This window comes from Herpailurus yagouaroundi, unplaced genomic scaffold (genome assembly GCF_014898765.1).
Source record: "Herpailurus yagouaroundi ecotype Mexico unplaced genomic scaffold, PumYag 216, whole genome shotgun sequence".
NCBI lineage: Eukaryota > Metazoa > Chordata > Mammalia > Carnivora > Felidae > Herpailurus > Herpailurus yagouaroundi.
In genome coordinates, this window is record NW_024412447.1 from 13695667 (window position 1) to 13766866 (window position 71200).

Genomic DNA, 71200 nt, shown 5'->3' on the forward strand with positions numbered 1-71200 from the left:
TTTCGGTCTTCCCCACGTGCCGGCCGTGGAAACATCTAACCGAGGGAAGGGCTTGGGTACCCACGCCAGAAATCTTGATCCAGAAAGAAATCTGTCACCAGCCACTCACCTTGAGTTGGAATGAATTGTCCTCTGAGAATCGCCTGGGCTCACAAGAGAGCCCACAGGCACTGTCAGAGCGCAGCTTAGCCGTGCAGAGATGTGAAGGCAACCCTGTCTCCTTACGTGTGCCCTTGTCGCCCTCACGGAGGTGTGTGTTAAAGGATCCAGAGAAGAGGAAACGGAAAGTCTTCGATTTTGTTTTTTATTGAAGTATGTACAGTATTTTGTGGGTTTTGACACTTGGGCGCATTGCGAACTGATCACCACGGTTAAGTGCCATCTGTCCCCGTACAAAGCTACTACGGTATTACTGACTATATTCCCCGTGCTGTGTATTAACATTTCCGTGACTCATTTCTTTTGTAACTGGAAGTTTGTATCTCTTCATGCCCTTCACCCATGTCACCTCTCAACCTGCCTCTCCTTGTAAGGGGACACCAATCTGGTCTCTGTGAGTTTTGTTTTGTTTCGTAGGTATCACACGTAAGGGAAATCTTGCAGGATTTGTCTTTCTCTGAGTTATTTCACGTCGTGTAATACCTTCAAGGTCTGTCCACGTTGTAGCAGATGGCAAGATTTCATTCTTCTTTATGGCTGAGTGATATTCCACGGGATCCGTATGCCACGTCTTCTTTATCCTTTCACCAGTCAACGGACACTTGGGCTGCTTCCGTGTCCTCGCTGTTAATGTGCAGTGAACATGAGGGTGCAAGAATCTTTCCAAATTAGTGCTTTTATTTTCTTCAAATACATAATCCAGCAGGGGAATTGCCAGATCATATGGTGGTTCTGCTTTTAATTGTTGGAAGACCTTCCAAGTTATGTTCCCGCCAACAGTGCACGAGGGGTCCCTTCTCTCCACATCCTCGCCAACACTTGTTTCTTGTCTTTTTGAGCATAGCCATTCCGACTATGTGTGGACTAGGTGTGGGGGGATAGCTCATCGTGGTTTTGACGGAAAGTGTTTGGTCAGTGGATGCATTGTATAGGTGAAAGATGATGGATTGAGTACCTGTGGGTACTCCTCGTGTCCTCTCTCTTACACTTTTTGTTCTGCCTGTAGCATAGACTCTTTGTCTCTAAAGGAGCAACAGACGGCATGATTTTCATGTCTGGCTCTAAAGTTAGGAGGTGGAGAAGAATTGTAGCTTGCCTTAGAATCAGAAAGCCAATTTTTAATAACTGGAATCATGGAAACTTTTGACTGGGGAAAGATGTGAGAAAGATCAGGCGTTTGTAAATCTTCTGTCTGTAGCTTCCACGCCAGCTGGTCACAAAGCCTGTGCTTGAACACCCCCGAGACACCTTTCCAGGAGCTCCGTTCTGTCTTTAGGCAGCCTGCTACAAAAGTCTCGTCTTTCTTGGGCTGACGTCTGTTTCCCATGGAGCGATTTCCCCTTGGAGCCATGTAAGAGAAGTCTACTTTCTCTTCCAAAGACAGCCTCTGTGTTTCCTGCCCTCCTCTTCCTTCCTGCAGCCAGGACCAAGGAAGACAAGGCTTTGATTCTGTCCGTCATCCTCTGAATTCGTTCCAGCTTACCTACGGCCCCCTTAGAGTAAGGTCTGCAGAACTTGATGCTCCCGATGTGGTGTAACCAGTACCTATCACCCCCGTTTGCTCGGTGATACGTTTTTATTAAGGCAGCCAAAACTCGCATTAGAATGGCTTTGGGCTGATTGGAGCTTACCACAAAGTGAATGCAAATACCAGCTGTTTTCAAGTAAAGGAGAGGCAAGGCTTAGTAGGGGCAGATTTTTAAAAGACCTAAAGATTCTAAGTACACAACAATTGGTGCTATTGTAGTTCCTTTGGGGTGTGTTTGCTTAGTTTGGTTTTTTCTTTTAACCCATCACTTATTTCAGCTTGTTAAGCTTTGAGGATTCATATTTCTCTCATTGAGAGTTAGTCCTTCCTTCCTTTGAGATTGCAGAGGACTTTGTGCTACATTTATTAGAGCTTTTGCTACATTACATGATAGCTATTTATGTCTTCCATTCAGATATGAGTTCCTCCAGGAGAGTAATCCTATCTTATCATCATCTTTCTCCTCTCCCTCCAACACTTAGCTTAGAGTAAGTAGGCTTACTATATTTGCGTTGAGTGAATGATTCAAAAATATTCATTCTCTCAATTTCTGCCTAGTAATAAATAAGTTCATTGCTAAGTCGAAGAGGACAGTACCTGGATGCCTTTTGCAGCGCAGTAGAAACTTTGCCCTAGACTCTGCCCTGGACTGACTATTGATCCATTCTTTGACATTCTTTGTACGAGGAGGTTCTCTCTGTCATGCATTTACTTATTTGCATAGTCAGTTCTGCTGCAACGTTGCTTATGTGTTCCTAAAAAAATCACTGTGCTGTGCACAATGGAATAATTGAAACTGTAGGGCTTAGGGATAAAATGAGTTAGGAATACAAAAATTTCATCACTGACAATTTTTTTTTTTTTTTTTAAGTAAGAACCTTATAGGGGTGCGCCTGGGTGGCTCAGTTGGTTGAGCGTCCGACTCTAGACTTACAACTCAGGTCACGATCTCACAGTTCATGAGTTTGAGCCCCACATCAGGCTCTGCGCTGACAGTTGGGAGCCTGCTTGGGATTCTCTCTGTCCCTCTCTCTCTCTCTCTGCCCCTCCCCTCGCCTGCCCTCTCTCTCTCTCTCTCTCTCTCTCTCTCTCTCTCTCAAAATAAAGAAATAAACATTAAAAAATATAATAAATAAAAATTTTAAAAGATAGGAACCTTATAAAAATGGTAACGTAGTTTTACATGCATTAAGTGATAAGAAACAAACACATAAATGCTACAATGAATATGGCATTTGCCTTGAAAAAGGCCTGAAGGTGGCTTGTGGAGGCGGATGTTGGGTTGCAGCTTACGCGTTATTGTGAAGAGGTGGAAAATTGGGACACCAGACGTGGACAGGTGAGCTCCAAATGTACAGGGAGCCCCGGGGTATCAGGCAGGAGTTTGAAACGTGAGCATTCAGTGTGGTGAATGGTGGTTCACTGTGGGCTTGGTTCAGCCTGGTGCTGTTTTCCGCATTCACCTAGTGTTTCTTGGTTTGTTTGTTTTTTGAGAGAGAGAGAGAGAGAGCACGAGCAAGAGTGGAAGAGAGAGAGAGGGAGAGAATCCCAAGCAGGTTCTACATTCGCCTTGGAGTTTGATGCAGGGCTTGATCCCACGACCACGAGATCACAACCTGAGCCAGTATCGAGAGTCAGATGCTCAACCAACTGAGCCACGCAGGTGCCCCTCACCTAGTGTTTCTTGCAGGGAGGATCTGCCCGTAAGCAAACCCAACATTCACGGTGGAACAAATTCATGTTTTCAAAACAAGTGGTGTGCAGCCCTTTATGAGTCTGGTTTCTTGTTACATTTAGCACCTTTCTCTACAATTTGAAAGCTAGAGTTTGAATAGCTCTTACTTCCGGGCGCCTGGGTGGCCTTGTACCCATCCCATTTCTGGTTTAAAAATAAAATTTCACCTCCTATCACTTACATGGTTGTGACTTGTTGATGGCCTTAATGAAAAATAGGCTAATGTGCCAATATGATCACAGACTCTTGGAATTCGAAAGAACCCCAGAAATCAGGAGGCCCAGGCTTCTATTCAGTTCAGATGAGGAAACCAAGGCTCTAAGAGGTGAAGTGATTTCCTCAAAGTTCTGGGCCAATGAGTGACAAAGCCAGAACGTGAATCCAGTTGATTTCTGAACCGTAATATATTTACTGCCTCTCCTCGCCAAAGCGTGTCATAAGGCAGATGTAAGTTCCATTCATGTAGGGGAGAAGTCTAAACTGAACTTACATTATTTCAGCCTCTCCATTTATTCATGGAGGTGATCCAGTCCACAGTTACTATTCATAAACACACTTCCCATTGTCTCATTAGTGTTTACCTATAAAATCTGGCACGGCACAAGCTCACCAAGATGTGTCTTCTTCAGACCGCACGCTCTATAATTACATGTCTTTGTTAGGGCAGACGGAAAACTGTGTTTCTTTGTACTCAAAAAGATTTAAGCATTTGCCGTGAATTGATCTGGGGTTTTGAAGGAAACACATCCCTGGTTATGTTTGTGGAATTTGTGGTGCATTACAGAGGATTAAGATTTCATTGCCTCTAGGCAGGACACGCTTTCTTTTTCCAGTTGATGGGTTTTATTTTGTTTATATCTGTTCCCCCCCAGTCCCCAACACCGACTGACTGGCTGGAAAATTGTATCCGAAGTGCACCTTTGTGTGAAAATCATAGTCTTAGCAAGGGCCCTGCAGGCCCGTTGGCCTTGGCCACTTTGCCTGACTTGGTCATTCCTAGTCTACAAGAAATTGAACCAAAGATACGGGATGGCACTTGAAGAGAGCAGGAGGGGATGGTTAAAAGTGTGGGGTGAATGATCATTCCCCCCTCCCGCCTTTCCTATAGGAGAGGAAATAAACCAGTGTATTTTGAGCCCCGACTGTTTGCAAAGCAGTTTTAAATTCTCACTTTTTGGAGGTAAGTTTTGTTTTAAACCTGGGAGGTAGGCATTCTCAGGGGATGTTTGAATTCTAGACCCAATGCTTTGAAAACCCCCCGTTTCACCTGGAATCAGGTGCACTAAGCGTGGTGGATAAAATAAAGCAGTTTATAGATCTGAGTAAATCAAGGTCTAAAGAAACACTGACCAGTGTCGGCGGTTAAAAATAGACTCCAGGGGTGAATGACTTCCAGCCATTTGTCTCTGGCAGAGCGGACTAGGTTGTGGGCCAGCACATTTCCAGTCTGGGGACATTCGCCCAGTGGCCTCTGTTTTATCTTGCTCTTTCTAAGTCAGTCCTCCCGTCTTTAAGGTCAGGACTTAAGAATGGCCTTCAGTTCTGCTTTCAGATTGATTGAAAGCCTCCCCTGGCACCTGAACAAGGAGGAAATCTTCAAACGGGCACATTTCAATTCCGTCGGCCAACGTGGCCTCTGTGAGCACAGGGAGTAGCGGTGAAGTTCCACGTGCTGCTGGGGGCGTGCCCTTGTCGGACCGAGCTGGGTGCTTGGGTGCAGCAGCAGCGGACGAGCTGGGGGAAGACTGTTGCAGAGTGCGAACAGCCCCACGAACTGGGAGACGCTGTCATTTAGGCTCTGAGATGTCCTTGTGTCTTTGTTCAGTTCAAGTGCCTGGGGTGCCCGCGGGAATCATCACCGGGCAGCAATCTTCCGAGTGGTGATTTTCTCCTTTGGGAGGACCTTTTACCTCCGACAGAATCGAGATCTCAGATTTCAACGGTACTTGAGGTCGGGTGAAGGAGCTGGGGACGCGAAGAATTTCTTTCAGGTTACCCTTCTAAGTGTTCTTGAGTTGATTTGGCAAAACGTGTCTTGCTGTCTTTTCCTCTTCCTTCGTGTCCCGCTGCAGCGATGCGTGTCCTCAAGAAAAGGGTGATTCAACAATTATATTTTCAATCCGCAGGGGGTTTTTTGCAGCTGAAGAAATTAACTCTTACCCCTTGCCTGGTTGTACAAGACTTTATTCTATAAACCTTCATCTTATCCCCCTTGTTTCAGTTTTGGGGTGTGTGTGTGTGCGTGCGTGTGTGTGTTTGCCATCATAGGGATTTCCAGGACAAAACCCTGTCCCCCTTCAACCCCGTGTACTTTGGACCCCATGATTGCAGCATTCTTACCAGCATTTATTGGTGCTTGATGTTTCATTGCTGGGTGATTTGTCTATGTAGTTCTTAGCAGTTCTGTTTAGCTAATTTTGAAAAGGTTTTTTGCTTTGGTTTTCTCATATTGACTACATTAGGCCCATTGCACAGTTACTTGACTCTGTATCACCTTTGTGGATTTAAACCGTGTTCTGTTGCAAGTGTAAATACGATAAAAGGTGAAAAATAAAAATCCTCTGACACCTCCCTATGACAAGTCCCCAAGTGAAGCCAGGTACATTTTCACATTTTCTCAATACACATAAAATTGTGTATTTGTACTCATAAAGTCTGTAGACAGCATGCAGACCACAAGCATATTCCTTTTTTTTTTTTTTTTTTTAAAAGTATTCTCCAGTGCAGGCTTGAACTCACAACCCTGAGGTCAAGACCCTGAAAGGAGATCAAGAGTGGATGGCTCAGTCAGTCAAGCGTCCAACTTGGGCTCAGGTCCCAATATCACAGTTTGGGAGTTCAAGCCCTGCATCGGGCTCTGTGCTGAGAGCTCAGAGTCTGGAGCCTGCTTCGGATTCTGTGTCTCCCTCACTCTGCCCTCTCCCCTGCTTGTGCTCTCTTGCTCTCAAAAATAAAAAATAAACCTTAAAAAAAAGAGAGAGAGAGACACTTAACTGACTGAGCCACCCAGACTCCCCAAGCATATTCCTAAAGAGGCTTTACCTACCTTCAATTATTAAGATATTCCTCCTTTAACATGATGTGCTTTGGATTGCCCTGCTTTTGTTTTGTTATAGGAAAAAAAAAAAAAAAACAACCCAAAACTATTAGAATCTTTTATGATTCAAAATAGAACATTAGTTTTATTATATATCAAAAATGGATGCTTAAACTTCATAATAGCTTCCAATTATTTTACATTTGCTTGTGTTATATACTATTATTTTATTGCAGTATAATGTTCAATTATGGAAATGACTCCAAAGAGACATGATATTTCTGGCTTAATGTGTAATTGTTTATTGAGTATTTTTCTCATGATAGCGGTTTTTTTCTTTTTGAATTGCAGATATAAAGAAACTTACTTAGATTTTGTAAATTGATTATTATGTGGCTACAGAAATCAAATACTTGCCAAGTACTCACTATATATGGAAGGCATTGTGTTTGGGATTGAAATGAAGGCACAGATTTCAAGCGGTCCCTCCTCCTCTCTGAAACTAGTCACATGTACTAAAACACCAGTAGAGTATCTAGTAAATGCCTAGTAAGTTCCCTGGGCGTTTAGTCTCTAGAAGTTCTTCAGAGGGTTGCGGGGGGGGGGGGGGGGGGAGGGACTCTGGTGCCTGGAGAAGGTTTAGCAAGGTCGTTTGACTAAAACCGGGCTTCGAAAGGCAGAATTCAGAAGCACCTGTATGTGTGTAGAGGGGACAGAGCGGGAGACGGAAATCCTGGGTGGTTATCCGGAACAGAGCAAGAGTACAACAGAGGGCCATGCAGAGGAGCTGGGGCTTTATTCTACGTATGGGGAGAAGCCATTGGAGAGTTTCAAACCGGATTGACATGACCGCATGGTCTGGTTTATATCTCAAAGGCTCACTCAGGCTGCTGGGGAGCAGCAGATTCTGTAACCGTTGGTTCATTTCTGTTAAATGGCATCAGAAGCAATAATTCACACCTGAGCCATTGATTAATGTTAAGGGGGACTGCAAATAGATAAGTGCTATGACTCTGAGCTTTGATGGTGGGTACGGGGGGGAGCCAGAGTGGAAGTAGGCAGGGATAGACTTGATTTTAGTCACATCGAGCCAGGGATGATGGTGGGACGGTCAGGTGCACGCGGTCTTTGGGAATTTGGAAAAGAAACAAAACGGGTGCCGTATTTTGCCTTTTGCTATTCCGGTTTGAAGACATTTCTGAAGATAAAGTTCAGGTAAATTGCAGGAGGGTGGAAGCCATTGCGACAGCCCAAGTTGCAAGCCTCCACTTGGGACATTTGCCTTCCGGGATTATAGTTGGAAGTGGGAGGCAGCACTACGGTTTTGGTCACTGACTCCAGTTCCCGAGGACAGTTACTACAACTTCCGACGGTTTATTTCTGGAGAGTGATTGTAGCATTTCAGATTTGAGAGGCAAGTCAAGCAGACAGGTAGTTTCAGAGTCCAGAGTGCTAGCCATTCCTCTGTGGAGCCCCACGGATAGGTAGTTTCTAAAAGGCCAATGGCCTTGTCCTCCTCACTGCCTTCCTGGACTGCCTTATCGACCCGGTGCTTCAGATTTTGTATCTGAACATGTTTCCTCTTTCTAGGATAAATTGAGGATGATGAATTACATGGATGGTGTATAGAAAATCACTTTAAGGATTGGTAGATATGTTCCCTAAAAAAGATAAAATATTTCAAATATAGGGAACAGAGCGACACCCCTCGTCCCATACACCCCCACACATACACACACACACACACCCCAGTTTTAAAAACCTCTTTCAGCTTCACAAAAGTCATGGCGGGAAATAAACAGATTTTCTCCTTCTGCTCCTTAAGAAAAAACTCTTTGGTGTAGGGATCCTTAGTTCATAACGTAAGATGTGGCGTATGTCAAAATCCGTACAAATCAAGTGGATAGTGTCTGTTAACCTACAGGTGAAATGTTTGAGAAGACTGAGTTCTGGAACGGGAGAAAGGAAAGTACACAAATGATTCTGTTCTTCCCAGGGGCATGCTACCAGCGGCTTGTTAGGGAGCTCATGGGATCTCAGAAGTCATGTAGTCCAGTCTCCGTTCCACAACTAACTCCTCAGAGTTTTTGTCATGGCCATTCTTGACATGAGTGTTCCCTTGCCATGCCCAGCGAAGAGCCAATTAGAACATTAGCTTGTTGCCCTATGGCAGCCGAGGCCATCACAGGTGGAAAGTTTGCTCGGCAGTACACGTCCTTTGGTCTTAGCTCTGCCCGTGACGCCATTCGCAGAAGGTCTGCTTCCTCTTCCATGGGACAGTCAGCAGGGCCTTGAAGGTGGCTCACGGCAGTGCTTACAGGCAAGACTCTGTAACTCCCTGTTCTACGTGGTGAACGTGCATGGAGCCAGGATGGGAAGTAATCACCATGAATAAGAGCTCGCTGTTGCTGAATTCACAAGAGCTTTCACGACTGCTAGACAGATTGTCTAATCTGTCTGGTACCAGAGGCAGCTTCTAATCGTCTCCCACCACCCCGCCCCTCCAGCAGCCTACATGCTGGTAGAGAACCCACCCGGGAAGGAATGAAAGAAGTAATTTCCAACAGTGGCCTTTGGGAGGGGGAGACACTGAAGGGCTGGTGACCTTGTGGATGCATCCCTCGGCAACGGTGCCGGCTGAGGCTTTCCCAGTAGTCTGTGGAACAGTGCTTTGCAAACTTGAACTTGCGTATGGACGGGGGCTGCAAATTGAACTCCATGACAAGATCTAGGTGATGCTAGCGTTGCTGGTCTGGGGGCCACACTTGGAATAGCGAGGTTGTAGAACACCCTGGAATCATAGTATGAGGGGGTGGATGGTTTGGGACCAGAAATTCAAAAGTGCCTTAGAGAAACTGTCAAGAGTCCTCTCTTCCCTGATCTCTCTCCTTTAAACAATCACAGGCTCTATGATATCAGGCACAAACAAGCAACTCGCACAGATTCATTCTAGAGGCATCTGTGGTGCTCACCCATAAGCTAGTCAGACAGATTGCCGGCGTTTGGCAACACCCAGGTCCCATGGGCCACAGCAGGTTGTTTGAACAGACTTGGGGAGATTCGTCATCTGTCCTCAGGAGTACGGGCGGGCATGTCTGAAAGCTGACGGAACTTTCCTTGCCAGATGAACGCACGCTATTTCCCAAGGCAAAACCCACTTCTTGTAGTGACCTGCTGAGAACAGGATGGGAGCGGCTCTTGGAGTTTTCCCACAGTGCATTGCAGAAACATTGGTTTTAGGATATTTGATGATGCTTTGAAGGAAGAGCCTCCTCCTCTGCCACTCACCGAGTGACGGCAGCGTGAACTTGGTAGAGACCTGAGGGCCCTGATCTTGCCCGTGGGAATGAACCCCCCCTCTTCCTCTGCAGCTCTCAGGGCACAGCAGGGGCCAGAGTGGTCCACCCGCCTTGCATCTGTGATCCCCTCCTCCCTTCTCTCCAGAACAGAAAAACTTCCTCGCCACTATGAGGAATCACAAAGGTTCGCTTCACTCCTGCATACTAGGGTAACCTGAGACCTTCTCTTTGATACCTGGACCCTGAGGAGAAGGTGATTTTGAGGGAAAAGAAGTAGATGGAGGGATGTTGGATGATGCGGGTGACCACTCGCGTTCTAGAAGGATGAAGTGTGCATTGTAGTTGCAGACTCTGAAGCAGTGAGAGAATAAGCCAGTGTTGACTGTAACTTACGTCATCCCTGCGTTGCGGAAGGTTAAGAAGAAACGGGGCCGGAGAGTTTTTGGATGTAGGGCCAGGGAGCTGAGAAAAGCCTAGGATAGACTCGACTCACGGGAGGGAAATTCTAACTTCCCGTCCTCATACCCCCCACCCCAGCCTCTTTACTCAGGGTCCCAGTGATTGTCTAATCTGTGCCTGAAGTCAGGTAAAACGGGTCACAGTGTGCAAAGCAAGAAGTTAGAGTGATTGAGAAAATTTCAGTACATCTTTGGTACTGGCGGCTTTTTACCTTTGTCCTTGAGAAAATCATCTTTGGTAGAATTCAGAGTGTTGAAAATAAGGTTTAAACCCTACAAGCCAACCTTTGCCAACCTTGACGGGCACACTGACCTCTTAGAGCATGAATGTTACTGGCCACATGTCTCATTCCCTGGCCCCATATCATGAACGTGTTAACAGACATGTACAGATCCAAGATAGGTTGCTTATTCCAGTAAAAGACCAAATGCCAAGGACGTGATACACCAAAGCCTCAGAAGGTGACCAGGATCAGATTAGCCTCACAATTATTGCCCCTTCTGACTGTGGACAGGAAACCTTCAGGCGAAGACGTTAAAAGTTACCAGCAAGCCACGGTATAGGAGGAAGGTGTCACGTCTGCAAACAGATCTGTAAGCTTGACAGCTTTGGAGTCCTCGCTTTCCTTAGCAATGAAAATGTTGGAGGGAGGGCTGTCTTGCCACATTCTTTGCTTCTCCCTCACAGCCTCACTTGATTGTTCTGCGTGTGAAAGATAGGATGATTAGGTACCAGGAAGACTGTTTTTCAAACCAAACACCTAAAGTTGTAATTCATTTTCAGTGCTTTGGTCCCACCTCCTGGAGAACTTCCAAAATAAGCAAATGGGCTCCTTGTTGTCCTCCAGTCTAAGGAATGTGTGCTGTGGCTTTTGTTAGGGTGAGAGCCTTGTTCCTTAGATTTGCTATTTATGGAGAGCAGGCAGGCTGTGTTGCATGAATACAGCATGCATGTATTCATGGGGTTGAAAGTCCTTTTAGAACTTTCCCTTGTTAGAACCCAGAAGTATCTTGTTAGGTTTTTCTTTTCCTTTTTCTTTTTTTGCTTTTTTTAAAAAACATTTAATCTTATTTTTATTTTTATTGAAGTTTATTAATTTCTTTTGAGAGAGAGAGAGAGAGAGAGAGAGAGAGAGAGAGAGAGAGAGAGAGAATGTGTTTGCGTGACCTGGGGAGGGGCAGAGAGACAAGCAGAGAGAAAATCCCAAGCAGGCTCTGCGCTGTTCAGTGTGGAGCCCAAGATGGGTCTCGAACCCACGAACCGTGAGATCACAACCCGAAATGGAATTACAAGTCGGATGCTCCACCAACTGAGCCACCCAGGCGCCAGAGTGGGCACTGGTTTTAAAGGTGGCTGTGCCTGTGTGTGTGAACATGCCCAGTGTCATGTGGGGGCACCCGGTCCACAGCCAGACAGGGCTGATGAGGACAGGCCAGGCGACTGAGACCCAGCCACTGGAGGGCAGAGGCAGAGAGGCACGGGGGATGGAAAGCAAGCAGGAGGTGATCTTGTCCAGGTGATGAATATGGAGGCCGGCTGGAGGACCCAAGGAAGAATAATGGGGATCTGTCTTTGAGGCCAAAGCGCAAAAGCTTTGGCTTTCTCTGAAACTAGTACTTGGAGTTTTTCCAGGGTGCTGACGTGATTGGAGATTTTATCCTTCGATACCTTGACTCTCCCGTCAGGCCTGCCCATGGCGTCCGTTCAGTTGCTTCGGGCCCAAGAGTGGGCCCAGTTGCTTGGGGCCCATACAGCGGGATAAAAGTGCCCTACCATCAATAACTCCAAACCGATAAGATATATAGAGATCTTCATTAGCTCTGATTAGCTAAGCTTATCCCTGAACCTCACAGATAACGGACACTGACCTAGAAGGCTGAAGGTTTCCTGCCACTTGCATACTTTCCCCTCGGTACCTGTTCTACGCCAGCTCCTGGGAGTCTGGGGCCGTCTCTCGTTCGCCTTTGTAGCCTCAGGGCCGAGCACAGGGCTGGGCACACGAAGTGACACTAGTCTTTTCTTTGTATGAAGTGAGAAAAGCCAATTATATATATGACATTGACACTCTAGGGCTTTTTCAAGACTTTCTGATGCCCCCATCTCTACCCCCGATAGGTCACAGTCTACTTTTCTCCTCCTTTTGGAGGAGAAACAGTTCGCCTTTGTTCCGATTTGCTAAGAGACTGCAAAAGAAATACAGTGCAAGCCCAGGTTGACCTTCAAGGCCACATCATTCTGTAGGCGGAAGCCATCCTAGTGGGCTGCAGTCTGCACATTCAAGGCCGAAGGCAGATTTTTGGCCTTAAGGCATCAGAAAGAAACACAGGCGTACGCTTGAGGGTGGATGCTTTTCGTGGTGCGAGGCTTACGAGGAATAAACTTGAAATAGGTTTGAGTACACTGACCTGTAGTCTGTCGATTTTTCTTCAATGCCTGTCGTAGGTTAATCTTGGAACCTAGGTGATAGGCAAAGTAGCTTGTCTGATAATGTCAGCCTCTAACCTGCTGCTCCCCACACAGCTTTCCCAGTAGGCTTGGTGGTGTTTTGGTAGATACAACGGCTATTTTTTCCTGTTTAGGATTTTGCTTTTACTAGGAGCCCTGGAGGCCCTCGGAGGTTTGCGATACAGACTTCAGCCCACAGCTTAGCCTCCCAGATGGTAATTAATGTTTACACAAAATGACAAGCACAAAATGGAATCTCTCTGAGCCCTGCCAAGCACCCACCATTCCCCTGATCTCCCACTCTTGCAGTGTTTGAAAATTAATTTGCCTTGAACAAACAGTGGGTTTTCCTCAATTTATTTGTACAGTTTCAGTGACCGAGCAGAAGAGCTGCGAGGCTGAATGTCATCCTTCCATTCGTTCGAGTAATTGAATCTGCTAATGGAACAAACTGGCCTCTGTTTAATGATTTGAAGAGGAGGAAAATAAAGAAAGGTGTATGTTGGAGGAGGTAGACCTTTTCTGCAGAACACCGTTGCAATGCAGAGCTCTGGGGACAGAATCCAAAACTTGGGGAGAGTTCAGAGTATTGCTGAATTAATTCAGTAGTGCAAAATTTGTTTTTATTTTACTTTATTTTATTTTATTTTATTTTACTTTACTTTACTTTACTTTACTTTATTTTATTTTATTTTATTTTATTTTATTTTATTTTATTTTATTTTATGTATACCATTCATTGTCAAGTTAGCTAACAAGCCGTGTATACAGTGTGCTCTTGGTTGGGGGGGTAGATTCCCGTGACGCATCGCTCACGTACAACACCCAGTGCTCATTCCAACAAGTGCTCTCCTCACTGCCTGTCACCCATTCTCCCCTTCCCCCGCCCGCCCCATCAACCCTCTTGTTGTAATAAGTATATACAAAATACGCAGTCTTTGCGAAAAGGAGATTTTGTTTGAGGTAAAAGAATAGACAAGAAGGTGTTCAAGGAATGGCTATGGCTAGTAACTTTAAATAATTCAGTGTTGAATTCACAGAAATAGGACGCTTCCGTATGTTTCTGGGCTTTCTAATGTTGAACATTTTCAGCATTTATTAATGTTTCCACTCTGCCTTCATTTAAAGTCTGGGTCCTTCCCCCACCACACCTTATTTGGATGCAGTCTTCACTCCGTCTGTGTGGTGAGGTCTTGGTGGCTCTGTCGTTTGGACAAATAAATAGAGCCGTTAACTAGAAGACAGAATAATGTAAAAATAGGACACACCTGTATCTAGGTGCTGTGGGTCAGACATTTGAAAAGATGGATGGACACATTGCCTAATGGCCAGTGCCCCACGTAGTTTCCTTGTTGTCTTTAAGGCTTGTGCATATTTGCTGCAGTAATGACCTTGTCATGAGCACACCATAATAGGGCTCTCTACTCGAGTGTAAAGACATGGGAAGACATGAAGCACAGAAATGTGCCTTAGGGGAATTCTTCCCACTTCTCTTCTTCCTCCTTAATCATCAATATCCCCCAGTTCCTTTCTGTCCAAATACACCCAGTTAGAACCAGTTGGAAAGGTTGCAGAGGAGATGGAAGGCCATATCCTACCCCCATCTCTGAAAGGCAAATATTTATCTGTCCTCTGGGTAAAGAGCTTTTTGAAAAAAATTCTGTCTAGTGGGTAAAGCAGTTTGACTACAATAAAGTCACTTTCCGAATTGACTTCTTCGATGGTGCAGTTAGATTGTCCGTGAAGGGACTCATTTAAAAACACACAGTTGAGGGGGCACCTGGGTGGCTCAGTCGGTTAAGCGTCTGACTTCAGCTCAGGTCAGGATCTCACGGTTTGTGGGACACTAACCCCGTGTCAGGCTCTGTGCTGACAGCTCAGAGGCTGGAGCCTGCTTCAGTTTCTGTGTCCCCCTCTCTCTCTGCCCCTCCTCCGATCTCAGATCATGCTCTGTCTCTCTCTCTCTCTCTCTGTCTCTCTCTCTCTCTGTCTCTCTCTCTCTCTCTCTCTTTCTCTCTCTCTCTCTTTCTCTCTCTGTCTCTCTCTCTGTCTCTCTCACAAAAATGAATAAATGTTAAAAAAAATACATAGTTTGGGGCGCCTGGGTGGCGCAGTCGGTTAAGTGTCCGACTTCAGCCAGGTCACGATCTCGCGGTCCGTGAGTTCGAGCCCCGCGTCAGGCCCTGGGCTGATGGCTCACAGCCTGGAGCCTGTTTCCGATTCTGTGTCTCCCTCTCTCTCTGCCCCTCCCCCGTTCATGCTCTGTCTCTCTCTGTCCCAAAAATAAATAAAAACATTGAAAAAAAATTAAAAAAAAAATACATAGTTGACCCTTGAACCACCTGGGGTTCGGAGCCCTGGCACCCCCTCCTACACAGTCAAAAATGCACTGGAACCTTTACCTACCCAAACACTTTACTAACAGCCTACTGTTAACCAGAAGCCTCACCAGTAACATAAACTGTTGTTTGACACACATTTTGTATATGTATTACAGACACTGTCTTCTTACACTAAAGTAAGCCCAGAGAAAAGAAAATATTAAGCAGATTATAAGGAAGGGAAAATACATTCATGGTATTGTACTGTATCTATATTAAAAAAAAAAAACTGTACATGTACGTGGGCCTGCGCAGTTCAAACCTATCCTGTTCAGGGGTCAGCTGTAATGCCTTTTTTTTTTTTTTCTTTTACGATAATAGTCCATATTTACTATAGAAAGCTTGTTTTGGAAAGTTTAAAAAAAAAGAAAATTTTTAAAATGAAAAGCTGTGGTTGTTTCTGAATGATGGGATTATGATGAACATTTTGATGCATATCTTTCTAATCTTTTTTCTGTGCCTGTGTATACCCATGTATACAGGTAATTTTCATTTTTGAGAGTCCATACTGGTGATAGTGCCCTTCGTTTTACTTGGTAGTAATTTTGTGAAGAAATGTTTTCCATGAAACTATTTTCAACTATAGTTTTGGGAACACCGATCGTTTAGTTTGTGCTCTACCTCATGGAAAGAACTTAATTTTTACAACAACCCTTTGAAGTACTTAACCGTATTTTGCCGTAACATATTGGACGTCTGGAAACATAGTAGTTCATCACAGGGGCATAACACAGCAAATCTCAACCCTACCACTCCCAATGCCCTTTTTGTGTAATATAAGAAACATTTAGGGGCACCTGGGTGGCTCAGTCAGCTAAGCGTCCGACTTTGGCTCAGGTCATGATCTCACGGTTTGTGAGTTCGAGCCCCACGTCGAGCTCTGTGCTGACAGCTCCGAGCCTGGAGCCTGCTTCCGATTCTGTGTCTCCCTCTCTCTCTGCCCCTCCCCTGCTCACGCTCTGTCTCTCTCTCCTACAAAAATAAACAAACATTCAAAAAACAATTAAGGGGGCGCCTGGGTGGCTCAGTCGGTTGAGCGGCCGACTTCGGCTCAGGTCATGATCTCACGGTCCGTGAGTTCGAGCCACGCGTCGGGCTCTGTGCTGACAGCTCAGAGCCTGGAGCCTGTTTCAGATTCTGTGTCTCCCTCTCTCTGACCCTCCCCCGTTCATGTTCTGTCTCTCTCTGTCTCAAAAATAAATAAACGTTAAAAAAAATTTAAAAAAAAAAAAGACAAAAAACAATTAAAAAACATAATGTGTTCTTATTTTTCACTTTCTGGAACAAAATATATAGTCAAATTCTTATCTATACACATGATTTAAAAATGCACACAAAACCCTAAATGAAAAGTAAAGGAGAAACAAGTAGCAAGTAATTTATAATAGCATAACATGATTTTAAGTATGTAAATGTTTACATTAGAAGACAACGAAATGGTCAGATGTTTGAATCTGTACATGGGATGGTATATAAATATGGCTGCTGCAAAAGCAGATTCATACAGGTCCGTGGGTCTTGATAATTCAGATGCCAGGATTAGCCATACCATTGGTGTCGTGATTTACCCAAATGGTGAACAACTAACTGTGGGTTGTTCGTGACAAGACATGACATCACAGACACAGGGGCATACAGTGGTTGCATTCCTGGAAAATCCAGTGTATTAACACTATACAAAAGTTATTTTGCGTTCATATGCAAAAACAGAGTTAGGTTCTAGATTTTTCAGCCGTGCAAATGTCCAGTGGGATTTTAGAACATTAACTGAGATGTGTGGCCTTGTCCTTCTAATGTCCCTAAGAACCACCAGTGCTGTCCAGCCACTGTGACAGCCAATCCCACTCCACAGAGTTTGAGAACTCCACTAGGAGTGGTATCCTCGAAGGAGAACCACCTCTTACATGGCTTTGACTTGTTTCTCTCTCTCTCTCTCTCTCTCTCTCCCTCCCTCCCTCTCTCCTTTCTTTCTCCCCCCCCCCCCCCATCATAAAACATAGAAGTTTGAACATAGAAGTTCTCAAAGCATTTTGGAGGTACATTTCTGAGACTTTATGGGCCTTGTCATTTTCTTGTTAGGTTTGTCCCCAAGTATTACATGATTTTTGTTATTATAAAGGGGCTCATTTTTAAATTTTACTTTCTGTTCACTATTGCTGGTATTTAGAAAAGCTACTAACGTGTGTGGAGTTTTTTTATTTGCATATTTTACTCAGTTCTCTTATTCTCATACATTTCTCATCTGATTTTGTTTTCCAGCTAGACTGTTATTATTTTGTAAATAGTTTTTGCCTCTTCCTTTTTTTTGTATTGCTGTTGGTTTTCAATTTTTAAAAAAAATTTAATGTTTATTTATTTTTGAGAGAGAGACAGTGCCAGCGTAGGAGGGCAGAGAGAGAGAGGGAGACACAGAATCGGAAACAGGCTCCAGGCTCTGTGCTGACAGCCCATGACACGAGGCTCAAATGGGGCTCGAGCTCGTGGACTGTGAGATCATGACCTGAGCTGAAGTCGGATGCTTAACCGACTGAGCCACCCAGGCACCCCTGTTAGTTTTTAATTTCAATGACAAGAATATTGTGTTTCTTACAGGTATAGTCCACATTGTCTATAACACCAAATATACCTGGTACATATTTCTGGGTTGAAGGGAAGGTGCTGACCATTGAGTCATCTTCCAGTTTACTTTTATGATCAGATTTATTTGTTTTTGAGTCAGTTTTAGTAGTTGAGATCTTTTCATAAAATCCACTTATTTTCAAATTTATTATAAACTCATGCATTATATTTTCTTATCTTATAGAAAATATACTCTCCATGTTTGTGGTCATACCGCTATTCACATTCTCAGTTTTGTTTGCTATGTGTTTTTTTTTTTTCCATGCTCAGACTTTTTTAATGCATGACCAGTTTTCTTTTTAAATTTTTAATAGGTAAGGGGCACCTGGGTGGCTCAGTTGGTTAGGTGTCCGGCTCTTGATCTGGCTCAGATGTTGATCTCGGGGTCTTGAGTTCAAACCCCACCCACGTTGGGCTCTGTGCTGGGTTGGGGTGTGGAGCCTACTTTAAAAAAAAAATTGTTTTTTTTTAATAGGTAACATGATCACATGGTACCAGATTTGTACGTAACCAATGTCCAAGTTCCTCTTTCTTTCCAAATTTGCGATTCAAACCATGATGTTGTTTCATTGTGTCTATAGGGCTCCAGTCAAAAGAATTCCATGAGTTTCTTGGCCAAGTGTTGCCAAATTACCCTCCACTGAAGTTGTGGGCTTTCTATTCTACTAGTAAAGTACAATCGCGTACCCATTTTCCCCAAGGAACTTGTATCAGATGTGTATCGAAAGGAAACAGGAGTTTTCCTAATCTGCCCTTATCTTTAAAAAAAAAAAAAAAAATGTATCGTGTTTGAGTCAAGGTTATTTTCTTTTAACATTTTTTAAAGTTTCTTATTTATTATGTATTTTTGAGAAAGAGGGGTGTGAGCAGGGGAGGGGCAGAGAGAGAGGGAGAATCTCAAGCAGCCTCACTCTCAGCATGGAGCCGAACGTGGGGCTCGAACTCACAAAACCACGAGATTATGACCTGGGCCAGAAATCAAGAGTCGGACGCTTACCTGACTGAGCCACCCAGGCACCCCTGAGTCGAGTTTATTGAGATATAGTTTACATGTAGTAAATTCACCCTTTTTACCGTATACTGTGCAGTGTCATTTTAATTTGCATGTATTTTATTATAAGCATGATATGTTATTTTTATAATCACAAGAAGGGCGATTCTAAAACCCCAAAATGTACTGAGTAACACTTGTAAATAAGACTGGTCCATTTGCACATTCTTATTTCTTTCACCCTCAGCAAATTTCATCCTTTGGCAAACTCCGAGCACACAGAGCAATACAAAATGATTTTTTTTTTAATGTGTTCATGCCAATTTTGGAGAAGCACAGTAAGACAAATTGACTGTCAAGATGGAAAAGCTTAACTGGGAAGATACATTTATTGAATAATTGAAAGGAGGAGGAAATGCATTACCGATTAGCCACAAAAATGCATGACGCCTAATCTGTGCCTCAAGAGACTCATGTAAATGGGGAGTCGTAAAACTGTCTCAGCCCCCGAGTTCTTACAGTTCTTACCAGCCTTCTAACCTGCCACCCTTGCTTCTGGGTTGCAGGAGTAGGGCATCGGCAGACTGATGATCGCTTCCAGGTTTAGCTGAAGTCCAAGTGTTCTAGCAACTCTTTGTAGCTTTCCTACCCCTTCGCACTGTCTCTCTGTACCAAATATTGTAATGGACTCTTGGATTTTACCATTACCTGCTTTGTTCAGGATTTTTGTTTCGAAGGGGGCAGCAATGTGTAAATCAGAGAAAAAGCAATTAATGGTGGCAAGAGTTAGGACTAGAACAAAAGCCCTCTGATTCATTAAACAGCCAGGTGACCTCCATCAAGTGCGTTCCCCAACTTCTCGGGGCTCATTCGCCGTCTAATCAGAGAGGATTGGATAATGAGATCCTTGCTACTCACAGAAAGAGCCAAGGCTCAGTAGTATCACCTGGGAAATAGAAAGGGAGACTCTGGAGCCCCATCCCAGAATTCCTGAGTCCAAATTGGCATTTTAAGCAGGTGTGCAGGTCATTTGTATGCACCTTCAAGTGCATGGTTTTCCCAGATTCTGGTCTCACACCGAAATTCTGGGCTTCTGGGTTCCCGGAGTCATTCATCATAGCCCCATAGGAATTTGCAGGGCTCACTAGGGAGATTTTGGCATTCCTGTGCACCCCCCTCTGGTTGTCCGGGATGGCGATCCAGTCTGCTCCCCGCCCCCCTAACTCTAGCTGTGTCTAGGTTGGTACTAACCGACAGTGACAAGGGGGCAACAGAGGAGACACGAAAGCCAACCCCCTTTGTCTTTACAGAGCCTTGGGAAGCAAGCCCAAGGCTGCGCCACGCCCCCTGCCAACTTGGCTGTGTTGTCCTCATTCTAGAGGCTCATTAAATAAAGAACGAGGAGATAAATATAGTCAAGCTACATAGACGAAGCACTTATCTATGTGTTTCTAATGTGCTTCCTTACCGGCATAAGGAAAATCGAAACGATGTTCTCTGGGTGGTGTCCCTTGGAAAAATGACACTTTTCTTTTATGTCAGAGAGAAACTTCGTTTGGACACTGATTTGGGGCGGGGGAACATGAATTTGAATTTAAATTTAATGAGATGGAAAATATTTATGGATTTCTCCTTCACCTTCCCAGCCTGGAGAGAACAAAGCACTTCAAAAGGAGAGAAATGTGTTCCTGCCGTTATAGCAAGCATAATGATCCTAATTAGCCGTCGGAGTGTCAGAGTGGGAAGAACCCTTGCTTATGCATCCAGAACTTCTCACTGAGGAAAATCTCTTAGACCGCGTCCTGTTAGGATGTCTGGGGTGGTAGTGCTTGTGCCGTGGACCTAACTAACCAGCTTGCGTTGTAGGAAGCCGGTGTATTTCAGTGAGCTCGTGTAATTTCTTGCTGTGGAAATGATAGAAAAAACATTGAAAGCAAAGCCCAACCAGAGCCCCTAGGTGTGAATGTCTGGAGATAAAGGATCTTCTCTCCTTATTTAGGAGTTCGGGCTGCACGGGGCCTGTCCACATCAAGAATCTTGATGGGGCGCCTGGGTGGCTCAGTCGGTCGGGCGTCCGACTTCAGCTCAGGTCATGATCTCACGGTTCGTGATTTTGAGCCCCGCCTTGGGCTCTGTGCTGACGGCTCAGAGCCTGGAGCCTGCTTCCGATTCTGTGTCTCCCTCTCTCTCTCTGTCCCTCCCCTGCTCATGCTCTGTCTCTCTCTGTCTCAGAAATAAATAAAAACACTTAAAAAATTAAAAAAAAAAAAAAAAGAATCTTGATGTTCTGTCTCAGCCCTCAAGTTTGTGGAATTCATAAAATTTCAGCTTATCGTTAGCAAAAATCTTCCCAGAAAGGCTCTGAAGGACAGCACTGGATGGAAATATGTGTGAGTGGGATGCCAGGAGTCTAGAATTACTTTTCACCGAGGTCTTATCGGATGCTTTATCCTTTGGTGGCTGAAACGTGCCAAGAGGGGACTTTCTTTGCATGCTGCCCGTGCAGTTGTAAAGATAGCCAGGGTCACATTAGCCCCAAAATGTGCCTTGTTTATAAACCCAGTTTGCTTCTGCTTTTGAGCATGTTATAGGCTTGGTCTCTTTTTTTTTTTTTTTTTTTTTACCCAAAGGACGTTTAAAATAATGGGTCACTTTGATGCAAATTCCAGGGGAGAAAGATGGCAAGTGTGTGTACCTAAGAGGACATCCACAGAAATTGATAGGACCATTGAGAATACCATGTACTTTCCACACTCGATCCAGTGAGATTGGAAGGGAAAGCTGGGGGCCCAAAGTAGTTTAGTTTGGAATGCCTGGAGCACATCTTCATTTCAGAGAGTATCGTAATCGGTTCTCTCCCTATTTCTGAGCTGTGTGATAATAAAAGGATGGCTTTTTTAGCACAAAGTAGTGAGAAGGGTCATTCCCTGCCCCCCCCCTCCCCGATGTATACAAAAGCATAACTCATCAATAGGGACATTTCTTTCTATTTCATGTATTTGTCTTGTATTCTTCTGTTAGAGGATTTTATGGAGTTTGGCTTATGCGGTGATCAAATAAACACTCTGTGAGATGTGGCGTAGATGTTTGGGGCTTTGGAGAGGAGCCCATCTTTTAAATTCCTAACAGGAATTTTGCCTCCTCATTCAGCACTGCACCCTTCCGCTGGCCGGGGGCGTGGGGGACCCTTTAAAAGGTCTGGCTTTGTATAGCTGACTGTAAATTGACTTGAATTCGTGTTTGCACCTTGGATCTCAGACGTTGCTAGGATCACTTGGCGAGCACGAGGAGGCCCGCCGTTTGACCACAGTTTAGCACTTGCCAAACAAAAAATTATTTCTGTAAATGTCAAGTGTGTCTCATCAGTCAGAATGGGAAGGGGGACGACGCAAGGCCAAGAAGGAACATCTGTGGGTGGTTCAATAGCATTTGCTTCACTTGCTGTTTGAAAACACCGCTCTTTTGTATATTCAAGAACTGTATGGGTTTTAAAAGGGAGAGATCAACTTGCCGGCTATTGTTTCTTAATTTTACTGCATGAAAGGTTTTGTCAAGACTAAGGAAGACATGCACTTTCAGACCCTGGTGGCCTAGGCTGCTTTCTGGAATGCAGCCTCCTCTGGCCGGCCCGTCCTTCCCCGTTCACAGTGTGCTCGTGTCCCGCACGTGGTAACGCGAGGACAGGAAGCCAGAAGGCGGCCCTGGGCCACCCCGCGTCATTGAGACCGTGCGACCCGGAATCCGGGCTTGGACTTGGCTCTCAGCTCCTCGTTTCACACTCACGTGTCATTACCTGTGGTTTTTGTCTTTGCTCTCCCCCCCACCCCGCACAGATCCGGAGTTAGGTGTCGGCACACTGCCCGAACATGACAGCCAGGATGCAGGGCCGATTGTCCCCAAGATATCCGGTCTAGAGAGAAGCCAGGAGAAGAGCCAGGACTGTTTGAAAGAGCCCATCTTTGAGCCCGTGGTGCTTAAAGACCCCTGCCCTCAGGTCCCCCAGCCGCTGCCCCAGCCCCAGGCGGAACCCCAGCCCCGAGCTCCTTCTCCAGACCCCGACCTGGTGCGGCGCACAGAGGCCCCGCCTCAGCCCCCACGTCCAAGCACACAGCCACCACAGGCGCCCCCAGAGGCCCAGCTTCAGCCCGCCCCTCAGCCTCCGGTGCAGAGGCCGCCGAGGCCGCAGTCCCCCACCCAGCTGCTCCACCAGAGTCTCCCGCCTGTGCAGGCCCGTCCCTCATCCCAGAGCCTCACCCAGCCATTGTCCGCCTACAACAGCAGTAGCTTAAGCCTCAACAGCTTAAGGTGAGCAACCTGCTTTTTTGTTGTTGGTTTGTTTTTTTTTTTTTTGGCCTGACTTTTGCCATCTTCTTTGGGACCGGCAGGCAGGAGTGGGGAAGGGGTTCCCAAGGACAGTGCAAACACTGACACTGTGTTCCCCGGGAGGCAGAGACCAGGGGACAAGGAGAGGGCCCCGCAAGGCTTGGGGCTCTTGGGAGAGGGCAGGTTGGCCTGGGTTGGGGAGACAGGACGTTGTGAAGAACTAAAACAGCTGCCGACACTCCCGGGGGGGGGGGGGGGGCGGCAAAGGCAGGAATGGGAGGGAGTGTGCATAAGACACAGTGTAGAGGGGAGCTCCCCACCCTGTCCCGGAGAGAGGCCACGAGGGGAAACCTACCAGCCCCCAGTGCTAGGAGATTTAAAAAAAATTTTTTTTAACATTTACTTATTTTTGTGTGTGAGAGAGAGCACACGCAGGGGAGGGGCAGAGAGAGAGAGGGAGACACAGAATCCGAAGCAGGTTCCAGATTCTGAGCTGTCAGCACAGAGCCCGACGTGGGGCTCGAACCCACAAACTATGAGATCGTGGCTTGAGCCGGAGTCAGAGGCTTAACCGACTGAGCCACCCAGGCGCCCCCAGCGTTAGGAGATTGTTAGAAGGGAGGGATTTGCCCCCATGAGAGGATGTGCTGCAACTCCAGAGTCAGGAAGATGGGGACCAGGGGACTCCGGTTGAGGCTTTCCCGTTACGATGTACTTCTTCCAAGGTGGGTCAGAGGGGCGTAGGAGAAGCTAGCTGGACTGGAGAGAGAGAAGCTCCCGTGTGGCGATCCAGGCTCTCCTGCCTTGTCTTTGCCAAACTACAAAGGAAAGTTTTCAGAGTAGCTCAGTGGAGGAACCGCCGAGGAAAGGGAGACAGAAACCCGGGTGTGGGGCCAAGCGTGGCCCACCCTCGCTTGCCCCGGAGGTTGTAATTCTAACCTAGTAGGGCTTTGCTTTCCTTGTGACGTGACCGACGGGGGGGTTCTGGGGCAGGCTGTTTTCCTGTCTAGGACAGGGGAAGGGAACTGCCTTTGCCAGGGTTCATTTCTGTGGCCCTCCAGACCACAGCGGTGATGAGGGGCTCCCTGGTTCACCTTCCTATCTGTGCTTCTTCATCAAGGGGCAGCAGTCAGACAGGGTGAGCTCAGGCCGTTGTTCTCGTCCATTTGTAAAGTGGAGGAAATGTGGCTAGTGGAGGACGGACAGAAGGCGCAGGGTTTCTAGGGGCAGAGGTGAGAATGGCCACAGAGCGGGAGCCGACGAGAGTTTCCGGCCGCCATCGGGTCACCAAGTGTTCACCGCTGAGAGAGAGAGAGAGAGGGAGAGCATAAGCAGGGGAAAGAGAGAAGGAGAGAGAGAATCCCAGCAGGCTCTGTGCCCTCAGTGCAGAGCCCAATGCGGGGCTCGATCCCACAAACCATGAGCTCATGACCTGAGCCGAAACCAGGAGTCAGACGTTCGACCCACTGAGCCACCCAGGCGCCCCTGCGGTTATGATTTTAGCAGAGGCTTCTTGTGGGCATGAGGGAGGGTCTATAAAGAAGAAGGAACAGGAGAAAGCATTGCACGGCTTTGGGCAGTGAGATAGGATTTTTTTTTTTTTTTTTTTTTAAGAAAATAAATTGCTTACCTCTTTTTTCCTTCCTTCCTTTTTTTTTTTGGTCACTCCAACAGCAGTAGCAGAAGCAGCACCCCAGCAAAGACTCAGCCCGCCCCGCCTCACATCTCTCACCACCCTTCGGCCTCCCCGTTCCCCCTGTCACTGCCCAACCACAGCCCCTTGCACAGCTTCACACCCACCCTCCAGCCCCCTGCACACTCACATCACCCCAATATGTTCGCCCCTCCCACGGCTCTGCCTCCGCCACCACCTCTGACTTCAGGGAGTCTGCAGGTCCCCGGACACCCGGCCGGAAGCACTTACTCAGGTAGGAGGGGGGGCTGACCTCGCCCACCTGCCCTCCCGTCTCCCACGCTTGGGGCCTCACCACTGCCTGTGTGTCCTTCATGGCTAGGTTTTATCGACTGACCAGTTGCTGCTTTGTTATAGAGACTCTTGTAACCCGCCTCTGGTCCTTCATGGGCTGAGGTTTGGCAGAGATACACGCCGCCCCCTACCCACCTAGCACAGCCCAGGAGGCTCGGACACAGCCAAAGGGAAGCCCGCTGGTTGGAAGTCCAGAGGCTTTTCCAAATAAGGCCACGCGCTACGTGGTAAAACACGGATTACATACGCCCGGTCATCCCATTCGAGGGACGGAAACTTCACCAGGCCTGCGACTGTTCTGTTCCAGTCTCTTTAAATTCCATCCTGGTTTAAGGGGGTTGTTTTCAAGGAGTGGGGCCTTCTACGTTCTTGGGAGGGGAAGATGCGCTTTTCGCTCCAAGGTATCCCAGAGTTTTAAGTCTTAGCAAAATCCAGCCTTGGGTACTGGCTTCTTCTCTCCTCACCTGTATTGACCAGGCTGGTATCCCACGTTTGGGCCCCTGTAGCCATGTTGTCCCACTGTGGCAGACATCCCCCCTTGAAGACGAGGGCATGGGAACACAGCCAGGTTAACAGAGATCAGTGTGCACTCAACGATGTTAATTCCTTGAACCCTCAATATTGTCCCCCTGTGGTAGATGAGGGAGCTGAGACCCACCCAGGTGGGTGATATCCCCACCCCCCACCACGCCCAGGCTCCCTGAGCTGGCGGTCACAGAGCCGAAAACTGACCTCTGGCTGTTCGGCCTGGAGCCTTGTCCCCGAAAGCCTAGGGGCTGGAAGAACACAATTCCATTGTGACTGGGCGTCAGGATCCTCCGGTTGGTTGTTCCCTTCCATCCGGGGGCACAGGGGCCCTCGGGGGTGCCCTCGGCCCCGCCGACCTCTCTGGTCAGGGCCTCGGGTGTCCTTATCCAAAGGATACCACCCGGGGCAGGGGGGGAAGCATCACCCTCTCCCTTTCCTTCTTTTCCAGAGCAAGACATCTTGCGACAGGAACTGAACACACGCTTTCTGGCCTCTCAGAGTGCTGACCGCGGGGCTTCCCTGGGCCCTCCGCCCTACCTGCGGACCGAGTTCCACCAGCACCAGCACCAGCACCAGCACACGCACCAGCACACGCACCAGCACACCTTCACGCCGTTCCCCCACGCCATCCCCCCCACCGCCATCATGCCGACGCCAGCACCTCCCATGGTGCGTACCCCAGGCAGAAATGTGAGGATAAGTAGAGCACGACTCTCTTTTGTGCAGCACGCCGGGGCGGAATGGGCCGTCGGGGCACAGGAGACCGGGTGGGGAGCGCTGGCCACTTAGGGGCCTCCTTTGGCCTCGTCCGTCTTGGCTGGAGAGAAGGGAGTGCGCCCTGCTCCGGGCAGCGCTGACCCGGGGCCCGAGGCAGGAGCCTCTTTCTAGCAAGTTCTGTCCAGCACTGTGTGTGCGCATGGGCGGAGGGGAGGGTATTTTAGATGCCCTCCAAGCAGTCCCAGCCAGTGTGGGTAGTTAACTTCTTCAAGGGCAGTTGTGCCTTTTTGAGCATCTTGGGGGGGTCGCCACCAGGTGTAAAAATGTATCTGTCGGTGCTTCGCACCGAGTAATAAGAGCAAACAGATGCTCATAGAATACTGGGAGTCAGGAGGAAGGCGGAGGAGGGGAGAGAGCCGTCAGAAGATCTGGACTGTATCTGTTACCCCTGCTCTTTCAGGGGGCTCCCCAAGCCTGTTTTGTTGGGGGCGGGGGTTATATTTTTTGTATTTCATGAGACGGTGCCCAAGTCTGGCATCCTGCTCTGTCAGCAAGTGGCCAGGGAGCGATGCACCCACAGGGGCAGAAGTCGGCCCCGTGATGAGAGCTGCCATTGCCAAGGACATGATCTTGGTCTTGACCCGGGGCTGGCCCTTGCTGGATGAGCCACCTGGGATTTGTTTTTCTTTTTTAACTTACAAACTGTAACGAACAGTCCCATATTAGGGTGCTAAGTATTCTGAGATAGAGCCCTGTCTGCCACAGTGAGTATTAGAGTGTTTTACTGACTTAATTTTTCATATTTAAGGAAATACTTGATTTGAAGGCAGTTAGTGTCGGCATGGCGAGAATAGATTTGAATTCCGTGATTTTTAAGAGGTGCGCCCTTCACCAAACTTTGTGTCCTCTCCTCCCTCCCCCTCCCATTTTGTTCTACTTAACGTTTTTACAGATGGAATTTTATTTTTTTTTTTTAATTTTTTTTTCCAACGTTTATTTATTTTTTGGGACAGAGAGAGACAGAGCACGAACGGGGGAGGGGCAGAGAGAGAGGGAGACACAGAATCGGAAACAGGCTCCACGCTCTGAGCCATCAGCCCAGAGCCCGACGCGGGGCTCGAACTCACGGACCGCGAGATCGTGACCTGGCTGAAGTCGGACGCTTAACCGACTGTGCCACCCAGGCGCCCCTACAGATGGAATTTTAAAGTTTATCTCGTAAATTTTATTTAGGAGAACATTAGAGATGAGACCTTGGGACCAAAATGTTTTCCTATAGTAAATCCTGTATGTTTTTTTTTCTGGATGAATTGTTGTCCTTCTCAACAGTTACGTTTTTTAAGGGCTTAATATTTGGGGAAAGAGTTTATGGCAGCCTGAGTGGGCTGTTAAATCAAATCTAACTAAGGGGGGGTTGTAGCACCAGGACGTTGACGTTATTTAGAGGAAGTGGTGGGATACTCTTTCCTGCTCAAAAGAGAAGTTCCAAGACCTCTGCCAGATTCCTTTATATTTGGGTCTAATACGTTTCAGCAGGTGGCTGAACATACAGTTCTTCAGCCACAAGGAAGATGGAAACGGAGGGAACTCTCTGGATAAATCAGACCAGATGCTCGCTTCTCTTTGATGTATCTGAATAATTGCCCCTTTTCTCCAGTTTCAAGGTCTGGTTTATGCCGGTCTCTAAATGTAGACCCGAAATGACTCTCCGGTGTGGCCAGGACCGCAATGCACCGTCTGGGTTTTCACTTTGGTTTCCCCTGTCTTGTCGGAGGGACTCAGGAGTCGAGAACGGTTCCTCACGTACAACGAGGTCGTGGAGTCTGTTGACAGCCTAATTAACGGCGGAGAAGCTCGCTCAGGGCTGCCTCCGCCGAAGCCGTGAACAGAAATGTAGACTCTTTAAGTAACTAGCTTTTGCTTTGATCCCTTTACAGTTTGACAAATACCCTACAAAAGTTGACCCATTCTACCGGCACAGTGTGAGTCTTGTTACCATGCTACACATTCAATGTAACTGCTTTTCCATTTTTGTCCTCTTGCCACAGATCAGTAAATGACTAGCAGCCTTCCTTAATCATCTTTGCGAGAATTCCCATTGCGCCTCGTCACTTTGGATGCTTGCTTTTGTGACGTTTGCTTCTGGTAAAGATGCAGTATCCTCTTCCGAATCAAAAGATCATTAGCGCTCCTGACACCTTAAAGCACAGGTGAACCTCACTGCGAGCCAGGCGTCTGTCCTCAAAGTGGGGGGTCTGCACTTGAATCACTGTGGCCGCAGGAGACCCTGGAATCACAGGATTTCAGGAATTGCCCAAAACATCCTTAGCACAGATTTCCCAGAACCCAACGTGAAATATTTCTTCCGAACAGAATGTCGTTCGTCTTTTTTGACTCCTTAAGTCCTCCAAAAGCAGATTCTCATTTCCTCCTGGACTAAATGTAGACCCCTCTCCCACGTGGCTGGTCGTGTTCTCCTGGGCTTGTTACAACCAAAACCAAAAACTATCATTCCAGTAAAAGAGGGTCCTAAGATTGAAATACATGGTTTTTCCCCTTTAACCTCATTCTTCTTTATGTAACAAAAAATTTTTTTCTTTTATGCCACGTTAAAGAGTACGGTTCTAGAACTGAAATCGGCACCAGCCTATTTCGATACCTTTCAGTTGAGACGTGAGACGAGGGCTTTACTTATTTATCTTCTAAGACAAGCACCTTGTACATCTTACCGTGATATTTTGATTATGGAGTGAATACTGCATCCTTCTTACCTGAAATTTTGCAAGTTTCTTTGCTCAGTGGTTTATTCATATTTTTCAAGCGACACCAGAAAGAAAGAAGAGGAGTAATTTCTTGTAGCCACGTTGTCCATCCGTCCTCACCTATGCTTGCTTGGAAAGAAGTGCTCCTCAGTAGATCAGCAAAGCCTGTGAGCTCATTCCTACTCCGAACCAGATAATCAGACCCTGCCTTAGTCCAGAGTGTAGCCAGCCGAGAAGTCAAAACTACAAGATATTAGAAATCAGTTAAGCATCAGTTACTCTAGAGACGTGCAGACATAACGTGAGGGACCCTCCTCAGGAAGAGATGCGGAAGGTATATCCGAGTGCCGGAGCCCCACGTTGTTCTGGCACTTTCTGCTCACAGCACTGTGATACAAAAGCATTTTTTTTTTTTTTAAACGGACGTGCAAAATGCAGCAGACGCCTGGGCTTCCTCTTTAGCACTGTCCCGCGAGTGGTGCCGTCCTTAAGGGCCATCAGATTTCTGCCCTTTGTGTTTGTGGATTTCAGCGAAGGACTAGCTAAGGAAGCCATTCCTAGAGACAGTTGAGCGTGCTCAGCCAGTGGCTCAGATTTCCTTCTGAGTAAATCTGGACCAAGTGTAGTGCCTTCCTACATGCGTGTGCCACCGGCGGTCCTAGAAGTACGATAGAGAGTAAGCCCGGGGGCCTGAATTTCCGGCAGGTTTATGTTTTATTACTTAGGTACTTCAGATTTTTCATCCGGTGGGGGGGGGTGGGGAGTCCAGAATAGGGGACCGTATTCTAAGAGGGTCAGTCATGGACTATAACAGCAGAAGGACAGTGATGAAAATATCTAATTTTTGTATTGAAAACGTTAAAGGAAATATACCCACCGAGAGGCGGAGTATTAGAGACTTGAGTGTGTTTTAGTGTGGCATGTATTTAATTACACCGCTTCATACAGTATACTGGGGGAGGGTTATTTCATTTTATTAGTTATAGTGGATAATGTATGAAGTACTTCGTCTCCCCTGCTTTGGGGATTAGGACCTTATAAGGGGAATTAAGATGGAATGCGCTCAAGTATCTAAAACACAATTTTAGACTTAAAAGTAGTTTTAAATGAGGGCACTTGGCTTGCAATCACTGTTTAAGTGGATTTAGTTCAATATCAATTAGTCTGAAAAACTTTGCTGCATCATTGAAGGGAGCAAAATGAAATAAAGACCCACAGAAAAGCATGTGCCCTGAAAACAGGATTGCAAAATGGGCATTTCAGCCATTACCTAGAAATAGCTAACAGAAAGGCATCATCAGGAAAAGCTTGAGTTCTTAGTATTGTGTTTTTGACATTTTACGCAACCCGAAAGGTGGGCCGTGACTTAAATGTCTGTACGGTGGTTTGATCAAAGTAAATGGAATCGGAGCAGTGGGATCTCGGAAATACTCCATTTCTAGAAGGAGGAAACCATGTCTGTGCCTTGTGTTCAGTATTGCTGCATATTTCTTTCCTCCATCGTGTCCTCTTAATTCCAGAAAGTTCATATTCTTAATTCAGAATCATTCTTCTCCCTGCACTGAGTGGTCGGACACAGCAAGGGCTGGGTTTGGGTAGCCCCCAGTGAGCCTGTCCACCTTCTAGAAAACAGTAGCTCCGTTGTAAGTGCACACTGAATCGTTTCGTTTTACCCTCCCACAAATATTTGTCATGATTTGAGATGAGACAATTAAATTGTCCTCTGAAACTGCCACTTCTGGAACAACGTAATGAAGCAAGGATTGTGCTTATTTTCTCATTTCCTCAAACTATTAAAAATCTAAAATTACTAATTGAGTTTTAATGGTATAAAATCCTGGAACTCATAAAGAGTTGCTTCTTTTTCTTCCTTTTTCCCTAATTTTTCTTTTTTTTTCTTTTTTTTTTTTCCTTTTTCTAATTAACTTGTAATTTTCCGGGCGTCTTATTTGGCTCAGCACCCCTCCTGTTTTTGATGCACATTAAAATCTCAAACCATTTAGGTCTTCTATCCGATTTAACAATTAATAATTAGAAAAGCTCCCTTTCTAATGATGTCCTCATCTGGGACATCATTTGTTGGCTGATTGATTCTGAACTACTTTTAACTTTTTAAGTTAAGCATTCATGGCACATCTGTGTGATCATCTCATCCTGGCTTCTTGACTAATAGCATCAAACTGAGATTATCTGGCTTGCTAATGTTGATGTCGTTCTATGGGAAGGGAATTGGAATATATCATTTGCCTCCTACTAAAATCTTTTTTTCCCCTCTCCGTCTTTGGCCACAGCTCTTCCATTCCTACCCTCCTGCAGTATCGGGCATCCCCCCTATGATTCCACCCACTGGTCCTTTTGGTTCACTACAAGGAGCATTTCAGCCGAAGGTAAGAAACCTTACCGTGGAAATAGGCAAGCATCCTTACCAGCCGAGCCCCAGGCTAGGCGTGCGGGTGGGTTCTGCATCCTGTCGCCCGCCAGTGACTAATCTTCCCAATCCGAAGTGACCACTGGGATTAGAGCGACGTTTTGGTTTTGTTTGTTTTTTTGGGTTTTTTGGGGTTTTTTTTGCGAGCCCTCTCTCTGAGTTTTAAACCTCAGCCCGAATTGCATTTTCAATCTGTATTATCCATATAATCTCAGCTGAGCCGCGATTTCCTATAATCTTGAAAATATACAGAATACGTATATATATATATATTTTTATTGCCAGTATTGTGGACATAAGCTTCTGGTCAGGAAATGTATGAAATGTCAGATATGTGTGTGCACCAAGTTGTCCTTGAGTTACACGTTACGAGCAAAGAGGCAAAGCTGAGCCTTGACTGATTGTAAGAGACAGGAAGAGAACAATTCCAAACTAAAATTGCATCCTTCCAGTTGTGTGAGGGGAAGAGGCTTCTGCTCCCTCTTTCCCCATTTTGCTCCTGAGCCCTGTCTGTCTGCAAATTCTGGCTCTACTCTGCTTCAGTCCTCCCTCAGCCGTGGTCATGCTTACCAAGGTCAAGACCAACAGCCTCATGGGAAATTAACCTTTGGCCCTTTAAAGAACTAAACTCGTTTCTACCTAGTCAGTGTTATCCTACTCATCTGGGGCTAGGCTTCTCTCTGAAGGTCAATAGGGAGGAGTCATTCTCAGGACACTCTGCCCTTATGCGACTTTATCACAGCCCCTTCTTTATTTTTATACAAAAGCGAAGTGCAGTTATGTTAGTAACCGTCCTCAGACTTTTTCAGTAGGAAAGTTTGCTGTGTGTGGTTTTTGGTTTTCCTTTTTATTTGTTTATTTTTCCCGATCTCGTTTCTAAGAGAAAACACCAGATTGGGGCCAGGGTCTTCCAGCATGAGCGCATTTTGCCTTTCTAGAGGCACGTTGTCATGAAACTAGAAACAGGAAAAGACCTTTAAAAGCATTGGGGGTAGGACGAGGTACACCTCAGAAGTGACATTTATCTGCTTGGAATTGTGGCTTATAGGCCGGGTTATCCATACCTGGGACTTGCGTGATGGCCCTGTGAAACCCTCCTGTCTCGGGATGAAATGACAATGACTTTTCAACCCCTTCCCCCGTCTGCCATTACCTGCACCCTCACACCCTGGGCCCTGGTCTGTCCCCTCTGGGCTTCACCAACTCTCCAGTGCCTCTCCAAACAGACTGCTAGGTCATTTAATAAATTAGACTATTTCCCTCACTCACAATTATCCAATCACACAGAAAACTACATCTGGGCAAGAAAGTGTCTCTCTTGGTGTTGAAATAGGCCTTTCCAGGCCATCTTACTGATTGAATATGTAGATTGCAGTTCATTAGCGGAGTTCTTCATATGTATGCAAATCAGGCTGTTAACAACTCCAGCTTAATTGTTAGTTGTACAGCAGCTGACTGCTTTTCCTTCTTTCATGCTTCCCCCTCCCCTCCCTTCTCCTTATAGACACGCTTTGTGCCTAAGCTTGGGCCCTTCTCCCACCCGCGTTAACTTCTGGCGTGAGGGGAGTCCTCGAAGTTGTGCTTTCTGCAATAAGATACCTGGTGAAACGTGTCCTGACGCCTCCGTCCCCCCAGATAGTAGGGACTGCGAGCGCCAGAAGTAGGCTTTTTTGTCGTTGCTGTAAATTCAAAGGACACAAGCCTGTGGATAAGGTTATTGTTACGAATGACATCCAAGAATGGTGGTGGTTTCGGAAAGATGAAGCCGAATTACTGTAGGAATCAGTGAATAGGAGATGTGTGCAGTCCCGGAATCAGGCCCGCTTGTTCCATCTCCACCCCCGCTAATGAGTAATGCCCGAGCGTGATTCCTTGTTATTGTCTGCCGGTTAAAGTTTAGAGTTAGCTTAATGTCTGTGAAACACTTGCAGTTATCCGATGAGGGGCACCTGGTACAGCAAATGGCCGCGACGTTCACGCAAGCAGTTCTTAGCGCGCTTGGTGGTAACGCAAAAGACACAGTGACAGGGCCGTCCGTGTGTCAGAAGAAGGTGGAGTTGGGGGCATTGCTTTCGCATGTTTCTTCATGTTTCTTCTCTTCGGTCCTGTGCTGCTTATTGCGGTGAGAAGTGACGTGGTCCACGTCTCCGCTTTTGGATGCCTTCCCTAGACAGGGCAAAGTCGGGTCAGGGTCCCCGGAGAAACTAGGGAGCGGGTCCTCTTGAAGAACATGTGTGATCAACTGGGGGAGATGCCTCTGTGAACTCTCGTCTTCCAGAATGAAACAAACAAACGAAATCGACGTTTGACTTGCATTATTTTAGAAGGAAAAGAAAGATCTTGCTTTTCAGGTCATGTGTTCTATGCCTCCTAAGCTGTGGTCTGATTAATTTGTAGACCTCCAACCCTATCGATGTCGCTGCTCGACCCGGGACCGTCCCGCACACTCTGCTCCAGAAGGACCCGAGGGTACGTAGAAGAAAGTCAGGCTCGGTCACAGGTAACGCCAGGGTCTGTTTGTTTCTGTGGGCCAGCCGGCCCAGGTCACGCACCTTCCGCAGCCCATCTGAGCGAGCTGCCGTGGGAGCTGTTCCTTCTAGTTTGTGCAAGAAAATGCCAGTCACTCTTAGAGAACAAAATCTCCCCTGCTCCCTTGTGGCTGATGGCACAAGGGGAGCAACTCGCCAGCAGGGGAGAAGACAAATGGCTTGTGGTCCAAGCCCAGGAAGTGGGCACTATCAGCTTGTGTAGTTTCTGTTTGACCAATCTTCTCTGTCTACGTCCCCTTACATATTCTCACCGAAGAAGTAACTGTAAAATGTTTTGAATGGAAAAGCATGAAGCACCTCTCTTCCTGGACGTCACAGGACCCTCTCCCCGCACCGCCCCCAACCCCAACGGCACTCCTGGCTCACTTGTAATGCAGAATCCTCCTCTGACCTGAGTCAAATGTCCCTCGCGCTTTGGTTATGTCACTCGTTCATAACGCACACCTCCACCCCCTCTCAAAAACAATTGGAAGATCTACAAAAGATGCAGTCTTGTCTCGTGGGTTGTTACTTAACGTTTGGCTTTAGAGTAAATGTGGACAGACGGTGACTTTTTACAACATCGTCTTCTTCCCTGGCTAAGGGCCAGTCAGAAACTGATGACCAGAGTTAGGTAGAAGTTAAAAATGAACTAGCTGGGGCGCCTGGGTGGCGCAGTCGGTTAAGCGTCCGACTTCAGCCAGGTCACGATCTCGCGGTCTGTGAGTTCGAGCCCCGCGTCGGGCTCTGGGCTGATGGCTCGGAGCCTGGAGCCTGTTTCCGATTCTGTGTCTCCCTCTCTCTCTGCCCCTCCCCCGTTCATGCTCTGTCTCTCTCTGTCCCAAAAATAAATAAATGTTGAAAAAAAAAAAATTTAAAAAAAATTAAAAAAAAAAAAAAATGAACTAGCTACGTAAGTATTTTTACGATGTTTAGTGAACCTTTCAAAAGTGTGTAATACCTCTAAGTAGTGTGCGGTCATCACATGGAGTGCGTTGGTTCCACCTTACGTCTGGAGAGGCCAGCTCTCCCAGAAACCCCTGGGTACCCAGGCTTCTAGGTCTACGGTCCGGTCCGGAGGCCGTCCTCCCTTAGAACCCAGGCGGTGTGGTTAGAAGGGCTGTTCAGATGTATAATGTGAGCAAATCATGTTGCCGGAGGGCAAATTGCTATTGATTAAACTTGGTCGGGGGGCTTGTCAGCGTGGACGTGCCCAGGCTTGTGAAGTGGGGGAAGGGACGCTTGGCACTTTTGATCGTGTGAAAATGGGTTAATTATTCTCTAAAAGGGCTTCATTTAAAAGTAAAATTCTAACATTTTAATTTCCCCTCCTAATGAAGCACTACAAATTTGTTAATTAGAGCAATTGTTTGAGTGACAGGCATGTAACCGAGTTGTCATTTTCTCTTCACAGTTGACAGATCCTTTCAGACCTATGTTAAGGGTAAGAGAGCTTCTTCTAGAACTGTTTTGCAACCTCTGTTTGACTCCCTGCGGGTTAAAAATACAAATCCATTACAGGGAAACAAGCCATAGAAACGCTGGAATAAAATGTTGGGAGGAGAGTGGCTGGGCTTTTCAGGTAGTGTAATTGGAAATGGCCCACATTGTGTTGCTTTGAGTGTTGGAGGAAGCCAGGCCATTGAGGGAAAGCAAACAGCACATTCAACTGAGGCACCGTATCTTGTTGGTAGGGCTGCTGAAAGCTTGACTACTGGGAACATACGTGGGAAGTCTTCAGCTAAAGGCAGAAATTAGGATTTCACTGAGCTCTGTTGTCTCTCCTGCACCTAGAAGAGATAGATAGATAGATAGATAGATAGATAGATAGATAGATCCATCCATCTATTTATCTGGGCTGGTGGCTGCCTCATTCTGTGGTACGTGATGTTGACCCTCAGAGCCATTCAACCTATTTCTCTGGTGCAGAAGAGGGACATACTAAGCATTGGTTTTGTTAATGTGTTGGGTGGTCTGGAGAGTGGCCAAGAGATGACCTCTGAATAAACGCTGACTTACTGGGGAGGGGGATGGTCGGATGGAAGATGGATGGATGGATGGATAGATTTCCAGCTACACTTAACCCATTTCTGGTGCCTCTCATCAGAGAATTCAATTTCTCCAAAGCGAAACAAAGGAGAACTGTGTCATCACGTAGGTGATTTCAGATGACCCATGATTTCATGACACGGGAACTGACCCCAGACTTGGATTTAAGGATATCTTTCAGAAACAGCTCCTTAATATAGAAACCAGAAGCGTCTGTCCTTTGGCGATGTAGGAATGGGGCAGCGCTTCCTCTCATCTGGCCTGTAGTTACTGAGCGCGTGTCGGGAGCTTATGAGTAGGTTACACAACAAGACTACAAACCGATTGGCAGGAGGTGGTCCCTGCCCTCCAGGGTGGTAAGACAGCTCACTCAGTTACTCCTCTGCTTGGAAAGCAAGACATGAACTGATCTGAGAGACATGGCTTGATACACTCCCAGACGTGACGGCAGCAGAGGCCTAGAGCACAGGAAGGAACCAGCTCTCTTTGTTTCTTCTCTTTTCACTTGGGAACGAGCGACACCCAAGAACACCAATGGGTAGTTGACTCTTAGCGAAGCGTTTGTGGGAACAGGACTTCAATGGAAATGTGAATTTCTTTGTTCCGCTCTGGGGGTTAACACAAAACCGCGTTGGGGGAGGCTACGCGGGTTCTTCTGTACCCTCTCTTGTTTTGAACCGATTCACAGACGCTCCCTAATTAGCTCTTCTGAACAGCCGATTTGCCTGGTAGCATGGCCGCATTTGTTAGGTACAGCTTCCCCCTCTCCCGCTCTGCCAGCTGGCACCAGAAAAGAAAGAAGAGACACAGAGTGGGGCTCGGGCTTTTGCCATCTTGTGCTCGGTAACCGGGGAGGTCCCCGTCAAGTGTGGCTTTCTGAGCAGTGGCTTCCAGCTCGGGCCCCAAGGGAAGGAGGGGCAGAGCTGACCGGGGTTCCCTGAGGCCTGGGCCCTGGGCAGCCGCTAAGAGAGGGCACTTGGAGGGGGGACTGAGCACAACCGGGCCGTGAAAAAGAGCGTCTGCAGCCAAAATCTGCTGAAAAGCTCTGAAGGAATTGGGAGATGCTGTTCTCTGGAAGGTCTTCTTGTGACCACATTGCTCTTTGTTGTTCCAGAAACCAGGGAAGTGGTGTGCTATGCATGTTCACATCGCCTGGCAAATCTACCACCACCAACAGAAAGTCAAGGTCAGTCTTGCCTTCCTGGTCTGGCGGGGGAAGGGGGCAGGGGGACAGGAGCATGGGGCGGGGGCCGGGGGGGGGGGGTGGGGGGGATCTCCGGATGGAGGAAGGAGGCATTTAAACAGCTTCTAAAGATCCACTGGCAAGAAGATGCTATTAGGAAATCTTACTATTAATTAGGGAAACCACCAATAAAATGATAAAATAGGAATAAACCAAGAACTCCCTGATGGTTTGTTTTTTTTTTTCCTTTTAGAGGATTTTGTCATCATATTGATCCAAATTAGATTAAATCCTGCAAAAAGGGGTAATCTAATTATAGCAACCACGTGTTTATACAGAAAATAACAGTGTCTGGAAACAGCCACACATGGAAGTTTTCAATTCTGTAAGATTTGGCGCATTGGTTTCATTTTATGACTTTGAGAAGCTTATAGAGCCCTTTAGACCCTATGGGATGCTACTAAGCTTCCATCAGCAACGTGTGGCGTTAAGAATTTCTTGAGGCGCCTGGGTGGCTCAGTTGGTTAAGTGTCTGACTTCAGCTCAAGGTCATGACCTCGTGGTTCGTGGGTTCGAACCCCGCATCATGCTCTGTGCTAACAGCTCAGAGCCTGGAGCCTGCTTCTGATTCCGTGTCTCTCTCTCTGCCCCTCCCCTGCTTATGCTCTCTCTCTCTCTCCCTCTCAAAAATAAGCAAACATTAAAAAAAAAGAAACCTAAAAAAATAAAAAATGAATTTCTCTTTCAGACGTCGTGTTTGGTTCGCAGTGACCTTAGTCATCTTGATGACCAGTGACACAGGTTAGAAAACAGTCAGTACCTGTCAGAACCACCTCCGGCCCGTTACCCTGCAGATTATTTTGCTTCCTTTGGCTGTGTTTTTGTCACACAGATGAATACTACCTTCCACTTTTCCAGCCATTTACGTTCTAGCCATTAGATTGCTGACAATTAAGAAGGTGGGGCAACTCTGAAACCCCCATATTTGAGGGGCGCCTGGGTGGCTCAGTCAGCTAAGCGTCCACCTTCGGCTCAGGTCACGATCTCGCGGTTCGTGACAGGGTCAAGAGCCTTCTGCAGGAGACCAGATAAGGCATCACTGGCTGACATAGTTGTAACAGAAATAACTGACAAGTTCAGATTTAAGGTCTGTGTAAGTGTGCCTAGAAAAGTGGAGGAAGACGACCGATCAAGCAATTCCAGTAAGCTTCAGTTAATCCATTTTTTCACGAACAAGCGTTTAGTGCTAACGGCCTCCGTGAGAATAAGAAGCCTATAGGAGCACCTGGGTGGCTTCGTCAGTTAGACAACCAATGCTTGGTTTCAGCTCAGGTCATGACCTTGCTGTTCTTGAGTTCGAGCCCCGCATCAGTGCAGAACCTGCTTAGGATTCTCTCTCTCTCTCTTTCTCTCTCTCTCTCTCTCTCTCCCTCCCTCCCTCCCTCTTTTTCTGCCCCGCCCCCTGCTCGCTGGCTCTGTCTCTGAATAAATAAATAACTTAAAAAAAAAAAAAAGCTGATAAATAAAGGAGGGAGGGAGAGCTGGCTGTCACAGAAATATTTTGTTTTGTTTTGTTTCATTTATTTCGAGAGGGACCCCAAGCAGGGGAGGGGCAGAGACACAGGGAGACGCAGAATCCGAAGCAGGCTCCGGGCTCTGAGCTGTCAGCCCAGAGCCCGACGCGGGGCTTTAACTCACGAACCGTGAGATCACGACCTGACCTGAACTTGGCCGCTAAAACCGACTGAGCCACCCAGGCGCCCCTGTTTTCTTTTTTAATGATTAAATGATTGAAAACGACAACAACGACCTAGCTAAAAGTTAAAAAGCCGACCTCAAGAAATGAGGTCACTAAGCTATTTTGCTTCGGTGCCAAGTACCTGCTCTCCTGCTCTTTCCCCTAACGTCCCGTCAGTGAGTTTTGCTCACTTTTATTTTATTGTTAGGCGAGGTTTAATTGGAAACCTGATGGTTTAGCAAACCTGCGTGCTTAGGGCGCTGACTAAATTTTGACACTCAGGCCAGTTCCCTTTCTGTTCTGGATGATGGCGATTAGCGGATCGGTAGGTGAGACTCAACCCTCCTCGTAGCTCCTTCGGTTACAAGCGATGAAGGGTGTTGTATGTGCTACTTTAGCAACTTCCTCCCCGTGAAGGTGTCCCCGGCAACTAAAACCTTCGTTATCTCAATTCAATTAGGAAGCCATCTTGCACACGAAGACGGCTGCTCATCTCCCCTTCCCAGCGAGCTCTTTGTAATCCCCAGGTGCCATCCGCCTGGATGGCTTCGTGGACCTAAGTTGTGGTTAATGTGCTGTGTTGTGTACCGTGCAGTATTAGCACCAAATAATCTGGCAACCAAATTAAAAGAGGCACTCAGAAGGTTTTCAAGGATTTATGGTGAATTAGAAGCTCGGGTTTGGGGTCTGGCTATTACTGCCCTGTGGATTTGTGCAGAAATGGCATTGTCCCCTTGCCTGTAGTGGGCGTTTCCTCATTCTGTTAGTACTCCCCAAATACCACCTGCAGATTACTTCGGGTGCCAGGCTCAGAGGGCCCTCACCCACCCTGCTGTCTCCAGCGACCATACCCACGTACACATGAGAAGCAATGGAACGTGCTATCCGCTTCCGGCTGGAAGTGATCAGGGACGTTTCATCTCGAGTGGGCACAGCGGATGAGTGGGTGAGGGAAGGGCGTACTTCGGTCGTCCCGGATTCTCACGCAAGCTAGCCCAGAGGCCTCCTGTTGACTTTAGTATACAGTGGCAGACACGAGGGAGTTTGAGGTGGTGCAGGCCCAAATGGACTGTGAGCGTCAGTCGGGTGGCAGAGGTTGGAGGAGTGGATCAGAATCAGGCGAAGGGCCGTGAAGGATGGGAGCCTGGCGGGCGGGGAGGGCCAGGCAGGGGGACGGGCACAGAGAGGGAAGCATGGAGCCTCCAGCACCCCCCCGCCGGGGGGGGGGGCAGGGTTGATGCTCATCAGGGGAGGCGTGAGATTCAGAGAGAAGGTTGCTGAGGATTAAGAAGGTGGGGCAACTCTGAAACCCCCATTTTTGAGGGGCGCCTGGGTGGCCCCGTCACTTAACCGTCCGACTTCGGCTCAGGTCATGATCTCGCAGTTTATGATCTTGAGCCCCGTGTCCAACTCTGTGCTGCCGCTCGGAGCCTGGAGCCTGCTTCAGATTCTCTGCCTCTCTCCCTCCCTCTCTGCCCCTCCCCTGCTCGCACTCTGTCTCTCTCAAAAATAAACAAACATTAAAAAAATCTTCTTTAAAAAAGAAAACCCCGTATTTGAGACCTCTACTGGCCTGAAGAATGGTGCCACAGTGCAGAAGGGAGGAAACGGTGAGCCAGTTTCTACAGCCTTCCAGAAAGGTGAACGGAGAGTAGCTTGAGGGTGGATACATACAACTGGGTGGAAACGGAGCGATGGCAGCTGATGGCAAGTGCTTCGCAAGAGGAGAAGTTCTGGTGGTGCCTGCGTGGCTCAGTCGCTTAAGCATCCGACTCTTGGTTTCGGCTCAGGTCATGATCTCACAGTTCATAAGTTCAAGCTTATGTCAAGGACCTTGGGCTCTGCGCTGACAGCGTGGAGCCTGTAGGGGATTCTCTCTCCCTCTCTCTCTGCTGTCTCTCAAAAACAAAAACAAAAAACGAGAAGTTCTCGATGGTTCACTGGCTGATCTCTTCCTCAGGTAGTCGTGGGGCAAGGGCAAGAAAAAGACCCCTGTTCGTTAAATGAGTACCCCCGCTTTGTTGCTGTTTGTTTTTGTTTTTGTTTTAATATGTAACAATGAGCATCTGAAAATTAGCTTGTAGCATGCAAATATTTCATCATAACCTCCCGTTACTAATGTACTGTGATCTATTAGAGTACAGCATAGAGTCATTAACGATTAATTTGCACAGCAGATTATTCATGCAGAATTCCTAATAAAATGAGCTTTGAAATCCTATCATTTAAAAACTTGCTAAAATGGGCCTTTACAGCGAATGATAAACTGTTTCGGAGTGGTGGCGAGTTTGAATCAAGGGTTTTATTCCTCAGGCCGTATGACCTCACAGACGGAACACTGGCCCCGTCCGTCCGGACGCAGGCCCCACTAGCCCCTCGTAGGTTGACCTGCTTTTCTGGCATTCGAGGGTGAGGTGCTTTGTGGGCTGCTGTTCTCCCAGCTTTTGTGAACTTGAACCTGACTGTAGCACGCAGCCCAAGAGCACCATTCGCAGAGTCTCCTTTTTCCATCTCTGCCTCTTCACTGAGATCGTTCTTCCCTGCCGTTCCTCTTGGGGTTTCATCTTTTCTTTTTCCCCTTTTTCCCCTAGAAACAGATGCAGTCAGACCCACATAAGCTGGACTTCGGATTGAAACCCGAGTTCCTGAGCCGCCCCCCAGGCCCCAGCCTCTTCGGAGCCATCCACCACCCCCATGACCTGGCCCGGCCTTCAACTTTGTTCTCTGCCGCTGGTGAGTTCCGAGCCGGAGGAAAGAGTTGTTGTTGAAGAGAACTCTTCTCTTCAAAGAGGAATGTTGTTCGCAGGTACGATTTCTGGGACGCCTGGGTGGCTCAGTCGGTTAGGCATCCGACTTCGGCTCGGGTCATGATCTCATGGTCCGTGAGTTCGAGCCCCGCGTCGGGCTCTGGGCTGACGGCTCGGAGCCTGGAGCCCGCTTCCGATTTTGTGTCTCCCTCTCTCTCTGACCCTCCCCCGTTCATGCTCTGTCTCAAAAATAAATAAGCATTAAAAAAAAAAAAACCCAAAACTACAATTTCTGCCAGCTTGCAAGGCAACATCCCAGTACGTCTAGGGAGATGGACCCTTCGTCACCAATACGCCCTCTTTCATTACAGAGAGAAAAAAAGATCATCTTTCTCTTCGGGGCCTCATGTTGCTTCGGCTCATTATTTGATCATAGAAAACTTGCAGGACGGGGTAGAAACACCTGAGGGATCTGTTCATTAACCTTCGAATGCCTCCTAGGTGTGCCAAAGCGGGGGCAGTGGGAACTGGGGGTCACTGCGTCAGAGAACGACCCGTTTCCGCTCCAAGGACATACAGACAAAAGGCAGCGGACACACAGCCGTAACGTGCATCAGGAAACGAGAACAGCCCTCTCGGGATCAGAGGAGCCTTACCATCCAGGCCTTGGAAAGCCATTTTGCCGCACAGAGCTCCGCTCACTAATGCTTGTAAATGGCGACGCTGCGCTCAATCTGGTGACGAGCTTCATAACTTCATACCCACCGTGCTAAGTAGAATTTATTCTTCTGGACATAAATATTCACGGGGCTCCCCGTTCCTGGTCCGGAGGGAACAAGTTTCACATCCATCCTGCCTGCTGCCTTCCCAGGCTTTTATCCAAGACTCATTTTGGGTTGACCTAAGGCTCTTCCATTCAGAAAGAGAGAGACTCCCCCAATGCAAGAAATCATCATTATAATGGGCCTTGTTGCCAAAGCAAGTGAGTCACCCTTGAGGGTAGATGGAATTTGCTAAGGTCTCGGGTTTTGCTCTGTGAGTTCTGTCTAGGGACGTATTTGAAAGCTTTGTTACCATGGCACCTAGGCTCTGAGACAGAGCTACACTAAGAGCAATTTTTGGAGAGAAATAGAGAGATTTCTCCCTGGCTTCCGTTTGAGCCAAGTGGATGAATTGGCTGCTTTTGCTTCAATAATTCTGGAACTGCAAGGCACCCCTGGGGGCCCTGGGCTGAGCAGAGCCCCCAATCTTCATCGAAGCATTAATTAGCTTGTACTACACAGGCTGTGCAGCCACATTTTTATTTAGCTGGCAACACTGTTAACACCTAATGAATATTCTGGACCGTGTTCGCTTGGTAGAGATGGAGTATCATTTTTGCATTGCCTGGGTGGAGTTATCGATAAGTCACCGTCCAGGACTGAACGGATGACTCCTCAGGTGCCTTCCAATTCTCTGAGTCCGTGACTGTGACAGACGTCCTCCCGGGTTCCATGGCTTCCTCCACGCCCGAGGCCCCACGAAGACCTTGTAGTCCAGGGAGCAGTGACCCAGAGCATCAACTGAGTTCACAGGGTTTCGGGAGGGACAGCACTCCTCCATTTGATCTGTCTTCCTGAGGGAATTTATAGTCGTTTGTAGCAACTTAGACAAAATGCAAGAGATTGTGGAGAAGTGAAAAGTCTCTTCATGCCCTGTGTATACATCCATTCCGGGAGGCCATCTTTCTCGGTATGAGCATCACTGGATTTTGCCCCCGAATGATAATTTGGTGAAACTTTGAGCCGCGGTGTCTAATTCACACACGCACGTGTTAAATGCAGCCACTTTCAGCTTGCTGTTGGGCACTGATGCCTGAAATAAGCTTAGGACGCTCCCTCCGGTGAGCCCGGCCAGTCTCTTCTCTGAAGCCGGGCCTGCCGCCCCGGGAGCCAGGATGCCCTCAGCCTTTAGGAATGTGGGCCTCCCCTGCCTCCTGTGCATGCACCCTGTGTCTGTCCTCTCCCTCTTGCCTTCCCCCGCTTCCTCCAGGAAAAGGAGGCTGTGGCATCTTGAAGAAACACATTCTGATGGGGAAACCAAAGGAAAGGAGATGGCTGAACTAGCACTAAGGTCCCTGGCGGGCAGGTTACTGGTGTCCACAAACACGGACCAAAGGAGCTTTTCCTAGCACCGAAGCCGGAGAGCTGCCTGAAGGTGCTCACGTCCTGTCACCTGGTGCAACGCACGATCCCGGGTTCCGTAGGGCCAGGCCTTGTGACGCCCTTCCTGACAGCTAACACGTGCCTCAGGAAAGGGGTTCTGTGGGGCAAGGCACCGTGGCCCGGACCCACTGCTGCGCGACAGCCACTCCCAAGGACCGTAAAATGTGGTTTCAGGCTCAGTGTTCCTCAGAGTGAAAGACCTGCCCCCCCAACATGCTCCGCGAAGAAAGTATCCCGTGGCCAAATGCTCCCCTTTCAGAAAACGAGCCCAGGAACACGCTAACGGCTCTGAGAAGTCCTTCAGTGAAGAACCACGCTTAGCACTTTGTAACTGGGCGTTTCTTCAAACTCCTTTGGTTACAGGATCACCCCCCTCGCCCCTACCCTTGCGCTATCTCCCCACACTTCTCAGGCTGCGTGTCCGCATCTTGAAAAAGTAACGCCCCGTTTTGGGGGTGACCAGCCCCGCCCGGAGAAAGGGCACGGCTGGGTTTTCTGCTCCCTAACAGGACCCTGTCGTCTCCCGGTGTGTGGCCGGGGTGCCCTTCCGTTAACGCGTTTCTTCCCGAGTGTTCTCCCGGGGCCCTGACGCAGTGAGGAGCCGGCCGCATGGTAGGAACTGGCATTCTGCGAAGCCTGACCCCACCATGTCTGACTTTCTAGGTGCTGCACACCCAACCGGGACCCCTTTCGGGCCACCGCCTCATCACAGCAACTTCCTTAACCCTGCCGCTCACCTGGGTGAGTTGCCCGCGGTGATGGGAAATGATGTGCGTGTCTCAGAAAACCTTTGTTTCCTGCTGTGCTTCCGGGCAAGTCGGCCATGGTCCTAGACACCTCCCTGACCACGTGGGGCGATGAGGGCCCTTGGGAACAAGTTTCAGCACCTGCTGTCCACCCTCGGGGTGTCTCAGCACCCCTGCTGCCACCTCCTTAAAGTAGTAGCTGCGTGCTCCATAGCCGTCCCACCCGAAGGGACTGATGGCACAGTGGGCACGTGCCCGGCCACCTCCGGGAATCCACGTTTACGATGGCCGCTTCCCGCCCAGCGGGGCAAGGTGATGTGGTGAGGAGACGTTGCCTGCTATGTTATAATCCCTTCTCCTTTCACCGTGAGTAGGTCTCCCTCGCAAAGGCGTATGCTTTCTTTGCGGCCTTGATTTATTTGATATTTTCTGCGAATGTGACAAGCAGGTGCAGGCAATGGTGTATACGCAGTGCAGCGACAGCGTGTATAATACGCACGACTTCGGCGCTTCGTCACCGAGAGACTCATTTTAAGATGTCATTTATTTGTTCTGTTAGAACTTACAGGGCAGGAGGGCGTCCTAAGACACTGCTGGGCTTGAGTGATAGTCCCCACCCGGCAAGAGGAATGGGGCAAAAGGCACAGTTCTGGAAAGACAGCTCTCGTAAATATTTTGCTAATCCAGTGCCCAAATCCGAGCGCACCGAAAACCTTTTGCACAACCTGGTAGCAGCAGGAGGGACACGTCGGGTCTGAGTAGAGAGAGGGCGGGGCTCCCACATCTCTTTCCCACCTGCCTGGAAGCTCTTCGTGCTCCTCAGTCCAGTCCAACCTTTTCCTTCCTCCCCATGTGTTCGCAGAGCCTTTTAACCGTCCGTCTACGTTCACTGGCCTCGCAGCGGTTGGTGGCAATGCCTTCGGGGGACTTGGAAATCCTTCAGTTAGTGAGTACCTCTAACTTTTTAAAATCCGCCCTGGACTCTTTGTCTCCTCTGATCTGTCTGTGGCTCAAGACCTTTCTAGCAAAAAGGAAACGATCCTGTTGGGAAACACATTGGCTTACGTCACCGCAAAGGCAGGCCTCAGCGGTGGAGGTTAGGGGTGAGGGTGCATTTACGTCGAAAGCAACGTCTCAAGGGTAACCCATCGTGACTATGTCCTCCTGGGCATCAGGAGCAGTGACGTCACTGACTGAACTCCCAAAACATTGCTTAAGCTCAGTCTCCTCCATATTCTATCCCTGCTATCCACGACTTTAGCCACAGTCCCATTGCAGGGGGGAATTTTGCACTCACCTGGCCTCTGGCATTATGGCGCTGAGAGAACTTGACGGGAAATAGCGGGAAAACAGTACCAGGCTGAGGCTAGCTAGCTGGCAACACGTCATAGTCCATCATCTGGGAGGGCCATGTCGTTTTCGACGAAAAAAGTATCTAGCAGGGGAAGAGTTGTGGCACCTGCTCGTTTTTTAGTCACTGAATTCTCTAGCCGCTGAACACGCCACACGTTTACTTTCGTGCCATCCATAGATCATGTTCTCCTGGCCCCGGAGGCCCCAAGTCAACTCTTAAGCTCGCCCTCCCGACTCTGTCCGGCGCGGAGACCTTCCGCGTCTGCTTAGGTCAAGGCCCTGCCCGGGCTGTGACGTCACCTGTTTCCGCCTGCTACCGCTGCGGGAGCAGCGGCGGTCCCATTCGCGGGGCTGTGGGTAGAGGCTCGGCTTGACCGTGCCTCCGTGCCGAGCGTTGTTCCTCCCAAGTCACCCCACGAGAGTGCACCACGCTCGGGGTTTCTGCATGCACCAGACGTGTTTGATGGGGCGCTCTTGACACCCATCTGGCCCCTTTCCTTTTTAAAGCTCCCCCTCCCGCCCCCCTCGCCTTTGGTTTAAGAACAAAAGCTGCGAGCTACCCCTCCAGCGTAGGACGAGCGCTCCTCTAATGAATCTGTTAATCTCCTTTCCTTTTCCAGCTCCCCATAATATGTATTCATTTTAACTCTGAGTGCTGTTAAAAGTTTTTTGGTAAGTACCTTCATTACGGCAGATTATATAATTTCTCTTAAACCTTTTTGTTCTCCACTTCACCATTTCAGCACCCAACTCAATGTTCGGCCACAAGGATGGCCCCAGTGTGCAGAACTTTAGCAGCCCTCACGAGCCCTGGAACCGGCTGCACCGAACGCCTCCGTCGTTCCCGACCCCTCCGCCCTGGCTGAAGCCAGGCGAGCTGGAGCGTAGCGCGTCCGCTGCAGCTCATGACAGAGATAGAGACGTAGATAAACGAGACTCATCTGTTAGTAAAGATGACAAAGAAAGGTACGGAAAGAAACCGTTCTCGAGCCCCAATGGGGAAGCCCGCTGTGTGCCAAGGGCAGCCGTCCACCCTCCCCGTCCCAGCCTCGTGCTCCAGCTGGCCCCGTGGCCTCAGCTCCTCGCTCTGCCCGAGGCCGGCCCCCAAGTCCCCGAGCGCACCCCCTCGGCCCCGTAGTGCACCGCGACCGTAGCATGAAATCGCAGCACAGCGAGAGCGTCCCGACTCAGACACAGATGCACACTTAGAGCCTCCGAGGTCCCTGTGAGCGTTAGCGTATCCAAATATAAATCTTGCTCTCAAAGACAGTGAGTTGGAGCTTTGGACCAAACACACACGGCATGAATCAATACCATATTTGCTTTCAAGTTCGTGCAGTCCATTAAATCATCCATAGGTTTTTTTCTCTGTCTCCCTCCCTCCCCGCCTCTCTCTCTCTCTCTCTCTTTCTTTTTGTTTGCTTTTAGAAAGTCACGTTTGCATTGTCTCGTCACATTTTTCTCAAATTTCGTTCAAACTCAAACCCTGGGCTCACAGATGACTAATAAAGTTTTGCAAACCTACACGTAGAGGAGTGCCGGCAAGCATTTCTGGTGTGGGTTTTGTTTTGCCAGTGGATAATTAACCTGACTAACCTTTTTTTTTTTTTTTTTTTAATCTCTGTGCTTGGTAACCCATGCCCGAAAAAGAAACGGCCTTAAAGAGGAAGACGTCTCAGAGCATTTTCTCTGAAGAATGTCATCCCTTTCTGAGTTCTTTCTGTAGGAGACTTTCATTTTGAATGACCTGAAAAAAGCAGGGGAAAGACAAGATATGCTTGACAGAAAATACCTAATAACGCTCTGCTTTGGTACTTAAGTCTCAAATATCCAAATCTTCCAGTTTTCTTTACTATGTGTGGGGTGTATGTGTGTGTGTGTGTGTGTGTGTGTGTGCACGCGTGCTCACTAGTGATTGAAAAGAATTCAACTTTACGGACTCTGAATGTGTCCGATTAGTATGCGTTCCTCGGAGGTCATCCTTCTGATTTCTTTCTTAGAAAAGAAAAGAATCCATTTTTCCTTCAAGACAGTATGTTACAAATCTCTTACCCAGCCGGAGGACCGTTTATGGCGTTCAGCATTCAGCTGTCGACTGCCAAAGAGAGGCGGGCGCACCCGGCACCCGGAGCTTTGGGTAGCCTGCCAGGGCACAGAAGACCATGCGACAGCAAACCTTTCCACATTTTTCTTGGTGGAGTCAAACGGCCTTTTGGATTAAAGTCAGGAAACTTAGTAAAACACACTCTTCTTTGTCCTTCACCTTTTAGACGCTTCTCTTCCTCTTCTTAGCCTTGCATGCTGCCTATAGAGACCAGATCCGCAGGGGAACCCTCCTTAATTCTCTCGCCGCAGACTACCCTCGCCTGGGAGCCTTGCTGCTACCGGGCCGGCGAGGCATCTTGCTCCTCCCCTTGGCCACGTCCCGTCTCGGGGCTGTCCCCACGACACGCCCGGGCCTGTCTTACGTCTCCCAAGTCGGCCTCTGTTGTCCTTCTGTCGCTCTGAATCTTCTGCCCTGTGCTCTTAAGTCCCTCATCCCAAACGGGTCCCCCAAGTTCTTGTTCCACACTTCCATTCACAGGGGCTCTTAAAGTGGTTCTCCATTTGTCCCCCGAGGCCTGGGGACCCCACTCTGCCTCCCAGCTTCCCTCCCATCTTCTCAGATTCGGGCTTTCTTGCCCTTCCTAAGGTATAAGTGCTATTTGGGACCCCCAAGCCCTGACGTCATGGTCTCCCTTCAAAGCCCCCTCACATGCTGTGCCCCAGAGACCACTCTGCATCTGTGCCCTTGGCTGTGACGCAGGTCCCTCGTCCCGATGCCGGGAGATCGAAGCCCCTTGCACCCTTCCTTCCTCTGGCTCTGTCATCGCAAAGATCGTCTTTGCATTTGGGCTCTTAGAACTTTCTTCTTACCACTCAGTGACCCTAGGAATCCAGACAGGCAGGCTGTGTTGCCACATCACTGTTGGCCACGTTGGTCCATTTCCACCCTCCGAAAGCGCTTCATCTGTGGCCTTGATGGAGGCACGTGAACCTCACATGCAGAGAGAATTGTTTCCCCCTCAGACTCTCCCACCTGCCCCCCACCCCCACCCGCCCCAGCGCCAGTGCCTTGTCCCCAGAAAGCTTCCGTGAAAGTCTAGGTGAGTAAGGTCAGGGTGGCTGGTTTTGCCACGCGAAGGGCACATCCGGCTGCCTCAGTGACCACGGGAGCCAGACCCGAGCCTCTCTCCCACCACCATTTCATTGGCAGCCCCTCCCCAGGCCGGCAAGCCCATTTCATCTGCTTCTCTGTGTCCCTCTTTTCTTCCGCAGGGAAAGCGTTGAGAAAAGACACTCCAGCCACCCTTCACCAGCACCTATCCTCCCAGTGAGCACCCTGGGACATAACCGTAGCTCCGCTGAACAGATCAGGGGTCATTTGAACACTGAGGCTCGCGAGAAAGACAAATCCAAAGAGAGGGAGAGAGACCACTCGGAATCCCGCAAGGACCTGACCGCCGACGAGCACAAGGCGAAGGAGGGCCACCTGCCGGAGAAGGACGGCCACGGCCACGAGGGGCGAGCCACGGGCGAAGAGGCCAAGCAGCTGGCCCGGGTGCCGTCACCCTACGTGCGGACCCCCGTGGTGGAGAGCGCCAGGCCCAACAGCACCTCGAGCCGCGAGGCCGAGCAGCGCAAGAGCGAGCCGGCCTACGAGAACCCCAAGAAGAGCTCGGAGGTCAAGGTGAAGGAGGAGCGCAAGGAAGACCACGACCTGCCTCCGGAGGCCCCGCAGACCCACCGGTCTTCGGAGCCACCTCCTCCGAACTCCTCGTCCAGCGTGCACCCGGGGCCCCTGGCCTCGATGCCCATGACGGTGGGGGTGACGGGCATTCACCCCATGAACAGCATCAGCAGCCTGGACAGGACTCGCATGATGACCCCGTTCATGGGCATCAGCCCCATCCCGGGCGGAGAGCGGTTCCCGTACCCTTCTTTCCACTGGGACCCCATACGGGACCCTCTGAGGGATCCCTACCGAGAACTTGACATTCACCGGAGAGACCCGCTGGGCAGGGACTTCCTGCTAAGGAACGACCCTCTGCACCGTCTCTCGACGCCGCGGCTCTACGAAGCCGATCGCTCCTTCAGGGACAGGGAGCCTCACGATTACAACCACCACCACCACCACCACCACCACCCTCTGTCTGTGGACCCTCGGCGGGAGCACGAGCGCGGGGCTCACCTGGAAGAGCGGGAGCGCTTGCACATGCTCAGAGAAGACTACGAACACACACGGCTCCACCCCGTGCACCCCGCCTCCCTGGACGGACACCTGCCGCACCCCAGCCTCCTCACCCCGGGGCTCCCCAGCATGCACTACCCCAGGATCAGCCCCACCGCGGGGCACCAGAACGGACTGCTCAACAAGACCCCCCCGACGGCGGCGCTGAGCGCGCCCCCCCCGCTCATTTCCACGCTGGGGGGCCGCCCGGTCTCCCCCAGAAGGACTACCCCTCTGTCTGCAGAGATGAGGGAGAGGCCTCCTTCCCACACCCTGAAGGATATCGAAGCTCGGTAAGGAGGGCAGGACGCGAGGGAGGAAAGAGAAGCCCTTGCGCACCAACAGGGCGCCAGACCGGAGACGGGGAGCCAGCGCGGGCCCACCAGACTGGGGGGGGGGGGGGGCCGCACGCCCCGCCTCCTCCCCTTGTAAAAAATGTATAGGCTCCAGTGCAGATTTTGAAATGGTTTTTTTTTTTTTTTTGTATATCATATGTTGAAATTTTTCAGATCTTTCAGCCAAGTCCTATGTTCTCATGTCTCTAACTCTTTTGGTTTCTTGCATAAGACTTTTTGATTTGAACCAAAACAGTGAAGACGACAGACACACAGCGACGCGGTGGTGACTGGGGGAGAGACAAACAGCGGTCCACGCAGCCCATCGTGCGAAGCTCCTTCAGATGAGAAAGGAAGGCCGTGTACATAGCTATGTAAAAACACACACACAGAAAAAACGAAAAACGAAACACAAAAACACATTGCTTCGTGAGCTAATGGTTCATATATGCAAAGGGTAAGATAAAAGCTTTACTTTGTATAAATGTAAATAGATCAAGAGTAAGTAACATAATACATTAATACTTCTTAAAATGTGCTATTTGCAAACTTAATATCAGCGAGTGCAGTCGGCTACGGCTGCGTTCCCATATATTGTTATAGACAGCTAAACCCTTCAACTATGCAATGAATGTTAGGGCTTTTCACAAAAGCCCTCCTAACTCAAAGGAGCCTTTTCAGATCCATTTACAACATACTTAAGGTCATATTTTCCCTGAACAAGCGCTTACGTGATAGGACTCTGTTTTCCTTCCTTGTTTTTTTTTCCAAACGGAGAAACATCCTATTTTGCAAATCGGACCCGGGCTGAAACTTGGCTCGCGAAGTTAAACTGCTCGCAGGCCGTTGGGGGGGGGGGGTGGGGGTGGGGGGTGGGGGGTGGGAGTGGGGTGGAGCACAGCCCCCGGGAAAGAGAGCCGAGGGCCTAAACACCCAGTGCCAGGGAGGATGGGAGCTGTCAGACGCCAAAATCAGGGGACACAGGTCGCCACCATCAGTCACGTGACTTCACACACACCTCATGTGGGAACCATGCGTGTTTTAGTGTGTCCTGTTTCCTGTCTGTACACGCCTCCTCGGTTTGTAATGAGATTCGATTACATCCAAACACATCCTGAAAGAAAGCTTCACGTTTTCTCAGATGATGGATATGTTTTCACTGTTTTCAATAACTGATGGGTTTAAGGTGCACGTTTCCTAATGTGACTCGCTGTGTTCCAGTTGGTAATAAAGTCTGGGAAATAGCCGGCAGGTCGACCTTGGGGAGCCATGGAGAGTTACAGAGGGTGAGCAGTGGCAGAGACAAAGTTCTGTGTGTGCGTGTGTTTTTAATTTTGCACCAACCTTAATGTGTCTTCATACTTTTATAATACATTAAGCCTCTTGTCTACATATTTGGAGAGAATATGACTTTACTAGCAGAGAAATACAATATATCTTGTCTACTGGACTGTAAAATATATGTATGAAATAAAATTAGTTCCATTGGGTCCTTCTAGTATATTAAAGTGCTATCTGATGTTGTTATCCTGTTTTTGCAAAAAAGAAAAAAAAAGTTAACTACAGACCATTGTTTCTAATAAGCAGAGAGATCTATTTTAGTAGTAAACTGAAGGTTTAGTTGTGAGCTTCAGATTTTGTGAACTCCAGATGTTGTGTAGTGTTTTTTTTTTTTTTTAAAGACAACAACTAAAAAGAAAAAAAAAAAAAACCCCAAGGAATATATACACTGGAACTATAGTGGTAGCTCTCGGTATTGTAAAGAGATTGTTCTATACAGACCTTTTTGCTGTTTACCCTGTATGTAATAAAGTCCTTTCTAGACCCTCTGTGAAAAGACGCGTGAAAACCGACTGAGTTTTCAGCATGTTCTCATCGGCGGAGCCTTCTTGTGTAATGTAAACTGTGCCATGTTATTAAAAAATGTGAACCAAGCTTCCAGCTGCTTGTTTGTGTGAGAATGGCCATCGTTACCTTAGGGAAGAAGCCATACGTGCAAGACCGGGCTCTTGGAAAAGAAACACCTTGAACCCAGCCCGAGTGAGGACGCGAGGCTGACCTACGGCGGCCGATCGCCCTCCCTAACGCAGTTAGTGACCCGGCCGGTTAGGTTCTGTAAACGTTTGCGCCCCACACCGTCAGTTGTGGATCTTACGTTCTTTTTTTACTTTCGTTTTTTGGGATGGTCGCAACGACGAGCCGTTAAGTCACGGGAAGGTACTTTCGGATCTTGCGGGGGATGTACGCACGGGCCGAGGTGGCCGCCGTGCCACCTCGCGTCTGGGGCCCGCCTCAGAGCCCCTCCGCATTCACTTTCTCTGCATCGGTGACAGATCTGATTTCGGGCCTCTGACAACAGTCATTGCTTGCTTGTTCCTTTGCGTTTCAATCTGTGGATTCGGTCAGTTGTATGTTACTTAAGACCTTCCCGGTATTTTTTTTTTTTTTTTCCCTGTCTCCGCTCTCTGTGTCTCGTTGAATTACATGGCCTGTCCCTCATCGGTTTGCAGACTTCCCCCTCGTCCTCTGAAATCTGTTTTGTTTTTCCAAGATGTAAAAAACTGTCGACCTGATGAAATTGCTGTTTGGATGAGATTGTTTGGATTGGTGTTATCTTTCTGGGGACAAGACAAAAGCGGCCCGGGTCAGCGGGACGTGGGCGGCTGCTGTCTGGGGAATCCGCGCACAAGTGGCCAGGGAGGGTGTTTGGGAAGCGGGGTGGGCACCCGAAGACCGTCCTGGCGGGAGAGCTGGGCTCGGGCAGAGCAAGGGGTTTCCCGAATAAAGACCCGCTCCTGTTGGCTCTGCTCCTGCGTTCATATCCCGACTCCCAGACCAGAGAAAATAACCCGAAGAAAAACTAGAGGATCGGAAAACACGACAAACGCTGTTTTTCCGAATGGGCCAGTTCTCGGGACCTTCCAGACCCTGCGTCTCGGCGGCGGCTTGATTCGCTGTGCCCGGCAGACCTTCCCGCGTCCCCTTCTCCGTGCACCTCTGCACGTCCCATCTGCCGTGTCAGAACGTAGAGGAGTCAGACTCTCAAATCAGTCATGGTATTTAATCCCTGGGGCCTTATTCATCTCAACCTTTGCTTCTTTCCCCTCTAATTACGTTCAGCTCCCCGGCATTGATGGGTACTAGCACCAATTTGATTTCCTGCTAACCTATAGATGCTCTAATTATCTCCACAGCCTTTGACTGACAATGATCTTGTTACCTCCTAATGGTAACAGACAAGTAAAGCAGCAAATATAATGATGCAATAATTACCATTTGGGATGGATATTCGCAACGGCGTTTGCTGTTTATCCCTCCTTCTGCCTCAATCAAGGTGGATGAGAGGAAATCAGATGTGACTGCTGATGTTATATACGTCTGCAGCATAAAAAGACGCGCAGGGCGGCATCTCACGGTGCCAATCAGCCCCGCGGCTGCGGGGTGCTCGACACCTCCGGAGTGCAGATCCGTGGCATCGAATCGGCTGAAGGCAGAGGCCAACGAAGATGACGCGGGCTTTTTCACATTATTTTTTAAACGTCCCGGCCATTCCTTCCTACGAATTTCCGAGCGATTGATTAGACGTTGGAAAGCTTTCAGATAGGGCCGTTTGTCATTTGGGAAATCGTAGCATCAGAGACGGCCCCACACTGTGAAGTGCCGGCTGGCCTTCGGCCCCGATCCCAAGTACAAAGCAAGATTGTGACATCTCACGTCCCAACTGCCGGAAGCTTCTGATAAGGAGCTTGGACCAGCAGTCAGGGGTCCAGCGGCCGCCCCTGGGCCTTCCGTACTCAGCGACCTCGAATCCCGGAACCTCTCTGGAACTGTTTCTTAATGTGTAAAATGAGCCCATCCAAACGTAACGAAAAGACGTGCAGGCGGTGAGCCCAGCGGACGGGGGCAGGGCCAGCGGAAACCACAGACCGGAGCGGGCCCGGCCCACGAAGAGAAAGCCGCTTTAGCCATTTTTTTACAAACTCGGTGCGGTTACAGTGTGGTGGAAAGATCGGGAAGATCGTGAAGATCGGCTGCCATAGTTGGTGGGACTGACGGGGGTGGGTTGGTGTTCCTCACGGGCTGGGGGAGAGGGGAGCTAGGGCAGCGTCGCTGGGGTCTCGACCTACCCTCCTACCCAAAGCATCCACTGACTCAGAACACTGAACCCAGAAGCCTCCAAAGCCTGTGTTCCTGTGCAGGGTGCACAAACGGGCCTCAGTTCCCTCCACTGTAACTTGAACGTGTCGGCTGATATTTAAGGCTCTTCAAGCTCTGTTTGGATTTTGTATCTGTGCTGGGCCTTGGGTTCTGCTTTAAAACTTTTTTTTTTTCTTTTTTTTACACCTCCTCACACCCTGTACCACTCCCAGTGCATCTTGGCAACTTCTTTGGTGATCTGCAGAACCTCTCCGCTCTCCCCCAAAGGCCCTGGTGTCAGAATCTGAGCCACCAAGGAGGTCAGACTCCACCATCTCCAGGAAGCCCCCTCCCCCCACCCAGTGCCTCTTCTTACACTGACCCCTCCTCCTGGAGGCCTCCCGGCTTGAGCTCCCTCCACCCTCCACCTCCTGTTCTGGTGTTCCTTAGGCCTCATCTTCTCTACAGCAGGATTTTGCGCCCCCCCCCCCACACACGCCCCCCCCCACACACACCCCCCCCCCCCCCTGCAACGGGCAGGGCCTAAATGGTGTGTGTCCAGACAAGGTCCTGTGCTCGATGACCAGGCGGGGGGAGGCCACTCCTGCCTGGTCTGGTGAACCCCATGGCCACACAGCCCTGGCCCGCACACCTTTTCCACCTACGTACATCACAATACGATACCCACACAAACCATCAACCTGAAGCGGGTTTGGTTTACTACCCTTGTGAGGTGCGATCAGGTCCCCCCACCCCTTTTTCATTCCACTCGCTTCTAACTCATGTTTTTTATTTTTTTTTTTTTTAATTTTTTTTTCAACGTTTGTTTATTTTTGGGACAGAGAGAGACAGAGCATGAACGGGGGAGGGGCAGAGAGAGAGGGAGACACAGAATCGGAAACAGGCTCCGGGCTCTGAGCCATCAGCCCAGAGCCTGACGCGGGGCTCGAACTCCCGGACCGCGAGATCGTGACCTGGCTGAAGTCGGACGCTTAACCGACTGCGCCACCCAGGCGCCCCTAACTCATGTTTTTTAAACGTGGCTGCAGCCCACTCCCTCCTCCTGCCCCTTTGAAAATCCCGGGTCTCAGTCCCTAGTTGGAAAAATAGGATCGTGTTTTTGGGTTTTTTTTTTTTTTAAGTTTATTTATTTTGAGAGAGCACGAGCAGGAGAGGGGCAGAAAGAGGGAGAGAGAGAATCCCAAGCAGGCTCCATGCTGTCAGCTTAGAGCCCAACGTGGGGCTCGATCCCACGACCCTGGATCGTGACCTGAGCCGAAATCCAGTTGGATGTGCAACCGACCGAGCCACCCGGGCGCCCCTCCCCCAGATTTTAGAGGAGGCTGAGACACTGGGCCAAGGGAGGAACGCTGTGATCTCTCGTCCCACAGCTGCGCCCCCTCTCTAACCCGCCCTTCAGGCTGCTGCTGGCTCCATTCCCATAGATCCCGGGGGCCCAAGCCACCCCGGACTTCCCACTTGGCCTTCAAGGTCCTGTCCCTCTAGTGCCCAGGGACCTGCCAGCTTCACCTCCACGTGCCTTCCCCAGATCACACTGGCCACTCCTGCTCCTGTGTCTTCGTTCCCGCTGCTGTCTCTTCTCCATCTGCTCCAGGAGGTCCGCTTCAAAGACCTTCACCTCCAGGAAGCCTCTCCTCGCTACGCTGCGCCCCACCCCCCCCATCATAGTTAACTGCTTAGACTGGTGTTTCTCAAAGTGTGGTTCCGGGGCCAACGGCAGCACTAACTGGGAATTTGTTAGAAATACAAATTCTTGGGGCACCTGGGTGGCTCGGTGGGTTAAGTGACCAAATTCGGCTCAGGTCACGATCTCACCGGTGGGGAGTTCGAGCCCCGTGTGAGGCTCTGTGCTGACAGCTCGGAGCCTGGAGCCTGCTTCCGATTCTGTGTCTCCCTCTCTCTCTGCCCCTCCCCCACTCACGCTCGTCTCTCCTGCCTCAAAAATAAGTAAACATTAAAAAAAAATAAATACAAATTCTCAGCCCCCTGCTTCCAACCTCCTGAATCTGGAACTCTGAGGCCCAGTGATACGTTTTGCAGCAAGCCCTCCCGGTGGTTCTGATGCATAATCAAGTTTGAGAACCACTGGATTCGACCATGTGAGAAGGGAAAGTTCTGGTCAAAAGCTGCAGGAAGAATCCTCGAGTAACAGAAAATGATCCTGGGAGAGACGCTGTGTTTTCTTGGACTTCCTAGCCTGACCCATGATCCTGCTGGACCGCAGAGAGGTTGCAAGCTTGTTCGAGCTGGAAAGGCATGGTCCACTCCCTGATTCCTCACTGGTGTGCTGCTGATTCATCTGTCACTAATGGCGTGAAAGGCGCAGAGTTTTGCCTCCCCTTGGCGGTAATGACCGTAGTCGGTGCTGAGTGCTTTTTGCACGCACTGTTCTAAGTGCCGTTCACGTGGATTATCTCCCTGAAGGTTTTCAAAGGCCCTTATACGTCATACCCCCGACTGGACAAGTGAGAAAAGCGAGGCCCAGAGAGATGAGATCATTTGCCCGAGTTCAAGTGCATAACCTAGATCCAAACCTGATCAGTCTCCCTCTAGATCCCGCACCATAACCGGGGCCCTTATCACCGAAGAAAGGCATGCCGAGTGAATGAACCACGTAAGCAACATTTGCAGGGACATCATTTATTCCTTAACACTCACTTGTAATTAGCACCATATACATTCCAGAGGCTGCAGACTGCCTGCCTGGAATGAATGAACGGAGTGAGTGCATGAATGAATGAATGGAAAACAAGAGGACTGAGCATTGCTCAGTGCTGAGACTATGCCATGAACCAAGGATTATGATGAACCCAGGTCTGTACATCTAAGGTCGATTTTTTAAAACTGAGCGTCTTGTGTGGTCCAAAGCAGCCCAACAGCCTGTTGGATTTGGCCCAGAATGATTTTAGAATATAGAAATCTTATATAGGCAAACCGGAAGTCGAGCCCCCACGGAGCCACGTGGCCTGAGCTGCCTGCAGCCCTGGGCTCCCAGACCTGCCACAGCCCCCTACACAGTGGCCTTCCACGTGAGGCTGATGTCAATGTTGCTGTGAATACGTGCAAATGGTTAATACAAAAGTTCTTGAAAATACAGTTTTCTCGGGGCGCCTGGCTGGCTCAGTCCGTCGGGCATCAGACTTTGGCTCAGATCACGATCTCGCGGTCCGTGAGTTCGAGCCCCGCGTCGGGCTCTGGGCCGACAGCTCGGAGCCTGGAGCCTGCTTCGGATTCTGTGTCTCCCTCTCGCTCTCTGCCCCTCCCCCGCTCGTGCTCGCTCACCCTCTCAAAAATAAATGTTAAAAAACAATTTTAAAAAGGAAAGTAAATTTTTCTCACATCTATGTATTAAAGTAAAACCCAAGTTCCAGGCAATGAAGTAATAAAGACTGCCAGTCTTTGGCAGTAATAACCCAGCATGCCTCTGTTACTTGGCATTTCCCTCCATTCCGCTGGGTCTTCACCCTGGTGGGTCTGTCATCACACAGCTAAAGATGCCACCTGCTATAGTTCCCACACCTATGGTTCCCGCTACATCAGCGGGCGTGGAATACATGGATACTTGGCAGGTGCTGACGGTGTTCTGTTGGCCAGACCCGTGCTGGGGGGCTGGGGCTCTGGAAGGAGCCCAAAGGACAGGCCCCTCCCTCCCTGGTGGGCTGATATCCGGGAGAAGGCAACCAGCGGACGTGTTAATTGCAGGAGGAGAGGGTGCAAACCGCGGTGTGGAAACCGCTGAGAGAGGCCGCCTCCCGAGAACTCATTTCTTTTTCTTTTTTTTTTTTTAATGTTTATTTATTTTGAGAGAGAGAGAGAGAGAGAGAGAGAGAGAGAGAATCCCAAGCAGACTCCATGCTCAACGCAGAGCCCGACACGGGGCTTGATCTCACGCCCATGAGATCAACGACCTGAGCCAAAATCAGAAGTCGGACGCTTCACCGACTGAACCACCCAGGCGCCCGTCGGGAAGGCATTTTCAAGGACCTCGTTGAGTTAAGGAAATGAAGCCCCCATTTCAGCCAGGTTTCGCGGCAGCCTCCACTCCCGAGTTTCCCCAAACCCCCCTCACCTCTGGGAGGCCTGTAAAATATGGCCTCTACCCATGAGAATTGCCACTGGGTGGGAGAGGTGTTGCTGTCTACTTCCCGGCGTCCCGCTAAGGGCCCAGCGATGGGGCCTCCCCATCCCTCCTGGACTGTGCCTGAGGGCAGAGGGGCGAATGGGGAAGGACGACGGATTTGACCTGGGTCCACCGCTGCCTCCCCACAGGCCTCGGTTTCCGCATCTCGAAAATGGGAAGGAGGCAGGAGATGGGACGTCCACCAATTTCTCTTTCAGTTCCGACAGGTTATGTTTCTGTGGTGGGGTAGAATTTTATCTGCTAACGGTCAAGGGAGGAAGAAATGCCAAGATAAAAACCAGGAAAAATCACGTGAAGGAGACCGAAAGCCAAATCCAGAGAGGCCTTCCTTGGGGGCCCGAGACCAAGGGTCTCGTGTGCTGGGACTTTGCACTCTGTCCTGTGAGCAGCAGAGCACTACCGAACATGCTGTTAAAAGCAACATCTCCGGGAGATTTGTCTGGTGCCAGTGGGGACGGAGTCCACTAAGAAATGACGCCACAGCCCCGAACGCCCCAGGAGTTCTATTTCTGGCTTCGGCCCGGAGCCTGAGGGGGAGCGGCCTCCGTTCCCCTCTCCAGAGACCCAGGGGAGGCCCCCACAGGGGCTTTGGGACACTGTGCATCTGTGGTCCCCCCAAGGGTCGCTCATGCCTTTACCCTGTCTCCTGGCCTCCTCGCCTACACCCTCGGGGGTCCAGAAGCTGCCCCAAACCACCTTAAATCTCCCCGTCCCGACTCAGAGCCTCAGCACGGCCCTGTGCCCTGGGCCTGGGCAGGGACTTCCTCTGCCTCTGCTTACTCCCCTTGGGTCCTCTGCTGCTCCGCGTCCCCTCCGCTCAGCCCCACGCTCATCGTCCCCTGGTCCTCTGGTCCCTGGTGGCACAACGCCCTTTTTCCACCTGCTCTTGCCTGGGCTTTCCCTTCTCCCTCCTGCTCGCCCGGAGGAGCTGGGGTGGGGGGACCCTGCTGGCCCGGAGGCGGCAAGGTGACCTTGCTCTGAGAATCGCTCCCTGCCCCTCCACCAAGCCCCAAACTCCTGGGGGCAAAGCTTTGCTCACTGCTCCCCACTGGGTCCCTGCAGGCTTCCCGCCCACCTGCCTTCTGGCCAACACGCTTATGGTCACTCCCTGGGCTCTTCGGTCATCAATGGCTCAGCTCCTCCTGACTCCCGTCACACGCTGCCCCTCGTGGCAGTCACTCCCTGCACAGCCCCCCCCCCCCCCCCCCCCCCGCCGCCCCCAAGTGACTGTCACGCCCGAGGGGTCAGGGTTGAGCATCTAAGACGGATTCCTGCAGTCTGGCCTTCTGGAAGAGGAGTTCGCCTCCGGTGAAGCTCCCTGGCAGCCAGCCTAGTGCCCAAAGCCACCGGTCGCCGGCACGGCAAGGCACAGACCCCAGCCTGCCTGTCTCCCAGGGAAGGACTGAGACCCTCTCCCCAAATCAGGAAAACTCAGCTGGAGCTGTGGTTCTGTCACATCACGTCCCGTTGTATCCTGGCCCCTGTTGACCCCAGGAAGGAGCTTAAAAGCCCCACTGCCCAAGGTCAGGATCTCTTTTCCGGAGACTCACCCTGCCTGTATCATTGCTGGACTCAGGCAAGAGAGGCCCTTTACCTGGATACACACACACACACACACACACACACACACAATCAAAGGGCATGTGGCCAGCTCTGTCACCAGGAGCTGGCTGCAGCTGGCACCGTGGGACTACCACGTGGCCACCGCTCCCCTCACCATCCTCTCAGGACACACAACCCCGGCCCCAGGGACCCGCGCTCCACACCTCTTGTCCTGTGTCCTCAGGACAAAAGGCCGCTGCTTCCGAATGCCATAAAGGCTATGGATTGCCCCGTGTCAGCATTGAAGACAGAGAGCAGGGAGGATTTGGGTGCTGGGCACACTTGGAGAAAAGAAGAAACCTATGTAATGAATGCGTCCAACCCTCCCTCCCAAGATGGCATCAACACAATAGATTCTTGTGGAATGCGGTGTTATTTCCTGGAGCTGGGCTGCCACAGGCTCCCTTTCCTGGGTTTTCTGATTCATGGTTGGCGACGCGTTCGCGAGCTGGCAAGATACTCACGACGTTGTGCATGCGGAATGGAGGAAGATTTTGCAATAATAGTTATTATTACTCTCATGTTTGTATTTTTATTTGAGAAAGAGAGTGCATGCAAGTAGGGGAGGGGCAGAGGGAGAGAGAGAGAGAGAGAGAGAGAGACAGAATCTCAAGCAGGCTCCACGCTCAGTACGGACTGTGACACAGGGCTCTGGCCTACAGCCCGGGGATCACGACCTGAGCGGAAATCAAGAGCCGGACGCTTAACCGACTAAGCCACCCAGGTGCCCACCTGTGTGCATTCCCACCAACGGTTCGTGAGGGTTCTTAATACTCTTTACTCTTAATACTCTATATACGTAAGACCAGATGGAACAAGGATAAAGGATAATACCGATTCCTTCCCCTGAAAACAAACACTAGAATGGCTAGTTGTTATATTTGTATAAAATATTTAATAATATTTAAAATCTCAAAACGGTGTCACCAAATAAAACGACATGATTTAGATAACTTTTATATAATATACAACTTTGATATTCACTAATTGTCACTTACATATTGACTTTTATTTAGAGATAGATTTGAGTATTTAGAAGTAATTGAAAAGATGCAAAATACATTTTAATCTTTAAATGTTTCCTCTCTTAGCGGAAACATTTTGTATGTTTTAAATTTTTTTTTTAACATTTATTTATTTTTGAGACAGAGAGAGACAGAGCATGAATGGCGGAGGGGCAGAGAGAGAGGGAGACACAGAATCGGAAGCAGGCTCCAGGCTCCGAGCCATCAGCCCAGAGCCCGACGCGGGGCTCGAACTCACGGACCGTGAGATCGTGACCTGAGCTGAAGTCGGACGCTCAACCGACTGAGCCACCCAGGCGCCCCTCATTTTGTATGTTTTAAATAAAATTGCATTTATTTTTTAATCCTTTAGGTCAAGGGGGTCAGTGTACTTTTTCCGGAAAGGAGCAATATACTTTTTTAAATTTTTATTTATCTTTGATGAGAAAAAAAGAGCCTGAGCGGGGGAGGGGCAGAGACAGAGGCTCCATGCTGACAACGGAGAGCCCGACGTGGGGCTCAATCCCACGAACCATGAGATCATGACGTGAGCTGAAATCAGGAGTCAGACACTTAACCAACTGAGCCACCCGGGCACCCCCAGATAGTAAATATTTTAGGCTTCATGAAATTTTAGATCTTTGTTACCACCACTCAACTCAGCTACTGTAGGGGGAAACATTCGTGGACAATATCGAAATTAACTGGCTGACTGAATTTGTAAAACTTTACAAAACAGAGGGTGGGCCAGTTTTGGCCCACGGGCCATGGTTCCCTGATTCCTACACTTGACCAAATCACCCTCACGGTATACATAGAAGATGCAGACATGGAACTCATGAAGGAAAAAAATAAATTGGGCCAGAAAAGAAAGGGGAAACTATTCAAAGAAAGTTTGCTTAACTTTCAAAGGCTGAGAAAGCACCAAAGAGCAGAATTCTATCAAACGCGATCTCTGTGCAATTTGCATACAAAATGTTAGATACTGTTCAAATTGAAATGTTTAATGAGATCATTGTAGGTTAGCACGTACAGAGAGATCCCATATTCATTCTGGCCAGTTTCCCTCAGTATAATACATATAATATATTATACATATATATGCATATATAATATACAAAGCTATATTGTATACAAAATCACAACCAAGATATTGACATCAATGCAACCCACCAATCCTGCTCATAATTCCCCATTTTTGCCACACTCTCTTGTGCATGTGACACATGACATGTGGTCATATGGCAGCTGCATTGTAGTTTTTCAAGAAAGTGCCAAACTGGGTATCTGTACCATTTTACATTCCTACAAGCACTGGATGAGTGATTCAGTTTTTACACATCTTCCCCGGCATTTGATGTTACTATTTTTTTGTGTATTTTAGCCATTCTGCTGCTATCTAGTCATTGTCGCTTTAATTTGCATTTCCCTAATGGTTAATTAATATTAATGTCAGTTAGATGTTACTCCCTAGCTAATCCCTAATACTGAACATAATTTCTTCCAGTTCTGTCCAGGCATGCTTGCCATCAGGTTGTACAATATGATGGTGTTCTTTAAGGGTGTACAACATGATGATTTAATATCTGTATACTTTGTGACATGACTAGGTCATGTTAATCAAGTTAATCGATACTGACTAGGTCATGTTAATCAAGTTAATCAATACATGCATCACCTTTTCTGTGTGTGTGGTTAAGAAGACTTCAGATGTATTCTGTTACAAAATTTCAAGTATATAGTACGATATTAACTGGTCGGATCACCTGCTGACCATTAGGTCCTCAAAAATGTATTCTTCTTACAACTGAAAGTTTGTACTCATGTCCCCATATCTTGAACCCCCATCTCCTGACCTCTCTACCCTCTGGTTCTATGGGTTGAAGATCTTTTTATGTCCTTATGCGGTATTTACCCAGTAAAATATCTCTTCATGTCTTTTGTCCATTTTCCAATATATATATTTTTTTACTGCTGAATGTCGAGAGTTCTTTTATTCTTTTTTTTAATGTTTATTTATTTTGGAGAGAAAGGAACAGAGCGTGAGCAGGGGAGAAGCAGAGAGAGAGGGAGACACAGAATCCGAAGCAGGCTCCAGGCTCTGAGCTGTCAGCCCAGAGCCCGATGCGGGACTCAAACTCGCAAACCGCGAGATCACGACCTGAGCGGAAGTTGGACGCTTAACCAGCTGAGCCACCCAGGCACCCTGAAAGTTCTTTTTGTCAGATATGTGGTTTGCAAATATTTTCTCTTAGTCTGTAGGTTGGTTTTTCATTTCCTTCACATGGGCTTTCGCAGAGCCAAAGTTTTAATTTTGATAAGATCCAGTTTATTCCTTTTGATGTCAGTTTATTCCAGTTCCTTTCGATGTCAGTTCTGAGAACTCTGCTTAGCTTTAGATAACAAAGATTTTACTCCCACTTTTTTTTCTAACAGTCTAAAGTCTGTGATCCATTTCGAGTTGGTTTTCCATACAAGGTGTGAGGTTAAGGTTGGAATTCAGTTTTTTGCTTCTGGATGTCGACTTGATCCAACACCGTTTGTTGAAAAGGCTGTCCTTTCATCAAATTGATCTTGTACCTTTGTCAAAAATCAGTTGAGCGTTATTTCTGGGTCCTCTATTCTGTGTTTTGGGTCCATGTGTCTATCCCTCTACACTTTCGTTTTTAAATTATTTTATTTCATTTTCATCATGATAAGTGTATTCTTTAATCCCCGTCACCTATTTCCTCCCAACCCCCCACCCACCATCCCGCTGGTAACCATCAGTTGTCCTCTATAGTTAAGAGTCTATTTCTTGGTTTATCTCTCTCTCTTTTTTCCTTTGTTCATTTGTTTTGTTTCTCAAATTCCACATATGAGTGAAATCATATGGTGTCTGTCTTTCTCTGACTTATTTTGTATTCTCTAGCTCTATCCACGTCATTGCAAATGGCAAGATTTCATTCCTTTTCATGGCTGAATAACATTCCATTTGTATGTAGATACCATATCTTTATCCATTCATCAGTGGATGGACACATGGGCTGCTTCCATAATTGGGCTATTGCAAATAATGCTGCTATAAACATAGGGGTGCATGTATCCATTTGAATTAGTGTTCTTGTATTTGGGGGGTAAATCCCCAGTAGTGTGATTACTGGATCAAAGGGTAGTTCTACTTTTTTTGAGAGAGAGAGAGAGTGCTTGCGTGCACATATGCATGCACACAAGTTGGGGAGGGTCAGAAGGAGAGGGAGAGAGAGAATCTTAAACAGGTACCACACTCAGCGCAGAGCCCTATGTGGGGCTCGATCTCACAACTGTGAGATCATGACCTGAGCCAAAATCAAAAGTCATAGGCTTAACCAACTGAGCTACACAGACGCCCCTGGGGTAGCTCTATGTTTAATATTTTGAGGACCCTCCACACTGTTTTCCACAGTGGCTGCACCAGTGTGCATTCCCACCAACGGTTCGCGAGGGTTCCTTTTTCTCCACATCCTCACCAACACCTGTTTTTTTTTGGTGCATTTCTGGTGGTTTTGATTGTAAGCATTCTGACAGGCGTGAGGTGGTATCTCATTGTAGTTTTGATTTGCCTTTCCCTGATGATAAGGACGTCGAGCATCTTTTCATGTGTCTGTTGGCCATCTGGATATCTTCTTTGGAGAAACGTCTGTTCATACCTTCTGCCCATTTTTTATTGGATTACTTGCTTTGGGGGGGGGTGATGAGTTTGGGGGAGGGTGTCAATTCTTTATATATTTTGGATACTAACTTTTTATCTGGATATGTCATTTGCAAATACCGTCTTAACTTCAGTAAGTTGCCTTTTAGTTTTGTTGATTATTTTCTTCCCTGTGCAGAAACTTTTTATGTTGATGTAGTCCCAATAGTCCCAATTTTTGGTTTTGCTTCCCTTGCCTCAAGAGACATATCTAGGAAAAAAGTTGCTATGGCCGATGTCAAATCATGGTGTGCTCTCTTCAAGGATTTTTATGGTTTCACATCTCACGTTTAGGTCTTTAATCCGCTTTGAGTTTTATTTTTGTGCATGGTGGAAGAAAGTAGTCCAGTTTCATTCTTTTATATTATATTCTTTCATTCTTTTATCTGTCCAGTTTTCCCATTTGTCGTTCAGCACCATTCGTCAAAGGCACTTTTTCCTATTGTATAGTCTTTCCTCCTTTGTGGATGATGAATTGACCATATAATCGTGTATTTATTTCTGGGTTTTCTATTCTACTTCCATTGATCTATGTGTCTGGGTTTTTTGTTTTTGTTTTTGTTTTTTTTTGGGTTTTTTTTTTGCTAGTACTATGCTTTTTTGATTGCTACAGATTTGTAATAGAACTTCTAGTCTGGGAAGGTGATAACTCCAGTTTGGGTTTTCTTTTTCAAGATTACTTTGGCTACCTGAGTAGTACTTTGGTCTTTTGTGGTTCCATACAAATCGTAGGGTTGTTTGTTCTAGTTCAGTGAAAAATGCTGTTGGTATTTTGATAGGGATTGCATTATATCTGTAGACTGCTTTGGGTAGTATAGACATTTTCATAATATTTGTTCTATCAACCCATGAGCATGAAATGTCTTTCCACTTTTTTCTATCATCTTGAATTTCTTTCGTCAGTGTTCTATAAAACTATAGTTTTCACAGTACAGGTCACCTACCTCTTTGGTTAAGTCTGTTGGTTAAGATTATTTATTTATTTATTTATTGGTGCAAGTATAAATGGGATTGTTTCTTTTTATTTTTAATGTTTAGTTTTGAGAGAGACAGAGACAGAATGTGAGTGGGTTGGGGCAGAGAGAGAGGGAGGCACAGAATCCGAAGCAGGCTCCAGGCTCCGAGCCGTCAGCACAGAGCCTGACGCGGGGCTCGAACTCACGAGCCATGAGATCATGACCTGAGCTGAAGTCGGACACCCAATCGACTGAGCCACCCAGGCGCCCCTGTTTCTTTCTAAGTTTATTTCTTTTGAGAGAGACAGCACAAAGTGAGGGAGAGGCAGAGAGAAAGGGGAACAGAGAATCCCAAGCAGGCTCTGCACTGTCAGCCCAGAGTTGCAACTCGTGAAACCGAAACCGATCAGGACCTGAGCTGAAACCAGGAGTTGGACGCTTAACCGACTGAGCCACCCAGGTGCCCGGAGGGATTGTTTTCTAAATTTCACTTTCTGCTGCTTCATTATTAGGGCCTGGGAATGCAATAGACTTCTGTACGTTGATTTTGTATCCTACGACTTTACTGAATTCATTTATCAATTTTAGTAATTTTTTGGTGGACTCGTTCGGGTTTTCTTTGTCATGTCATCTGTAAATAGTTTTTCTTCCTGACCAGTTTGGATGCCGTTTTTTCTTTGCTTGGCTAATTGCTGTGGCGAGGACATATGATACAATGGTCGAATAAAAGTGCTGAGAGCAGACTTCCTTGTCTTGTTCCTAACCTTAAGGAAAAAGCTCTCAGATTTTCACCACTAGTATGATGTTGGCTGTGGGCTTTTCACATAAGGCTTTTATTATGTTCCCTCCAGACCTACTCTGCAGCTTTTGGGTTTTTTTGTCATGAATGGATGTACTTTGTTGAATGCTTTTCCTGCCTCTATTGAAATGATCATATGGTTTTATCCCTTTTCTTATTGACGTGATATATCATGTCAATTGTTTTGCAAATCCTGAACCACCCTACCCTTGCATCCCGGGAATAACTGCCACTTAATTGTGGTGTATGATTTTTAAAATGTATTTTAATGTGGTATATTTATCTGGTTTTGGTATCAGGGTGATCCTGGCCCTATGAATGAATGAATGAATGAATGAATGAATGAATTTGGAAGTTTTCTTCCCTCTTCTACTTTTTGGAATAGTTTGAGAAGAATAGGTATTAACTCTTCCTTACATGTTTGGTAGAATTCACCTGCAAAGCTGTCTAGTTCTGGACTTTTGTTTTTTGAGAGTTTTGGTTGGTTTGTTTTATTACTGATTCAATTTCATTGCTGGTAATTGGTTCTGTTCAGATTTTCTGTTTCTTCCTGCTTCAGTTTTGTAGGTTTTATGTTTCTTCTAGGAATTTATCCATTTCTGCTAACTTGTCCAATGTGTTGGCATATAGGTTTTCATAATATTCTCTTACAATTGGTGATTGTAAGTTCAATGATTACAAATCATTGGTGATTTTGTTTATTTGGTTTCCCTTCTTTTGATGAGTCTCTCCCTTCTTTTTGATGAGTCTGTCTGAAGACAGACTTGTTGATCTTTTCAAAGAACCTCCTATCAGTTTCATTGATCTGTTCTTTTGTTAGGGTCTATATCATAGATCTCTGCTCTAATCTATTACGTCTTCCTTTTGCTGGATTGGGTTTTGTTCTTTTTCCTCTACACTTCCTTGATCATTGTAACTATTAATTGTAAGCTTTAATATAGAGTAGGGTAATTGCTCCACTTGGTCCTTTTTTGCTAAGATGGTTCAGTTATTCTAGGGCCTGTACTTTTCCATGTAAATTTTAGAATAAGTCTGTCTACAAAAAATATTGATGGGATTATGATGGAAATTGCATCAAATCTATAGGGCAATTTGGGGGTCATCGACATCTTAGTTATGTTGAGTCTTACAATCCATGAACACAGTATACCTCTCCGTTTATTTAAACTTTTTAAAAAACTTCTTTCATCAGCATTCTGTAATGCTCAGCATACCAATTCTATAACTTTTTGCTAAGTGTGGCCTAAGCATGTCATTTTTATTCAAATGATTATAAATGACATTGTGTTTTACATTTTGGTTTATGTAGTTTCATTGTTAATATATATTAAATCAGATGTGACTGATTTTTATGAATTGATGTATCTTATGATCTTTCTGAGCTTACGTATTAATGCTAAAAGTTTTGTAGATTCCTTTAGACTTTCTATGTAGACAAACATAGCATCTGCAAATAGAGACAGATTTATTTCTTCCCTTCTGTCCGTATTCCTTTTATTTCTTTTTCTGGCTCTATCCAATGGCTAGAACTCCCAGTACTATGTTGAATAAGAATGATGAGAGTAGCCATTCTTGCTTTGCTCCCAGTCTTAGGGGGAAGAGAGGCTCTCACCATTAGGTAGTCTGAGAGCTGTAGAAAATTACTTTTTACCAAGTTAAGATAATTCCTCCTTATTGCTAACTTGCCAAGAGCTTTTATCACACATTCTTGTGTGTGTGTGTGTTTAAAAATACACATAGCATAACAATTATAATTTTATCCATTTTAGAGTATGAAATCCAGTGACGTTAGGTACATTTGCATCGTTGTGCAATCACCACCACTATTTCCAGAACATTTTCATTACCTTAAATAGGGACCCCATTCCCATGAAGCAGTTACTCCTCATTCTTTCCTCTCCTGAGAAATCACAAATCCACCCTCTGTCTGTATGGATTTGCCTGCTCTAGATGACTAATATTATTCCATTTGAATAATACAATATATATGGTCTTTTGTGTCTGGCTTCTTTCATTCAGTATAATGTTTCCAAGACTCATTCATGTTGCACATGTTTCTGTACTCCCATTTCTTTTTTGTCTGAATGAGATTCTAATGTGTGGGTATAACACATTTTGTTCATACACTGATGCACATTTGGGTTATTTCCACCTTTCGGCCATTAACACATACTGCTATGAACATTTGTGTGCACGTTTTTGCGTCAACACTCGCTTTCCATTTTTTTTTGAATCACGTGATAATTCTATGCTTATTATTTTTTTTCTCAAGAATCACCAGACTTTTTCCAAAGCAGCGGCACCATGTCACATTCCCACCAGCAATGTAGAGTTCCAACATCTTTACAGACTTGTTATTTTCCTTTCAAAAGTTATTATTATGGGCATCCTAGTGGGATTGGAGTGGCTTTAAGGTGCTAGCCCGGACTGGTACAATGCAATCCACCGATACAACAGTGGATCCCATGATTATGGGGACCCTGGGTCTGGGGTGATGAGTAAGTTATGTGGGATCCCATGTGGGTTAATTCAACGCTTCCTAGGTCTTCCTTCAGCCACTGGTGCTGTCTAAGGCCCTGTGGGCAGAAAGGGCAAACTCAGATCCAGAGTATGGGTCTTTTCCTGTTAGAATTATCTCTGCAGCTTAGATTAGATTAATCGAAGCAGTGAACTTGCATCCAAAAGCCAGTTGGTCTCCTAGAGGAATAGAGCCATCCAGAGGGCTGGCTTCGATCTGTTGCTGACAGGTTAGATATTCAGTCCTGGTGAGCTCACACTGTAGGGCCCCTCCATAGCCTCCATTTCTCCACCATGGCCACTCTGGTCACTCTGGTCATGTACCTATTGTGTCGTATCTGGGGTCATCAATGATCAAAATTGGCTGATGTCAACTGGTCGTTTTGCCTCCTTGGTTGTTTAGTCCTTCTTCCGTGGCAACTGCTCTCTGGTGGGTATTTTTAAAAAGATTTTATCTTACTTTATTTTGTTTTATTTTATTTTATTTTAAGAGACAGAGTGAGCGAGTGTGGGGAGAGGGGCAGAGAGAGGGAGAGAGAGAATCCCAAGCAGCCTCCACATTGAGTGTGGAGCTCTATCCCACAACCATGAGACCTGAGCTGAAATCAAGAGTCGGATGCTTAACCAACTGAACCACCGGGGCACCCCAAAGACCTTATTTTTAAGTAATCTCTACACCCAAGGTGGGGCTCCAACTTACAACCCTGAGATCAAGAGTCACATGCTCTACCGACTGAACCAGCCAGGCACCCCTCTGGTGGGTATTAATGTGAGTTACAAAGATCGTCACTTTTCATACCCACTCCCGTGTGATCATCCCATTTTTCCACCCTAGACTTCCTTATTCCCCACCTTTTTTCCTCATCTGTTTTCAGACCCCTGACCAGACAGCCAGGCCATTGCCCCCACCCACAAGTCATGGATTTGCTAACCTTGGGCCACTTCTCCTTCCACACTGAGTACATGATGAGGTGCTCTGCCCATCGAAAGAACTTTCTCTGTAGACTTTCTCTGTCCATTGAGAGGGAAGAGAAGCAATGGGAAGGGAAGGGGAGGGAAGGGAAGGGGAGGGAAGGACAGGGCCACTGCCTTTCATTTTTGGCTTTGATCCACCTACCAAGCTGACCCCCTACCCATCTGTAAATTCGGTTCAGGCTTCCATCCTCCATCGGCTGTTCTTAAGGGAGGCTGTTGACCGCCATAAGTGTGAGCAGAGGTGGGGGGGGGGCTCTGGTGCAGTTCACTCACGTCTTCTGGTCTCGCTGGTTCCTATCCTGCATGCACCATTTGGATCTTACGGTGACGGCTGCTGGGCCCACGCTATCTATGGCTCAGGGGGGTCTGATAGAACCCAATCAATCATGAGAATTTCTGAATGCTGGTCACTTGGTGCCCCATGGCCAGATGCTCTGTTTCTACGAGGGTGTAGCTGCCCCTGAAGGCTTGACCTTGCTTCCACACTAGAGGTCCCCTCGCTGGGGTTCACCACAAGCTGCACAAGGCATATTTTCCCACCAGCGGTATTCCTAAGACTGTGTCTGCCGGATTATATGTGCTCCAAAGGGCTCTCTGTGCCAGCCTGGGTTTGCTGCAGAGAGCTTTCCTGCTCTGGGCCCTACTCAAAGCTGGAAGTCATTGGAAAACCCAGTATATGGGCCAGAGCAGTATTTCTGAATGTGGATTTGTTGCCTCCAGACCTAAACAGCCCTACGAGGCTTTAGGGTTTATTGCTTGCGCTTGGGAGGTGCAAGATGCAATGAGTT

At 48.0% G+C, this 71200-nt stretch overlaps 1 protein-coding gene across 1 annotated transcript; it reads left to right on the forward strand.

Moving 5' to 3' along the window:
- Positions 1–22327: 22327 nt before the first annotated feature.
- On the forward strand, positions 22328–50950 carry AUTS2 (activator of transcription and developmental regulator AUTS2). The gene is made up of 13 exons (XM_040456308.1): positions 22328–22958; positions 24651–24904; positions 25940–26160; positions 28146–28190; positions 31262–31357; positions 33796–33867; positions 35341–35370; positions 37090–37161; positions 41488–41629; positions 44511–44588; positions 45456–45539; positions 46690–46912; positions 49265–50950. The coding sequence occupies exons 2-13, from the start codon at positions 24811–24813 to the stop codon at positions 50511–50513; spliced, it is 2406 nt and encodes an 801-aa protein (XP_040312242.1). The 5' UTR covers positions 22328–22958; positions 24651–24810; the 3' UTR covers positions 50514–50950.
- Positions 50951–71200: the final 20250 nt, after the last annotated feature.

Coding starts and splice junctions, on each gene's coding strand:
- AUTS2 (XM_040456308.1), top strand. CDS start 24,811: ATGTTCGCCCCTCCCACGGCTCTGCCTCCGCCACCACCTCTGACTTCA. Junction 28,191..31,261: donor ACCCATTCTACCGGCACAGT/GTGAGTCTTGTT, acceptor CTTTGGCCACAG/CTCTTCCATTCCTACCCTCC. Junction 35,371..37,089: donor CTTTCAGACCTATGTTAAGG/GTAAGAGAGCTT, acceptor TTGTTGTTCCAG/AAACCAGGGAAGTGGTGTGC.